Source organism: Salvia miltiorrhiza, chromosome 4, assembly GCF_028751815.1.
Source record: "Salvia miltiorrhiza cultivar Shanhuang (shh) chromosome 4, IMPLAD_Smil_shh, whole genome shotgun sequence".
In the NCBI taxonomy this organism is placed as follows: Eukaryota; Viridiplantae; Streptophyta; class Magnoliopsida; order Lamiales; family Lamiaceae; genus Salvia; species Salvia miltiorrhiza.
In genome coordinates, this window is record NC_080390.1 from 9,843,063 (window position 1) to 9,912,736 (window position 69,674).

Sequence of the window (69,674 nt, forward strand, 5' to 3'; positions counted from 1 at the left end):
GAAGCCGCTGCAATGCCTTTTTAGTAGGCTGCTTGACGTGGCTTACTAGTTTGAGAGGACGAGGATTGTCCATAATCCAATAGAGAACCTCAGCTGGCGTAAATTGAACATCCGCTACGCCGATATGACTGAAGTGTTTCACCAGCCTGACCAGTGCAGCTCTGGTGTCTATGCGTGTATGTTTGTGGAGCATTTGATTTCAAGGTCGCCGAGCATTACGTGGGGCGATCAGCATGCCACTGACTATAGGCGCAAGATAGGCAGTAGCATCTACGAGTTTTGCGTACCATTAGATATTTGATTATGTTGTTTTGACATTTTTATGACTATTTTATGAAAAAACAATCCTAATTGCATGATATTTGAATATCTGTAATTCAATATTTCATTTCACTTTTTTTTTTATCAATTGCATCTTACATAAAACTGAAAAATAAGCTCAAAACACCAACAAGTGTCGCAGCCCGCCGTCTAGCCAGTGATAGCGTAGACCGAGTATCGATACGACTAAATAAAAGAATAAGAAAAGACAAGAAGAATAGATTGAACATCAAGTGGAAACTCACATGAAAACATGCTACGGAAAACATCGTAATGTCATATAAGGGTATAAACGTCAACATCATCATAACTCCAAAAATATCAGGATTCTCAAGAACAAAAACAAAGCGGGTATAGTTTAATATTCACAAGAAGTCATAATATGCAGAGTATCGCCGCAAAAGGCGAACCGATGATAACACTCATGTTTCCATAGTTTTTAATGTTCTTTTGTTGATAATTTTATAAGAAATTGAGTGTTGGATGATTGTTTTGTGCTTAATTTGCTTTATCTTGTGAAATATGTTACTTGGTCGTACTTTGATGATTTGTATAGAAATATGGAGTTCGAATTTGGACCAATAATTTTAATGAAAGTTGTAGATCGTCTCGATACGAGTTCGTAGGCGCAAACAGTTCGCAAATCCGAGTTCGGACGAGAAAGATATGGCCGAAACAAAAAAGTCGTGCGCAGCGCAGTGAATAGTGCCCGACGAGAATTTCCGAATTTTCGAGATTTTGCGGGATTTTCGGATTTTATCAGTATTTTTGAGCTCTGTACTGTATTTATCCCATGTGCCTATATATAGGTCCTCTTTTGACCTATTTAGGGTTCCCAACTTTATTTTTTAGTTCCCAGCTTTTATTTTTCAATTTCATAGCTTTAGAATTTATTGCTTTCCAGTTTTTACTGCTTGAATTGGATTTCCACAAGATTGAAGATTCAAGCTGCTACAATCGTTCTTATTCAATTCTTATATAATTCAGTTCTTCCAATTGTGTTCTTTTTAATTATGTTTATGTTTTATTTTATTATGTCTAGCTAGTTTCGTTTAGCTGATTCTAGGGTTTGTAAATAGTTGATTGAATTTATGTGATTTATTTGTTAATACTTTTGTGCCTTCCAGTTTATGATTCATAATTCCTGGTGCTTAATTTGTTGTGAATTATCTGATCAATAGTTTGCATGTGTAGCTATTCGGTTTGAGACCTAGCGGAAAAAACTGTTTAGCGGATTCATGAATGTATGATATGATTTTAACCTTGAGACCTAGCGGAGATACGTGGATCATAGGGAGCTATTCTTAGGAGCTATTGGGAGTTAGTAGATTTTCTTGAGACCTAACGGAGATAGAGAATTTACTAATCTACGGTCGTTGCTGCTCTAGCGAGAGTAATTGATTAATTAAGTGATCTCTCATCATAACTGGATTAAACTGGTACATAGGATTACTAGGTTTATTGCGTAGATTTAGTTAATGAATTTACTACCCTAGGATCAGTTGTCTTTAATATTTGATTCTTCTACGTGCTTTTATTTGCTACTGTTTGAGTTTAGTTCTAGTTAAATCCTCCTTACTTTCTGTTGTCTGTCTACTGTTATAGTCTGTTTAGGAGATAGCTAGAGTTGTTTCGTTGTGTCAGTCCCTGTGGATACGATACTCGATTACTTATTGCTTGCTACAATTACCTGTGTTAGTTGCAGTCATTCTTGTTGCTAAGAAATTAGGGGGTGAGAGTAGATATGTGTATCACTTTTATCTTTTTGTTAGCTTTACTGTTTTATCCTGCTTGGTTGGTGGTGTGTGTTTTTTGTTTCTGAGATGTTTATTGCTCCATTAGATTTCTGGTAAGATGCCAATGATGATTTTCTGTGAAAAAAAAATTTGGAGTTTGATTTTCTTTGATGATTTAAGCATAATTGGAACTAATTTGCATAATTCTAGAGTGATTTTGACCTTGACTTTTAGACGTTGAATAAACTTGTGAGATTTTGAGCCATAGCTGTTTATCATACACAGTTTATTCTTTGTTGTGAGTTTTGTCATGCATGTGGTGATCTTCTAGAACTTGCCATGGTTTCTGTGTCGAGGTTGCTGTTGTGCCCAGGATTAGGAGATGTTTTAGGCCATCTTTTGTTAGCCACATTTATTATCCCAAACACTGTCCTTAACGAAAAATTATCCTTTGTTATCTACTTTGAGCCTATTTAGCTTTTTATTCTTTAGCCGGATGATAGGGGGTGATAAGGTTTATGGGGATCTTTGTGTGGTGAATATTCATAGTGGGTTGTGAAAAAGAAGGGATGATTTTGTGTTACTATTTACTCTTATAAGCTCTAGAAAAGTTGTGGAAAGAAAAGAAAAAAAAATTTGTTCAAGAAAAAGATAAAGAAAAAAAAAGAAAAAAAAAAGAGAGAAAAAGAAAAGAAAAGTGTGAAGTCGAGTGTATATTGAGAAATTTGTTAGAAAATCGACTTTGTTTGTTGGAAATAAATGGAGAGCATAAACGAGTGTTTAATTCTATTTTGTGATGATTAAATCCCTTGGTTGGAGTTGATTATGGTGACATAGTTTGGTGGAAGATGGAATTTATTCCATACTTGCTTTGTGAAGTTATAAGGTTGGTGTTCTTAATTTATTTGAGTCACTTAGCCTATATTTCCCTACCTTAACCAATGTCCCTACATTATAACAAAAAACAAAGACCTTTCTGATCTTAGTCCTGTCACACTTTTAGCGATGGAGATTGTAGATGATTGGCAAGCTTATGGTAAGTGATCTATATTGCATTGAATTCGATGAGAGCATACACGTCCTATATATTCCATCAAATTGAGAGTTGAGTGATCAACCGATTATATGTATGAAGACATATAACTGAGAGTAAATTGCTTGATTCAAAATCAAAGTGACTCCACATCAAGACTCTATCAACAAGAAGGAAATACGGTAATGTAAACACATCGATTGAAACAGTTCCCCACCAGCACCAGACCATTCTCGCTCCTTGCTTTTCCTGCACATTTAGAAATACATGCAGGGCGTGAGTACAGAATACTCAGTGGGCAAACGCCGAAAAAATAAGAAAGGCTGCTCTTAGAGCTATAGATTGAACTTGCCACAACATAAGCATCACATAGGGATTTTAGTATAAACGAACCTGTGTAAGAAATTTCGCAAATCATAAACATCATAAATAAACGATAAGAACGACAGCTGTCGAAAACTCAGCAAGTATGTACCACATCTACAACTCATCATTAAAGGTACTGAGAAGTAGGCCTCCCTCTCAAGTACCGTGACCGGCCGACCCGAAGATGGCTCACAGTCACCTCTGTGCACAAAATCCCGCTTGTGGCAGGACCGAATTCATCTCATCAGTAGAGGGTAACACACAAGTCATTATCAACAAAACTCGGCAAGTCAATTAGTTTCAAGCATAACATTAACTCAAATCATAATCATAAATGTCATATCATTTAAGAAAGCTCGTATAATATGTATACTCAAAATAATGCCCACCTGGAGAACTTAGCTCAAGCTCTTGATAGAATGGAGACAACTTACTTCTTTCCTCTGCTCTTGTCTTCGGATATCATCATCCGAATCGAAGGTTCATGCGATAAAATAACTCTCAGTTAGTAACTCACTTACTAAAGACTTCACTCCTATCTCAAAGTTATCCCGTCACTCATCTTCTATATACTTCACTCATCTTAATCTCCTAAGGGCCTGTTTGATATGGGTTTATAGGTAGGATAAATTAAATTAATACAGGTTAGTGTGATGTTTGATATCATGTTCTATTAATGTGGTCAACTCCTACTTAATCTCACTTCTCCATGCTATTTTGTGGGAATAACCCATACTAATAATCCGGCCCCTCCCCCTCGGATAACTTTAATACTGCGAAGTTGGATAAAAATTCTGCTACTCTTCCTCACGCATATCGATGCAAATGCCCAAGTAATGGTGGACAGACATGATATTTTTAAAATTATATGAGGATAGTTTTGGTATTAGATAATATAATCCAACATAATCTTATGGATATCAAACACAATATAGGATTAAGTAGCCATGATATCAAACACCCATGAAATAATATAAATCCACACTAATTTCTCAAGATAATTTTAATCCTAATCAATCCTAAACTGCAAATCAAACGGCCCCTAAGTATATACTTATATCACAAATCCTACTCTCGACTTAACATTCAAAAATAACCAGACTAATAGCAATCAAACACATAAACATGCATAGGCACAACAAGCATACATGCTCAAACTCCATACTTCTTTAATGAAAACTCTTCAAAACTCATATTAAACTCTTATAACACTCAAGAATATCAATACATAAACATTTGACTCATTAGACTCAGCATGGTGGCCAGAGCAGAGAAGAATAGCTCGGTAGTGCAGAGCAGAATGACTCGATAGAGCAGAACAGAATGACTCGACAGAGCAGAGCAGAATAACTCGGCAGAGCAGAGCTGAATGACTCGGCAGAGCAGAGCTAAAAGACTCGGCAGAGCAGAGCTGAATGACTCGGCAGAGCAGAGCAGAATGACTCGGCAGAGCAGAGCTAATGACTCGACAGAGCAGAGCTGAAAGACTCGACAGAGCAGAGCAGAATGACTCGGCAGAGCAGATCTGAATGACTCGGCAGAGCAGAGCTGAATGACTCGGCAGAGCAGAGCTGAAAGACTCGGCAGAGCAGAGCTGAATGACTCGGTAGAGCAAGAATGTCGTCGCTCTCTTGTGCGGCCGCAAGTCTGTCATTGAACCAGTGCTCCAGAACTATCCTGATTGCCTCTAACATGGAGCATATGGGAAGACGTCTGGCCCACAACAAACGTGCATTCAAAGACTTGGCAGCATTGGATGTAAGAAAACTATAGCGATTCACCGGACATTGTGATCGCGCCCACTTCTCAGGGCCTACACGCATCAACTTCTCGTACGCCATCGGCTTCAACTGAGCCATAGACGACATTGTACGTGTAAACTCTGAGTGCTCGTAGGCGTATGCAGCCTGGCGGAAAAGCTCTACAACAGCTTGCCCGTAACCCTTGATCTTGTTCAACAAGTGATAGTAGCAAATTCCATGAGTAGCATTCGATAACTCGCTCTTCACAGCATTAGCAATGGAGATATGCGCATCAGAGACAACGATTAAGTTGTTGGGCTGGCCGCAAGCTTGCCTCACATGTGACAGGAATGACTTCCAGGACTCATCATTCTCGATCGGACCGACACCAAATGCCAAGGGAAAAACTTGCTCGTTTCCATCTTTTGCCACGGCGACGAACAAAATACCATTGTTCTTCCCCTTCAGGTGTGTACCGTCGACCACAATCACTGGTCGAAGATGAAAGTAGAAAGGTGAGATGGAAGCCCCAAGAGCAACAAACAGATATTTGAACCAGTAGTTTTCGTCCACTTCCAAATCTATCAAGGTGCCTGGATTCGCTTGTTGTAGGGCATGAAGATATTTTGGCAGCAGAAGGAACGAATCATCAATTCGACCGTATATCATCTCGAGCCCGAGATTTCTTGCACGCAGCGCGACACCATATTTGATTATGACGCCGAATTCACGTATCAACTCCGCCACAATAGATTTCGGCTTAATGATCTCTCCATCATCACGTATTCTTTTCGCCACATAAGCAGCAACCACATTCAAGTGTGCCTTGATTGGTTTCAATCTACCCAGTTCTCCTTCGCATGAAAGCTCTTTGAACTTATGCACTCCCCACATCTCTTCGCCATGACAAGATGCACGCAAATGGAACTTGCACTTCTTAGAGGGCTTGCACTTGAAATAGAGGCGTCCCTGATCTGAGCGGTCAACTTTTGCCTCAATGCCTTGCTTCATATTCCACAAGCCAACAGCAAGGACCAGTTCTTCTTTACTGTTGTAAAAAGAATTCTTCCCCAATTCATCAACTCTGGCCAGGTCACTCTCGCGAGCAACGAGCGAAGCCGTGGCGTCCACTGGAATCAACAGAACTATCCAATTTGTTAGATCACCGATCTCGTCCGTCGAATTTCTGTGACGGGTTCTACTTTGTCAGATCTAACCTGCTCGCTCGGCTGTCGTGAACTCTATCAGATCATCGTCTAAATCCTCAGAGGCATCGGAATCTGTGCCCGACTCATTCGCAGGATCGTATTCTTCATCATCTCTATCAGAATCGTCATCAGGTTCTTCGGCTTCGTCTTCAGGTTCTTCAGCTTCATCGATAGGATCTTCATCTATCCGCACCTGCTTGAATCTCCCGCACATTTCATTAAGCTTTTCCGTTTGATTCCATGCGGATTCGTCCAACGGTTGCCCATCCCATGAAAAGTATTGTGTTGGAGGCGAGCTCTGGCGACCATGATACGGCGTATCATGATATGACGTCTCATATTGACTTGATTGTGCTTCATATTCGTGTCCCGAAGAATGGGCAAAATAAAAAAAAGAATGTACGCTTCTTCAATCGAACTGTTTATGTGCTCAACGTACACCATGGGATATTCGGCAGTTTCCAACAAGACTTCCACGTCATCGTCGGTGGTCAAGCCACATTTCGTCTCTCGGCCAAATCGATTGGTCACCAAATAATACAATTGGTAGTTCGGGCTCATCGAATGCGTCATTACAATATTGTTGATGTTGTACATCAGGCTTGCAATAGCTTCGTCGACGAGGGGAAGAACCTCCGTATCCGTATCCCCGCCAACATAGTATATACCATCGACGGCTCCATTGTATTTCACATATACGTATCTCACGAATTCCATCTATAAAACCACATAAAATATAGTATTAAAATATGCCTAACAACCTAAACACATCACAATAAGCACGAAAACGAAACAAGCCTCCCAAACATCACTTCCCGGCGGCACTAGCCTCTGACCTTGTGTGGTCGGAGGCTAGTGTCGCCGACTAATGAGTTTTGGGAGGCTTGTTCCGTTTTCGTGTTAAGTACGTTCGATTAAGCTAGAAACAAGTTTAATATCTTCATAAAATACTTTTATTATTAAAATAATAACTTATTTTATAAATATAATGTAAAACATGCTTTTTTCATTAAAACCAACATACAATCAAACATGAAAACGATAATTTATACAAAGAATATGAGATAATCACCTTTTGAGGCAGAAATTCAACACAAATTGCACCACCTCTCGCAAAAAACCACTTCTCAAATCTTTAAGGATCTATTCTTCAATTTCTTCTCTAAACTCACGAAAATCTATGAGTAATTGAATTTGTGTTTTCTCATTCACAAATGCAGCCTTATAAGGACTAATATTAGATTTCTTAGTACAAATTCATGTGAAATGTATTGTTCATTTAGTACAATTCAACCTATTATTTCATGTGCAATTGAATGCATGCATAAAGTGAGCATTAAAGCCTCACTACCATCTAACCTTTTGCAGAGCCACCTTCTCTTATATTTCATGTCGGCATATACTTTTTTTTCTGAAAAATTAACAAAAAAAATACAAATACAAAATAAGGATACGTATATTACGTTGAAACATTCATGACAATGCGAAAAATTATAAAATAATATATATTGTGAAACTAAAAAATATTTCCAACCTAACAGACCGACAAGCTTCCCAAAACCGTTCGCCGGAATCACTAGCCTCCTGTGAATTTACACGAGGCTAGTGACGCCGGTTAATAGTTTTTGGGAGGTTTATTACGTTTTTAGCTAGATAACATTATATTGGTTCAGAATATATGAGGTTGGATATTTTTAATTGATAATTTCCTATTATTTTATGTGCAATTCTATAATTTTATGTGTAATTCTATTATTTTATGTGCAATCAAATCATACATAAAATGAGTATTATTACCCCCACTATAATACAAATTTCGGCAGATTCACTCTCTCTCATGTTTCACATCTATGTGTACTTTTTGTACTATAAAAAAATGAAACTTAAAATTTATAAAAATAACGATACATATGTTATAAAATATCAATACAAAGGCAAAAAAAAATAATATTTATGTATATTGTGAACAAAAAAAAAATTACAAAGGCAACAGAGTAACAAGCCTCCCATAAACCCTAGCCGCCTGCAAAAGTCGCGCGTGAATATACCCTGCGGCTTATGCAGGCGGCTAGGGTTTATGGGAGGCTTGTTACTTCTTTGGCTTTAGAATATTTTTTGTTCACAATATACATAAATAGAATTTTTTTTCCTGCGTATTGATATTTCAGAACGCACAAACGTAGCCTATTTTATCAAATTTTTCAAACCTAGAGTACATGAAAGTGGCGTGAGTTAGCAATTAATGTCATTTTCTCAGATTTTGAAGCATTTTTAACTACCTATCTTACACATTTTCTTACACAATTGTACTTGTGTAAGAAAAGTGTAAGACCTTTTGCAAAATTCAATGCCTACCTATCAACATCAATTGTACTTTGGGTATTTTCCATAAACATATTATATGGGCGGGTATTTTCCATAGACATATTATCAAAGTGGGTATTTTAAAACCCCACCCTATAAAAAATATAGAAGTAATTTCTACATGCATAAACTTTCACTATTTTCTGGAATTGCACATCATCTTTAAAATTCGTCTCATAATACATAACCTTTCTATCTAAAAAAAAAATTAAATATACAATACAAAATTTGACATAAACTACCAATAAAGACTATATACATATATATATATATATATAGAGAGAGAGAGTATATATATATATATATATATATATATATATATATAGGGGGCCGCTCCAATGAGACCCCCTAATTTTAGTGAGATCTAGGGCACGATCTGGTGCGTTTATTTTATCAATCCTATGGCTGATATTGTATCTGGAAGGTGATTTTTTTTCGCAGGGTTCGAATCCTGGAGGGAGCAGAATATTTTAAATTTTGTTATTCATCAGTATATACGGTCCTGTTCATCAGTATATATGTCTTATTCATTACGAATTTTTTAAATTTTATTTTTCATCAGTATGTACATCTTGTTCATTAGATATGCGTTTTGTTCATTAGTATTATATGTCTTATTCATTGTACTCATGTTACACGAAAAATAGGGGGTCTCACTGGAGCTCGCCCCTATATATATATATATATATATATATATATATATATATATATATATATAGGGGACCGCTCCAATGAGACCCCCTAATTTTAGTGAGATCTAGGGCACGATCTGGTGCGTTTATTTTATCAATCCTATGGCTGATATTGTATCTGGAGGGTGATTTTTTTTCGTAGGGTTCGAATCCTGTAGGGAGCAGAATATTTTAAATTTTGTTATTCATCAGTATAGACAGCATTGTTCATCAGTAGATATTGCCTTATTCATCAGTATATATGTCTTATTCGTTACTAATTTTTAAAATTTTATTTTTCATCAGTATATACATCTTGTTCGTTAGATATACGTCTTGTTCAGTAGTATTATATGTCTTTTTCATTGTACTCATGTTACACGAAAAATAGGGGGTCTCATATATATATAAATAGGGTTGGCTTCAACCATACCCACTTTTTATATAGAGATAAGAGACCGAATCTGGATCATTAGATATGAATTGATCAATGGACGAGATTTGCAGTTATTTCTTTGATTTTAAGTAACTCTTCGCCCAAATGGAAGAAAAATCCTCTTCGAAGGGAAACAAGTAAAAACACGACTGACATAAATTCGTCCGATCGACACAATTCCTACAATCACTCAGTTTCCTAATCTACATCATATCATATTTCGATTCAATGGGGTTTGATTCCAGGTATCTATTTCATTTATGTTTTAACACCGATAATCCTCGTGTATTGATTATGTGTGATTCTCCGGCCGTCGGCAAACCATCTATAATTACATTCAATCGCCGCTGGAATAATTTCGACGATCAATTTGGAGGTTGGATTAGTAAGTTCGACGAACAAGGGTGAGGGATGTTACTTTTTGATGTTAGTCGTTAGTTCATTGAAAATATTCCTTGTTCATAGATAAACAATAAGAACATTATTTCTGCTGAGTAATGAGTAAATCTTTATAGTTCTTTGATATTTGTGTAGTGTTGGTATTAAGGTGCTTGCAGTAAGAGGCATGTGAATTAGGCAAAGGAATTTAATCTTGCACAACATATATGTTAAAAAGTAATACTTTCGTTCATAATGTCTAAACTCATGATTATCGGGTCAATTAACTCATTTAAGCTATTTGTGAATGAAATTTTAGTTTGATTAACAGTAATTGTAGAAGTATAATTCTTATCTTTATATTGATTTGCACCCGGATGTGAACGTTTTGACGTGTGTAACTTATGCAATGCTAAATTGAATCTATTGTAAGTTTGGGTGATTTTGGGAATCAAACATCTTCCGGTTTCTAAAATATGTTATTTGGTTGGTAGGCATGGAACCATTGCAGCGAACAGAACTTGTAGTACCAGGTAAATTTTAACGAATAAACCTATTATTTGAGTACTTTTATTCAGCCTATTTATTTACATCTAATGTCTTATGGTACAGACACTCCAAGTGACACATCAAATTCTCCGGATAGGAAACGTACGAAAGTGATTCATATGCAGCGAACTCCATTTAAAAAGGGTAATATATTAAAATCTTATTGGTGCATGGTTATTTGAAAAATCAGTGGTTGTATTAGTCTAATACGTTAATGAATTGTGTAACTCATATTTAGGTAAATCCAATGTTTATTTTCGATCACCAGGTAGCATAACAACGGCTGATCAAGAAAGAGGTATGTTCGTGCCATTCAACACGTATCCATCCTACTCCTCATGTTTTTATATATTGTTTCTTGACAGTCGTTAAACACACATGCATTATTTGTTTAATGCAGTTAAGGCATCTTCGTCATCGATTCATTGTCCAGACAAAACTCCTAAGTCTTGCCCCCAAGCTAATGTAATGACTCGAACTATTGTACTTGTTGATGAACCTGCTAAAGGAGCATTAAGTATACCAAAAGCTGCTAGGTGCACAGGGGAAGGTCCAGATTGCCTTCAATGAAGACAAGAACAACAACTGCAGCATTCCACGATGCCTTGTTGAGATTAAACTCTGCTAAAAATGATGCGGTTAGGGATATTGGATTTGGTAATATCTTAGAATTGAAGGTAAAGGAGTTGCCCGGAAGACTGGGATATTGGGCGTTGAATAAATTCAAACCAGTATCGCGTAGTTTAGAAATTAATAACAGTTTCCGTGTGACGATTACCGCCGACGATGTGTATCGTGTCTTTGGTATCCCGAAAGGTGTGCAGAAAATCTGTGCCTTCGAACGTCAATCCAACAGCGAGCTGTTTGACAAATGGTTTGCATTTTTTAAATGTAGACAACAGAGATAAAATCAAGATTGGTGTTGTTCTAACTGTAATGTTGAATTGTAAGAGTGGAGGGACGTGGTTTAAAAGGCACTTTATGATTGCAATGATGTGTCACGCCCCGACTTTCAAAAATAGAATGTATAAATGTCGAAGCATGACTAAAAGAGAACTCAATAACTAGAAGTGAATGTAAACCGAATTTAATCGAGAAGAGAATGGTCTGAACCCAAAGCGTAAGATAAGATCAATTTACATTAGTAAACTGTACAAGAGTCGTCATGATATACAAAATAGGAAGCGGGTGGAGATACACAAAAGAGTTGTTCCATTAAAGGAACTAGTTATATACAATAGAAAAAAAAGATCTTCATCTCAGCACCACACTCCACATCCGCCGCTCAACCTGCAAACATTTTAAAAAGATTTGGCTGAGCACTATTGTACTCAGTGTGCTATTGCCGTTTATAAAACATTTGAAAATAACCGTAATATAAAATGTTTCATGCTTAACAGTATGCATATGAAGCTTTTAAACATAAATCATACATCATAAGCATACAAAACTTTACTTTCTTTAACTGCCTCTACTATTGGTAAAACTTATAACTGTATGATCGTCGAGGAATTTTCTTCCACATACGATTCCCTTCATCAGAACTGAGGAACCTGGCCAAGTTCTACCCAGTTCTGACTTCCGTGCGCACTACACTCTGGCTAGTACTAGCTCAGAGCACGATCGTTAACTCCTTGTTAATTGGCAAAGCCAACTTCATGCCAGTTAATAGCACATACCCAATAGAGAGTAAAACATTGAAGCATGAACATTCACATTTTGCTTTCATAAATATCAGAGCTTAATAACTCAAAAAGTACATTTGAACATAAACACACCTGATATACAAGATGGTTCAGGTCTTGCTATAGAGTGGTTCCCACTTAGATATCCTCTTCAGTTGGGCCTACAACATAAACCTTAGGTTTAGTAAAGACGAACTAAGTCTGTAAAACTCATCTCGTATAATCTATCATTCATCATAAGTCCATACTTTAATCCTAGATTCGCAACACCAAATTAATAAATATAAAGTTTTAGTATATCATGAATATGCAAAGCACATAGTCAAACTTTAAATCACTAAAGCATATACTAATAAGTCAAATCACATTCACGTTTTGCACATATTCACCTTATAAAACTAAACCATACTTCAAAAACTTTATATATGCAATAGTACACAATATCTTCTACATTTCACTCAATTTCAAAAAAAATATTATCAATTCATTGAAAATGAATCAGAGAATATGACATATGGTTTTGAAAACCTCTAGATGTCTATTGTATTGTAGAAGAAACTATGAACTAAAATAATTACTAGATTATGATATGTGTACAATTTAGTATGATCTACCAAAAATAGACAGTTTCAGACTATATAATTAGAAATTACTTGAAAAATATTAAATCTCATCAAATACTGCTGAAATTCAAAACACAATATCACAAAACATTATAATTAATATGGGAAAAGTGTCAGATTAATATAACTATATATGACCTTTCAAATAATTTGTGAAACATTAACTAAAATAACTGTCCAATAAAACACCACTGTAAACTAACTTATTTGGAAAATTTGTAAATTATTGTATAAAATGGAAACAAATATAAGACATATATTTCTAGAAACATATGAATGTCTAGTTTCATTAAAAATAAATTGGGCTCAAAAATACCAAACTAACAGAGAGTAATAAACCTTGTACCATAACTTAGCAAAACTGTTCGATTTTGACCAACATTTTTAAATCTAAGAGTAAACAGATAAAATGAACTCCAATAGCTATGAAATTTTACATGAAGGATACAAAAATAATCAAGTTGATTCAGTAAAACTTTCAAATCAAAAGCACCCTTAAAACGTATCGAATCATTAAGTGAAATCCACTGCCGAAACAGGGAATTTTTCACAGTTTTCGCAACAATTTTCCACCATTTGTTTAAAATACTAATTCATCGCGTAAAAATCTGAAAATTAACATTCGAACACTAGAAACACTATAGTACGCACAGAAAATTTGAAAATCGATATTCCTTCATGTCAACTATAGGAGACGCTCTCAACAATTTGAACAAGAACTAGCGTTTCACCCGTGCGATGCACGGGATACGTATTTTGTTGAAATTTCATATACTTAATTCATTTTTTTAAATATACACGAATATTATTAAAATTAAATACAAGTTATAAGATAATAAAAAAATTCTTAATTTATTTAATATTTATCCATTTACAAAAAAGTTCATAGTACGTTTATTATAAGTAGTTGAGTAAGACATCAAATAAAAGTTATAAAATTGTTATACAATTTATATTAATACTAACTATATATATTTTAAGATTAACTTTTTAAATTTCTCAAAAAATATAAAAATAATACTTCCTCCGTCCATGAAAAATATGGCAATTTTGTCATTTTTGTGTCAACCAAAAGTATGACGTCACTCTACTTTTTAGAATATGGTTCCACATATTTTTCTTATCTTTTACATTACAAATACCCCATTATTTACAAAAAAAGATCACCTTAATTCAATCTCAACCACTCATTTCATATAATGGTGAGACCCTTTCTCAAGTGTATAAAAATAGACTTCTTAAAAAACAAACTCACGTGAGAAAGTGATTGACCTTGACTTTTGTCTATAGTCATTGCATAAGAAACTATAGTAACAAACTACCGCCGTTGAAACTTGAACGGTAGTATTGGATCAGCTGGTTCCGGTGTCATCCTTAGTATCAAGACTTGATGTTTTGCATTATGGCCTGTGAGAATTTTCCCTTTCAAAACATGTATACCGAGTTTTGGGTGCAGTGTATAAAGCTGTTGTTTTTGGCTACTGCTTCAGATCCCATTGTCAGTTCTCATCAAGGTTTAGAATCTATTAAACGCATTCAATTGTATGACTACAAATATACCAAAAAGTAGATTTAGTCAAATTTTAAAAGAAAATTTTGGTTAAGGAACATCCATAAGTAAGTGACTTATCTACATCCTACACAAGCATATCATAAAAATAATTTTATAGAAATCTATAGAAACACAAAACCACAAAAGTCTTTACAATGGCACAGACATTGCAATCATGGTGAAGAAAAAAAGCACCAAAGAGTAAATGCATGAGTTTCAACCAGATAAACTTATACAATACTATTGGAGTCAATCATCCGAAAGAATTAAAAACCAAAGGAACATTATATAGATGGAAATATAAACTTTAGAAATCATAGATCAAATAATCAAAGGTGTGACATTGTTTAAACTCTTAGAGTCAAGTCAGATATAAATAAAAAAGAAGAGACTCGAACAATCTTAGTAAACTGGATTGTTTAATGAAATATCTACAATTAACTATTTAGAGTGATTTTAGTACAAGCTGAGATGTTAATTTCCACAATAAAGTATTTAGCTATGATGCACGGATTCTTAAAAAATTAGCATGTACGGCGAATCGGATTCTTTTAGGGTGCGATTCTCTCGGATTCTCGTCGGATTCGCACCCGATTCGCCACGTGGCGTATCTTTTAAAACAATTTATAAAAATAATCCGGATTCGCAAATTCCATAGGTGAAATTCACGTATCTCGTGCACGAAAGGCCTACACAAGGTTATTTTGATAATTTTATTTTCAGTTATGACTTATATATTGGACTAATAATATTTGAATCGTTATATTGTTGCTCAATTAACTTATATAATTGAAAATGCTTAACTTTTGGGTAAAATAAAATGTAAATTACATATAATTAATTTAAGAAAATTTAAATTGTACTCCCTCCGTCCGCCAAAAGTGGACCACTTTTACTATATCGGGCGTCCGCAAAGAGTATATCACTTTCCTTTTATAGAAATGGTCCCACCATCCACTTTAATCTTTTATCCTTACAAACACTCTTTATTTACAATAAAACCACCTCAAATTCAATCTCAACCACACATCTCATAAAGTGGTGGGACCCTTTCTCCACTACATCAAAATTATCACAAATTTTATTAAATCCCGTGTCCAGCCAAAGTGGTCCACTTTTGGCGGACGGAGGGAGCATATATTTTATAAGCATTATACTCCCTCCGTCCACGAAAGAACTTCCTATCTTTCCTTTTTGGGACGTCCACAAAAGAACTTCCTACCTATTTTTGGACTATACTCCCCCACTTATAATCCTCTTACTTTTCACTTTTCACTTTTCACAACTCCCAATATTAAGTATAACACTTTTTCACCACTCCCAATAGGCCAATACACTCAACTACCTTTTATCCACTCTTAATACACTCAACAATATTTTTTCTTAAAACCCGTGCCACTCCCTCCTAGGAAGTTCTTTCATGGACGGAGGGAGTATATCATAAAATTTTAATAATTAGATGTATCCTTGCCGAATCGCACCCGATAATTTTTAAAAACTCGTATCCCCGTACTCGTATCGTATCGCCCCCGCATCCGCACCCCCGTACCTATGCAACATAGGTATTTAGTATTGATTATTATGCATAATTAATGGTGGTAGCTTTTGTTAGAGCCAAGTCAGATATAAATAAAAAAGAAGAGACTCGAACAATCTTAGTGAGTTGAATTGTTTAATGAAATATTCACAATAAACTGTATAGAGTGATTTTAGTACAATCTGAAATGCTAATATCCACAATAATGCATTTAGTATTGATTATTATGCATAATTAATGGTGGCATCTTTTGTTAGATATACTGTAACCGCTCCGAAAATTGTAACTGCTCCATATATTAATCAACCTTGTAAATACATATTGAGTAAAAAGGCGGGAAAAAATTTTAGCCAACGGACCAGCTTTATATATGTATAGATTCTGGCCGAAACAGGGGATTTCAACCCTTATTTCTATATGTAATCTCTTTATACCAAACACAATTATCATGATTCTAACATAAATCTTTCATAAAATTAAAACTCTACATACACACATAACTTCAAGAATTAACAAGAAACCATAAGAAGCATGAACACCTTAATTTGTAAAACTCTAAGATGTAGTTTTCTCCAAACTTGGCTGTTTCGAAGGGATGAGGGAAAACTAAATGAATGAAAAGGGTTTCTAGGAATTGAAAATTAAGTGATAATATAATAGAAATGACACTTGTAATTCTCATGTGAAAATTTCATATTAACTTGCCAACACAACATTTTCTAGAAACTTTTATTAGTTAAGCATATAAATCCATTTAAATGTTTTTTTTTTGGCTTATATTTAGTTACATATATATATGAGTAAAATTTTGAAGTAGTCAAAATGAAGCATAAAACACAATTTATGGCCACACATTGAAAAAACACAAATTTTGGCCATTTTTATAGCTTTGGGACGTTTTTGCCCTTAATTGGGCGGACTGGGTAGGGTCAGGAGCGCGGGTCGCGTGCCGGGTAGGATCAGGCACGCGGGTCGGGTTAGGCACTTATGGCACTATAAGTGCCATAAGTGCCAACAAAAATTTTTTTTTACTCCCCCTGCCCTGTCTACCCCCCAGACCCCCGACCCCAACCACCCCACCCACCCCCAAGCCAAAAACTTTTACTTTATTATTTTATTTTATGGCACTTATGGCACTAATAGTGCCATAAGTGCCAACGAAATTTTTTTTTACTCCCCCTGCCCTGTCTACCCCCCAGACCCCCGACCCCACCCACCCCCAAGCCAAAAAATTTAACTTTATTATTTTATTTTATGGCACTTATGGCACTAATAGTGCCATAAGTGCCAACGAAAATCCAAAATAAAATAAAGTAAAATGGTCTTTTTAGCACTTATGGCACTAATAGTGCCATAAGTGCCAACGAAAATCCAAAATAAAATAAAGTAAAATGGTCTTTTTAGCACTTATGGCACTAATAGTGCCATAAGTGCCAAACATGCAGAACAAATATAGAAACAACAGCATCATCTAAACCCTAAATGGAACATTTAAACCCTAAATGGATAATCTAAACCCTAAATGGAACATCTAAACCCTAAATGGATAATCTAAACCCTAAATGGAATATCTAAACCCTAGGGGAAGTGTTTAAAAAGTTCCTTTTGGCTTGGGGGTGGGTGGGGGGGGTAGGGTCGGGGGTCAGGGGGTAGGCAGGGCAGTGGGAGTAAAAAAAAAAAAATTATTGGCATGGGGTGGGTGGTGGGGGGATGGGTGGGTGGGGGGTGGGGGGGTTGGGGGTCTGGGGGGGTAGACAAGGCAGGGGAAGTAAAAAAAAAAAAAAAAAATTGGCTTGGGGGTGGGTGGGGTCGAGGGTCTGGGGGTAGACAAGGCAGGGGAAGTAAAAAAAAAAAAAAATTGGCTTGGGGGTGGGTGGTGGGTGGGGTCGGGGGTCTGGGGGGGTAGACAAGGCAGGGGAAGTAAAAAAAAAAAATTTTTTTGGCTTGGGGGTGGGTGGTTGGGGGGTGGGTGGGGTCGGGGGTCTGGGGTCTGGGGGGTAGACAAGGCAGGGGAAGTAAAAAAAAATTTTTTTTTTTTGGCTTGGGGGTGGGGGGGGTGGGTGGGTGGGTGGGGAGTGGGTGGGGGTCGGGGGTCTGGGGGTCTGGGGGGTAGACAAGCAGGGGAAGTAAAAAAAAAAAAAAAATTTAGCTTGGGGTGGGTGGTAGGGGGGTGGGTGGGGTCGGGGGTCTGGGGTCTGGGTTAATCCCTAAATCTGGATCCGGGTCAAAGAAAGTTGTTGGATCTATTGGGTTAAAGGGTAAATTAGGTAGAGCACATAAAAGATGGCCAAATATTGATGTTTTAAATTTTGTGGACAAAATTTAAGTTTCAATTACCAATAGGGCCATCCGGCCCTATTGTTTCTATATATATAACACACGCACACTACACATTCACACACCACACACACATTACATGCAGACGCACACACACATGCATATATAATAGAGTAGAGAATTTAATATTATAAGATACATATTTGCATAAATTATAAGTAATAATAATGCATGATTTAACTATTTTTTTTTCGGGTGCGAATCCACTTATTCTAACCCTAAATAATTTAATTTCTATACTTACTAAATAAATCTATTGACAATTTCTATAGGGATATTACATGACGTTTGCATTGTTTGAGAGTTGTCCAAATGGTACTGTCCACCCATTTATCTTGAATACTCTATATGATGTGGATAGCTTGGACAAATGGGATTGGGGAGATTATGTGTTAAAAAGCCTAATTCAACATAGGAAAACATGGGGTGGTGATGAGTCGAAGATGTACACCGGGCCATCCCTATTTTTGGTGGTACGTAATTGCAATGAATTTCATGTTTTTAGGTATCTTTCAGTTTATATCTAAATTAGTTAATTTCTATATTTTCGTTAGTATATATGTTTTTAATTTTTTTTTTTTGGTAGTTATTTTATGTGGATCGGTTCAACATTGATGGGGCCATACCTAAAAGACAATTTCCAATTATGATGAATTGGCATAGTAATGATCTACGCGAGAGACAACGCTTGGAAATGAATCAACCCAGTTTCGGCGTTGGGAGCCTGCGCGAGCCATTGGGACTGCCAGCAAGATACATGGTTCAAACTATAGATCCTGCAACAATCAACGACGAAGCAGAAGATGGTGGAGTTGAGGAGCTCGTAGTGATGTGTGTATTTTAGTTACCTAGTTTAGTGTATGTTTGCTATGGATTTTATATGCTTCTACATGATTTGTGGTATTTTGGATGTAGGAATGGAGCAAAATTTGGAGATGATCTTGTGGATGGAAGAAATCGAAAGAAGTCGAGTTTTGGATGAAGTTCGTGTGAATTTTGAAGATGTTTGGAGATTGGGCTTGGAATTAATTGTCTAGAATTTAATTAAGTCCAAAACTCTTGATTTTAATTATTTCCTATGTTTTATTTTAAAGAGGGCCGAAAAGCCCAAAGTTTGCTAGGGCGGCTACTTAGTTTAGGAAAGGGACTATTAATTCCCTTAATTACTTAAGGGGCTGATTGATGTTTAATTGTGCTAAATTTTGAGGTTTATATGAGCTTTATTTTAAGAAAATCGTCTAGAAAATGGTGCGTTTTATGGCTTGTTTGATGCTTTGCAGGAGATTTAGGTTTTTAGATGGAAAAATACAATTTTGGAGATTTCGGGGCTAAAGAGGTGTTTTTAGCATAACTCTGTAGCCAGAGCAGAGCAGCATAGCTCTATCACCAAAGCCCGCGCTCCAGACCAGACCAGAGAAGTCAGCCGAAGCCCCGAGTCAGAGAAACCAATCTCCAGAGCAGCGAAATGGATAGTCAAACCAGAGAAATCAAGAAGTCAGAGAATCGAAGCCCGCGCTGAAAAGTCAGAGAAATCCGCGAAAGCGCCAGAGGAATCGAAGCGCTAGAAGAATCGAAGCGCCAGATGAATCGAAAGCGCCAGAGGAATCGAAAGTGCCAGAGGAATCGAAGCGCCAGAGGAATCGAAGTCCAGTGCAGCGGAACCGAAGTCCATTACAGCGAAATCGAGAAGCCAGAGAAATCACCGTTCCTTTGGCGATAGCAGAGAAATCACCATTCCGCTGGCAACCCATTCCGCTGGCGAGAGCCAGAGCGGAAGCCGTTCCGCTGGCGAGAGCCGCGATTTCCGCCATAGTGGAGATTATTTCCAGAGCGCGCGTCACAGCTGGACTTACCTTCCTTTGCACGATTCTATTCCTTTTAGAGTCCGGCTTTGCATGGCAACTTCCATAGTGATCAAGAAGGCTTTGAAATCTATAAATAGGGCTTAGTTTTCGTCTTTCATAGAGATAATTCCTTGCCCTAATTTTCGTTTTTCCGAGAGATCATGTTTCCCTTAGCAGCCGCAACTTTAGACTTAGACTTTTTAGTTTACTTTGATTACGTTCATTCTTTTGCTTTAGTTTTCAGTACAGACGATTTCTCTTTTCATTCCAGAGTGGTGATTTTATTGTCTTCGCAATTTAATTTATTCTCTTGTTCTATGTTTACTTTTAATTCTTTGCTTGTTCTTAATTTAAGCATGAGTAGCTAAACTTTTAATTCGGCGAGAATAATGAAACTCTAATTTAATGATTTGTGAGACCTAATTGGTTTAAAATTGATTCCTATTGATTCCGATTAATTCCTAGGTTCAATGATAATTCTGATTTTATTTAAGCCTGATCAAGTTAGGTTTAATTGGATTATAGTCAATTAGCACCTTCAATCCGTAATTGTTGGAATAGGGCTGATTAGTGGCAAAACTACCAGGTTCGTAGTAGGAGTTAATTGGTATATTAATTATTACTAGCGTATCTAGGATAATTGGTATAAATTGGGTTCCTTCATCTTAATGCTATTAGAATATTAAATCTAAGACTGGCGTATCCAGCTAGGTTATATTTTAATAAGGGAAATAGACAAGACTAGCGTATCTAGCTGTCTATCGATACAGTAAGTAGGAATTGGGGTATGTCAGTGCGTATCACGGTATCTTATAACTAATTGGTTAATAGGGATTAATTAATTATTGCGTCAAGGATCAGAGATTAAATTAGTGTGGATTTATTTGAGCCGAGTTACTTTTCTTTGATTATTTTCTAGTGTTATTTTATTTTATTTAATTCACTTTCTTAGTTAATTAATATTTCTCTCAATTTAAGGCGTGGTGGCTACACCAATTTTTAGATCTTTAGGAAATTGATTGCGATTACCCGTTCTCTGTGGTTCAACCCTGCTTGTTACTATACTCATTTAATTCTTGGTGAGATTGCAGGAATTATTTGGTGGAAAACGACGTCCACCAGGGGCAGCCGCCACTTTTGCTAAGGGGGGATCCTCATAGATAGCCGCAAGTTTTTAGATTGATTAGGTTGATAAGTTGACTTTTACAAGAAGACAATTAGTTAGTCTGTAGAGTATTGCTTTTCGTTTCCGTCAAATTAGTCTTAGAATTCTAGTTTAATTATTCTTGCCTTTGACTTTGATTTGGTGGCTACTTGGGAGATCAAGAATTGGCAGACGAGTTTCTCTAAGTTTTATTGGTGGTGATTTAATTTATTTCAATTGCACGTTACTTATTTATTTTATTTTTATTGCTCTATGTTTGCTTTAATTTCTTTTATTGTTTATAGTTTGATTATGAGTAGCTAAATTCTTAATTCAGCGAGAATAATGAAGCACTAATTTATCAATCTGTGAGACCTAATTGGTTTTAAAATTGGTTCTTATTGATTTCGATTATCTTCATGCTCGCTATCTCCTCAGGCGTTGTGGGACACATTGCCTTAGATAGCGGAACACCATGTCTGAAAGGTAGAAAACCTTTCTTGGCATTCTGCATGTTGAACCGCGCCAAAACAGTGTCAATGTAAGATGTTTGAGACAAACTCAACATTCTCTTAGATCGGTCACGATCAATCTTAATCCTGAGAATATATGCTGCCTCTCCCAGATCCTTCATTTGAAACTGTTGGGATAACCACTCCTTAATGCCAGACAATGCATTCACATTATCGCTAATGAGAAGTATGTCGTCCACATAGAGTATAAGGAATACCAGACTCCCATCGATACAGACCCTATAAACGCAACTATCGTTGACACACTGCTCAAAACCATAAGTTTTGACCACGTCATCGAAACATTTGTTCCAGGATCATGAAGCTTGCTTAAGTCCATAAATGGACTTCTTGAGCTTCCACAATAGATGCTCCTCACCTTTCTTGATGAACCCCTCTAGTTGTAGCATATAGATGTCTCTATCTTTCTCAAGATACCCATTCAAGAATGCGGTCTTGACATCCATTTGCCACACCTCTAGGTTCATATGGGCAGTCATGGCCAAGAGAGCTCGAATAGACTTAAGCATGGCTACTGGCAAAAAATTTTCCTCATAATCGATACCAGGTCGTTGAGTATAACCCTTCGCCACTAGTCTCGCTTTGAAGGCCGTAACCTTCCCGTCTGGTCCTCTCTTGCGTTTGTATACCCATTTGCAGCCAATGGCCTCACGACCAACAGGTAGCAAACATTTCTCGTATACATCCATGACAGTTATGGATTCATATTCAGAAACCATACATGCTTCCTATTCAAGAGCATCTGGATCTGCTAGTGCTTCTGAGTAAGTCCAGTGATCTTCTTCGACAAGCCCATCATCAACTGAATTCGTAGATTCATTGATAAACGCATATCGATTGGGCGGTTTGCCCTTTGATGCCCTCTCACTACGACGTGGCACTATTGCAGATTCAGTATCGACAGCTTGTGCGTTTTCTGATGAGACTTGGGGTACTACATCTTGCACAATTGGCTGAGTTGGTAGACTTGTCGTGCCAATGTCTTTGACCTCACCGAGGATGATTTCGCTCCTACTTTTGTGGTTATTTACATAGTCCTCTTCCAAGAATCTTGCGTTAGTGCTAATAACGACTTTCTGATCCTTAGGACAATAAAAATAACCACCTTTTGTTCCTCTAGGATATCCTATGAACAACTTTACTTCAGTTCTAGGGCTTAACTTATCGACATCTTTGTTCAGCACGTGTGCTGGACTGCCCCAAACCCGGATGTGGTTAAGAGAAGGCTTGCGCCCTGACCACAGCTCGGACGGAGTCTTTGCAACCGACTTAGAAGGCACTAAGTTAAGAATGTAACCAGCTGTTTCTAAGGCATATCCCCAGAACGAAATAGGTAAAGTAGCGAAACTCATCATCGAACGAACCATTTCTAGAAGAGTCCTATTTCTTCTCTCTGCTACACCATTCTGTTGGGGTGTACCCGGTGTAGTCAACTGAGATGTAATCCCACATTCTAACAAGTATGCTCTAAACTCGTTACTGAGGTATTCGCCACTGCGGTCAGATCGCAGTGACTTGATACTTTTACCATGTCGCTTCTCTACTTCCGCCTTGAATGTTTGAAACTTGTCTAAACATTCAGACTTGTAGCGCAATAAGTAAATGTATCTGTACCTTGAGTAACGTCAATGAAAGTGACGAAATACTCGTACCCTCCACGAGCTTGAGTGGACATAGGTCCGCACAAGTCAGAATGAACCAGTTCCAACACTTCTTTGGCCATATACCCCTTTACCTTGAAAGGCCGAGTCGTCATCTTTCCCTCTATGCAGGATTCGCAGACAGGGATTGGTTCTACTTGGAGAGACTCCAAGATACCATCGAAAACCAGTCTTTGGATCCTCCTTAGATTGATGTGACCCAATCTTAGGTGCCAAAGAAGAGTTTGGTTCTCCAGAGAAGAAGCCTTTCTCTTCTTTTGGTTTGTAGTTAAAGTATAAGCGGATGAAGAATAATCGAATGGACATGAAAAAGTATAAAGAGAATCAGCCGCACTTCTAAATAAAACTTGACCGTCTTTGATGAATAGTGCACTGTCTTCTAAAAGAACAGAATATTCATACTTTCGTAATTGAATAGTCGAAATCAAGTTTTTCCGAAAACCCAGAACATAGAGTACATCTCTCAAAACCAAAACATGTCCATCAATCAACAAATTCACATCTCCAATTGAAACAACAGGTAAGCTTGCTTCATTTCCCATGGAGAGTGCCAGCTCGCCTCCACTAAGCTCTCTTGTCCGCATGAACCCCTGCAAGGTGTAACAAACATGGTCAGTTGCACCCGAGTCAACAACCCATTGATGGGAAGATCTCGAAACTGAATATGTTTCCGTTACAAGAGCAGTAGAAATACCTTGAGCTTTCTTCATCATGGGACAGTCAGACTTCCAATATCCTACTTGTTGACACTTGAAGCATTTCCCTTTCCCCTTTGGCTTGCCAACGCCTCCGGTCGGGCCTAGCTTCTTCTTGCTCCCACCTTTTGCTTGGCCTTTCTTGCCATGGGGCCCGTTCTTCTTCCTGCCTTTCGGTGGAAAACTGGGCCCTGTGGCAGTGGCCAAAGCCTGTGGACTCTTTTCCATGACCCCCTCGGCCGCTACCAACTCATTAAGCAGTTCATTTAGAGTGAACTTTTTCTTGCCCATTACGGCATTGAGTCAGAAGTTTTCGTAGGATTTAGGCAGAGTGTGGAGAACCATGTCTACTTTAGTAGCATCCTCGATTCCTCCACCGAGCACGTCCAGCTCATTAAAATGATTAATCATTCCAAGCACGTGCTCGCGCACAGACGAACCTTCCGTCATCTTTGAAGACATGAGTTTCCTCATGAGTTCAAAACGAACTGATCGATCCGATTCCCCAAAGAGCTCCTCGAGGTTCCACATAATTGCAGTCGTAGTCTCCAACGACTGATGTTGCAGCTGCAACGCAGAAGACATAGTGGTCATAATATAAGCTTTCGCCATATTATTCGCCCTATGCCACCGCTTATGGGCCTCTCTTTGCTCTTCGGAGGACCAAATATGAAGGTTCGCGGGAGCGGGAGTAGTAAGTACAAACTTATACTCCTCCGCGTCTAGGACAAATCCCAGATTGCGCTTCCATTCCGAAAAATTCAGACCAGTAAGCGGCTTAGCAGATAAAACATTCAGAAATGGGGTAACAGTCATATCTGAAATATAAACAAACAAGCGCACATTAGAAAACACGTCATTGCATGAAGATTCGTAACAATAATATTGTAACCTTTTGATAAAAACAATATTATTGAAACCTCCGTTAGCCCAATCGAATTACACGCAAGCCACGTTCGTGTGGACGTTTACGCGCTCTTCGTTTGACCAGACACTCAGTGTTTGGTCTCATTCCATTGTCAACTTATCCTTATGACAAAATGGGACCAATAAACGGACCTTAACTAGACCACGCAATTTCAAGAAGGGACTCCGTTGGGGAGTTGTACTTGAAATTAACGTCTAAGCAATGACCACAATTTAGTCAACTTTATGACTATCTTTTATTTTAACCCCTCCTAGAATAATCCATGAAAACTAACCCGTGCAAGCCACGTTCGTGTGGACGTTTACACGAGAAGCTCCCACTATTCTCAAGGTTAAAATAATTAATTTTAATCCTTTCCAGAATAACTCGCAGAAATTAATACATGCAAGTCACGATAGTGTGAACGTTTACATGCAAAACTCCCACTTATTCACAAGATTAAAATATTTTTAATTTAGAAGTTTAACCGACAAAAGCTGCAAATTAATAACGAGTGCAAGCCACGTTCGTGTGGACGTTTACACCAATTATCAATTTACTTTGTCTTAAACCAACTGTGGAGGTCTATATCAATTTTATTTAAAAAAATTGAATTATCCGCTTAGTCTTTTACTTCAAAAGGTTTACAGGTTAAATCACGTTGACACGGAAAACCTAAGCATGCATTTCTAGAACACATGTAATAAAACATGCTCGCTTGAAATTAAAACGTGATAGAACCTAGCATGATATTCTATGCGCATTTACATTCACATAATGCAAATAAAAACATGCTCAAAACACCTTAACGGTGATAAAATCCACGACATGCTAAGAACAATAAAAAAAATTCTTCGCGGCTCATTCGTGGAATCTCATTTCTAATCTATTACATTAAAACAATAGAAAAGAAATAAAATAAAAAAATGGCTAAAGCTAGCCCAAAAACTCGAATTGGGCTGAAAAAGGATTAAAAAAACGCTTCCAAAACCTCCAGGCCCGAAACCAGGCCCAGAACAAACCGTCAACAGCTCTTGACCAACGGTCAAAGCCCAGCCGCGGCCCAGGCGCTCAGGCCCGCACATCAGCCCAGATTCGCAGACACTGTTCATCTGCTAGGGTTTGCAGAGAATCAGGCGCCGCTTAGGTTGCGCTGCCAATGCGCGGCGCTACTGCCTGCCATCTTCTCTAGTCACTCACACGCAAAGACGCCGCCGCACGCCGCCTCCGCCCTGGGGAAACCGCCGCCAGCGAGATAGGGGTGGAGATGGAGCGCGATTAAATCGCAGCTGCTCTCCCCTTACAGTCGCGTCTGTTGCTGCAAAATTGCAGCTCCGCCGTCCGCCTTCACTCCGGTCACCATCACGCACACAGGTCTCCTGCCGGCGGCGACTTCAGTCGTGACAGTGTCTGGGTTGAGACAGCCATCGCTGCAGATCACGCCACCACCGCCGCGACTTATAGCTCTGCCATCTGCCCTGCCGTCTACCCTCATTGCACGTCGTCGAGCAGGTAGGGGTTGCCGGAGCAACCCCAACCCTCAACGCCGTTGAGCGGATTTGGCAGCGGCTGAAATTAAGCCAAAACAGAAGGAGATGCGATTCCAGACGGCCTAGTGCGCGTCAGAAACGGCGACGCCCGCCAGAGGCGAGGCAGCGACAGCCTGATTTCGGTGCCGAATCAACATCAATTCTTGTTCTTTGTTCTTTGTTCTTCGTGCGCAGTACCGTCCGGATTGATTTTCCATATTTACAGATTACAACAGAAAACGAATACAATTCAAAAAACTAATCTAACCACGGATTTTCTCGTGGTGGAAAAACAATTACAACGTCAAACCGACGTATCCCACGAATCAACAAGCCACGAAGAACAAGAGCAGGAAAAATGAAAAAAAAACTTAATGGTTTTACTATTCGTTTATCCGATAGAGCCGAAATTCAAGAACCACGGCTCTGATACCAATTGAAGGAACCATATTTTGACATATGATTCACGTGCCCGTGATCCATTTCGGATATCAAATGAATACATACAAAAACAATGTGCCTATAGCAAGAGGATAGAATCTTACTTGCAAATCCGACAATGATCGACTCCAGTGTTGATCTTCCAACTTGTTCCCACGGCAAGACATGACGTTGGATGGCAACGATCTTCAAGTCCTCTCCTTTTTCCTAGGGAAACGCGCCGCCTCACATTCTGTGCTCTCACAAATTTCTCTCTATTTTATCTCACGTAATGTCACAAGTAATTAGAATTAGGGTTGTACCTATTATTTATACTGAGTATTAAAACCCTAAATAATAAGCCCATCATCTAATTAAACTAAGACAAAGCCCAAAGGCTTAAGTGAGAAATAGATGGACAGACGCCCCATATGGAGTGAAGTCTTTATTGGGCCAAGCGGGGATCTACTAGCTTGAATAAAGTTTGGCCTCCCAGTGCTCAATTTTCCTATTCAGCCCAGAATAAAATCGAGACACAAGTATTAATTTATTCCACTAGAAAATTAATACTGAATTACCACTTTATTCTTTAGGTGAGTCGGGGCTAGTATTAGACTTAATTAATCCTCGTGTTTAAGATATCCAGTATCCATTAATTAATTAATTCCTCTGACGATCAATTAATTAATTAATTAATTAGTCGTTTAATTATAAACGACATCTCGAGTGCTATCACTTAAACTTATTATCGTATCGGAATTAATTCCACCTGCAGGGTTTAATACGATAAACTTATTAAGTTCCTCGAGAGGATATTATCATCCTGTTATTAGCAGGACACGAATCCTTATTGCAATATAATCGCATGTCAAATAATAATTGCTATCACCCAAAGCATCGAGTATATTGAGCTTCAAGAGAACTCTCACCCATGATAAATCAAAGCAATAGTAAATATATTATTCACATCGATTAATCCAACTAAGGTTAAGACTATTTAAGTCGCTGAGATCTTGATTCTTAATTAGTCAGAATATAAGAATTCATCTCACTGTGATCCTGTTCAATACACGAAGGTACAAGCATAAATAAATAGCCAAGACAAACTATTTATCCATTTATGGTACAATCTAAACTAGCAACTCGTCCATAGTTGCCTCGATTGTGAACTCAATTTATATCTCAACTTTTTCCAATTATATGATCTTCTGTGATCTACAACACACCATATAATCTATAGTATGAGATAAATTGGGCTATAATGGGATTATGCAATAACAATATTTCAGATAGAAGAATCACAGTGAACTAAGGAATCAATGTATACAAGCATAAAGTCTTGCTTTCAGTATACAACCCTTCAAAAGGTCCCAGCTTTCCCCCGATTTTCTGCACCATCTACACTATAGAACTGAAGAATTCGAAATTGAAGAATTCCGGTCATGGTCAAATATGACTCATTTGCGAAATGGAAGAATTCGATAACAGGGATTGTAGAATCCCAGAGGAAACACTTGCAAAATTGGAGAAATAAATGGATTTTACATTGAATTACAGAACAACAATAAGAGAGGAAACACTTGCGAAATTAAATCCCACGCCAAAAAGATATCAATTCAAAGGGACGACGCCAAATGACCGAAATCACAAATCGATACAATCTCGAACAAAAACATATGAGAAATCGGCGCAAAGATTTACCTGGGCGGAAAGGAGCAAAATGAGTCCGACGCAACAAACCTTCTTATCTTGAGGGCGTATGGAGGGACTCGATTTGTGAAGCAACAACTGTCGAAGATAATCGAAGTTCACAAAAATCAATTCTTGAAGACGACTAGAGGCATGGATTCGCAGCCTAGCAATCTGTACGAGACGGCGGCCCTTCCCCTTTTTTGTTTCTGTTTTCTGGCGAAGGGTTGAGCAGATTTTTCTTCCCCTTCTTTGTTTCTGAAATTGGGAATTTTGGGGGCAATATTAGAAATACACTCCTTCGTTTCTGTTAGTCTGATGTATTTGGGTTCTATCCGATGCTCAGCGTAAGTTAATTAAATAAGAGTAATCTTAAGAATAACTACGGGCCAACGGGCTCCCTCGGGCCGACTAATTAAATGTCTAACGCTAGCAAACATCGAAATAGAGCAAGACTAATTAACAGTCTAAGCTTACAAACCCTACCTGTTGGAAACCCTATGGAATATCAGGTTTTATTTTGATGATACCAAAATCCTTAGGTTTAATTTGTAATAGACTAGAACTGTTTTGAACTCAAGTGTTAGAGTTCGTTTATAGTATAGTTAGCAGTTCTGAAGACTGAAGACTGAAGGACCAAAGGACTGAAGACTGAAGTATCAGTTGAAGAATCAGTTCAGAACTGATTAGTTAATGTGTGCTCCGTGGACTCAACAGACTGATACTAAAGTCAAGTATCAGTTAAACATTCTTCCTCGGAATGAACTTCCAACGTTCAAAGGAAGCCACGTGCTTTCACAGTACAGCCGCATTAAATGCAGAAATCTCAGGATCATCCCTCTCTGCAGAGGTCATTCCTATTTGGTGGCTACTTTATCAGAGATGTCACGTCTCCTGTCTTTCAAGAGAGACGTTTCCACCAAATAAGGAACCTCGAAGATTGAAGCCTCAGTCCAAATTCGAAATGCTCTCCAACGGAAGAAATCTTGAAGACGTTCTCCGCCAACGGATCTATTCAAGACCTCTCCAATAAATAGCGCTCGAGGATCAACTTCAATCTTCACCGGTTCATCGACCTAAGCTGAAGCTCTGCCGAAATTTCTACTCAGCCCAAAGCTTAATCTCCCCAAAGCTTGAATCGAAGAAGAGAATTCCAAAGCCAAAATCAGTCACTGCTGATTACACACATTCTCTTAGACCTTAGGCATATATCTGTTTACCCAGAAGCCCAGGTCAAAACTTGCTCCAAAGAACTTGTTCTTTGAAGTCTAGTTGGCAAGTTTTTCAAACCTCCTTTCGTAAGAAAGAAACAGAGTGTTTGGGTGGAAAAGGAGTTCAGGAAGGTACTCTGACTCCGTGAGATCCTAGTGCAAGGTCGTGCTAGGAGTGAGAAATCTGACGCGAGTGAAGCGTGGGTACTGAAGAAAGGTCTCTTCAGTGGAACGGTTGTGTGCACCCGGCAAGCACACGGTTCGATTTGCAGTGCACCAGTTAAGCACTTGCGAAGTGGATTGTTGGTCTGATCAACCGACTGTGGATGTAGGAAAGTGTTTTTCGAACCGCGTAAAACTCTCTGTGTTATTTACAGCTTTCAGTCTTTACATTCTTATCTGTGTTCTTACTGTTGATAAACTGAATACTGAATAACTGCAAAGAGAAACCTAAGACTAACAACGTGTTCAACTGAGGCTATTACGAAACAAGTTTATTTCCGCTGCGTGTGATATCAGTCTGATTGGTCTATCCTCTGATAGTCAGGAAGACTTATATCATCTCTGTTTTAGCAAACTCGACTGAAGCCCTTACGTGGATCAGTTAAGTTCCAGTAACTTAACTGATAACTCCTTACTGAAGAGTTTTCAGTATCAGTCGTCAACTCTGTTTGGTCAAAACTGTTTTCAGTTAACAAGAGTCATAGTTTGCGTGTAAAGTTTCGTTTTGATCTCATTCTTGAGATCCCTCTGTTTTTAGAGGAGAAGCAAAAAATAGCCCATAGGTGTATTCCCCCACATACACCTATTCGAGACCCTCCGGACCTAACACTACCAAACTGGGCCTAAGTAGATATGATACGTTACCTACTCTCACACAATACCATGTATGCCCTTTTCGATTTAATTAACTTTAATAAACCCTGAATTATTATGACTGTGAGATCATTGAGATTAACGTTTATGATGCATTCTTTATTCTCTCTATATTTGTCATTCTCTGTTTAACATTTCTATATATATATATATATATATATATATATATATGATTGAATATGATTTCAAATTTGACGATGTTGTTTAAAGTTTGAGACGAGATTATTTTCATAACTTAATTATAGTTTCACAAATTCTAGATAAAATGATACTCACAAGTAAGTTATAATCTTCAAGCTCCATACAAGATGGTGCTCAAAAGTCAGATGTGGTATTTCAAACTCCAAAGAATATGGTTTTCAAAATTTTGACGTTCAAATGTCGTATGTGGTCTTTAGAGCTTCATATGATTATATGGTCTTATTAGGTCCATATGAGATGATACTCAGATGACATATGTTTAGTTAAATTATTTCTCATCCGTCAAATTTAAAGAATTTGAACAAACTTAATACTCCCTCCGTCTCCCAAACATCTTCCTAAAAGAGGATGATACGGGTTTTAATAAAAGTTAGTTATGTATTTGATAAGTTGAGAATGGGTCCCACAAAAAGTGAAATTATAAGAGTGATAGTTAGTGAAAGTGGAGAACGAGTCCCACAAAAAGTGAAATTGTAAGAATAATAATTAGTGAAATTGTTTCTAAAAATATATTAGGAAAATGTTTTGGGGACGAACCAAAATAGAAAGAAAAAAAAAGGAAAATGTTTGAGGGACGGAGAGAGTAAATATTATCGATATACGATTAACAGCAGATGCGACACATCAATCGTACATCATATCATACTTTAAATTTACATATTTTTTTCTTCTAAAATCTTCAATCCCACATCAACTTTTTATAAGCTTCATCAAATGAATATTTATATAAAAATGTATTTCTATTATCACAAGTTCACAACCTACATTTTATTGGCGAAAGTGATTAAGATTAATATTATTTCAAATATTGTATTACTAATTTAATTTGATCATATCAAATTAATTAAAGAAATAATTTATATATAAACTATTTCATACGCTATAGTAATAAAAATAACATAAAATAATTATTAATGATGACATAAAATGATTTCCGTCGAATTTCGACGGGTTTGACGCTAGTCTAAAGTTTATATAAAAAAATTATAATATATCAACATTAATTTAAATATATCTCGCTCAAAAATTTAATTTAAATATACAATACAAAATGTCACATAAACTACCTACCATTTGAGACTAATATATTCACGTTAGCTGCGAATTATATAATTTGTTGATTATTCTATGGAAACTGGTCTTTGAAGCGGGAAGAAAAAACAGTTAAATAAGGTCAACTGCTCTTCCAACTTCTTCAAAAATTTAAAATCCTTTTAAATTCATTAGGCGAAATTGAAGCTGTGGGAGAAGTTTAAGATTCACGAAGAAGAAGATGGTGGGTACGCGGCGGCCGCAGTTGGTGCTGTTCGGATCATCCGTTGTTCAAATGAGCTTCAACGTTGGAGGCTGGGGTGCCATTTTGGCTGACCTTTACGCGCGAAAGGTATTGTGTGATAATCCAATCGTTTGTTTAAGGATATGTGAATTTTGTGATGCTTTGGATTTATCTTGAATCGAGAATTTGAAAATTTTGGATTCGATCATTGATTTAGGTTTTGGATTGGGTGTAAATTCAAGTCATGATGTTGAACTGTTAGATTGTGTATTTTAAGGAGACATAGGTTTCTGAATCTGATCTCCTCCAACATTAGATTTTCTTATATCCTTAAATCCAGTGGCAATTATATGGAGAAAGAGAGAGAGAGAGAAGAGAAGAGAAGAAATGTGATATCTTAATTCTAAGTCGATTGCCTTGAAATGAAAGATGGCATTGGCATGTTTTTGATTGATGCAAGTGTTTTATTTCGAATTGGACTTTGTCGAACCACATATTTTGCACCTTAAAGATTAATCAGTCAATCTCAAGCTTAGGTTAACTAGTTCCTGCTGTTTGTTGAGCTCAAGGTGTAATGTATGAACTCGTACACGATCGAGCTAGTTATTACCTCTTGTAGTTACCTAGAACTACAAGTCTGCATTCTAAACAGCTAGCTACTTGTTTTTTTGTATTGTTGAAGGCGGATGTATTACTACGAGGATACTCTGGTTGGAATACAAGGATGGCTCTCCACGTCTTGGACGAGGTTTTCCCCAAGGTAGTGCTGCAAATAGAATCTAGTTTGATCAATTTTGTAGCTGGATAGTTCAAATCACTCGCGTCGTACTTCCCATTGACGTTTTCAGTTCAGGACGAACCTGTTCAGCCTTCTTTAGTTATACTATACTTTGGTGGTAATGATGCAACGAACCCTCACCCAACTGGCCTCGGTACTCATGTGCCTCTTCCCGAATACATTGAAAACATGAAAAAGATGATACTTCATATCAAGGTCAGTTACTTCCACCTTATTTTGATGTGTATAAAGGAAATCCTTGCTTGATCTAACCAAATTGGATTTATGATGATGAGTTAACTATCAGTGTGTTTCTTAAACCAACCTTTTCAATATTCAGTTGGGAATTGAACTTTGCTGGCTGAGTGGCTGTGACATATGATACAATATGGTGATAGAGATTTAAATCAAAAATGTTTTATATCCTTGCATTATTTGAAGAAACTCTTTTGTTGAATGAGTTATTATGATGTCTGTGGACTACCTTCCTCCTTATTTTGTATCATTTTTTGATCAATCCCAGAGTCTTTCAGATGAGACGAGGATCATATGTCTTACTTCTCCTCCCGTCAACGAAGCAAGAGTTCGTGAACTTTTCGGGTAACAGCATTACAACATGATCTCCAGTTTTAAGGAGCTCTGATGCAGTTTTTTATCTTGTTACCTAATTCTTATTGCTCCCTGCTATCCAGAAATGCATTAGATGATCAAGTGCGAACCAACGAAGGCTGCCGTATATATTCAGAAAAATTAGTGGAGTTATGCAGAGAAATGGATGTTGAGGCCATCAATCTTTGGACTGCTATTCAAGAAAGAGATGACTGGACTGATTCTTGCTTTATGTAAGTACATCATCAAAAGTAGATACCATCTCTTGCAAAAATTGCATTTCGACTAGAAATAATCGGAATTAATTGCATAAAAGGCTTATTTTCGGGTCGTATGTGCAGAGATGGAATCCATTTGTCAGCTGAAGGGTCCCAAACTGTGGTGAAGGAGATACTGAAGGTGCTCAAGAGGGTGGATTGGGAGCCAAGCCTCTACTGGTTGGAAATGGCATCTGAATTTCCCGACGATTCGCCATATTATGTCGTCGGCCCCGATGGTAAAACTACTGTAAATTTGAGCAGCCGCTTTGGTACTTGGCAAAATGTGTGGCTCGATATTTAGCACAAATGCAAGATGCAAACTAGATGAAACTTTGGAATTTTGGCAATGTTGCTGTCTGTGCCCAGTTTCTATTTTTAGTAGTACTTAATAAGTTGAAGCAGTGGCCTCAAAATGTTCAGTTTCAGTTCCATATTGAATGAAGAAGAAGAAGAAGAAGAAGAAGAAGAAGAAGGTCATAAGTGATGATGCAGATATTTGATGTGCTTTTAAGGCCATTTGCTTCTAAATATTTTTGAGTGGTTCTATCGAACTTATCATTTTGAGTGATGTGTTGATGCAATAATAATGGCGATGATGAAAATATTATGCATATTTGTTAATGAATTTTTTGTAGAGCGTGGGAGGTCGTTTTGTATGAATTTTTGAGCACTTAGAATTTAAGAATAAGCTATGCTGAAAAAAAATATATATACAAATAAATAAGGGTTATTATATGGTAATAGTGTCCAGCCCCGTTCCGAACTTTTCATGGGCCCTAAGCAAAATGAGAAAAAAAACGGCACCTTTAACTGTATACAATTGTGTGTTGGTGGGCCATCTTTTTTAAAGGAATAAGATTAGAGTATTTGGGCTTGTATTCAGGGCCGGCCCTTGTGTGTATCAAGTGGGGCAATGGCCTAGGGCCCCAAATTTTTGGGGGCCCCAAAATATAGATCCAATACTAATGTTATACCTTAATTAAAAAAAAAAAAAAAATCTTTCACTACCTATAGGTCAGCAAGATAAAAAAAAATTATATTCCAAATTCCTAATCTTAAATGGTAACAGAACATAAAATGACTCTCTATTGCATAAATTTATATTACTAATCATAAGATACTAATTTTATTGGATGAGAAACGTTGCATAAATATTGTGTTAACTTTAAGATGCCCTGAAACATAATGATAAATTTGACATTGATGCTCAAGATTTATTTTTTGAATTACAAGTGTTACAAATATGTTTACCACAAATGAAGTTCGAAGTTCTTGAGTTTGTTAAACTTTCATATTGTTTTTCTAATGATTCTATTGCATATAGGATATTGTTGACTATATCGATTACTGTAGTTTCAGCTGAAATAAGTTTTTCAAAGTTAAAATTGATAAAATCATACTTCCTCTGTCCCACGAAGTTTGAGCAGTATTTCTTTTTGAGTTGTCCCGCGAAACTTCAGCACTTTCTTTGTAGGAATTTTTTTTCTCTATATTCACCTTTTCATTTTTTGACCTACCGCACTTAACGCACAAAATATTGACACTTTAAAACTCATGTCGAAAAGAAACTGCTCAAGCTTCACGAAACGTAGGGGGTATTTAACTATAGGGCCCCTTTTTTTATTTTCGCCTAGGGCCCCCGAAATGTCAGGGCCGGCCCTGCTTGTACTGCATACTATTTTTATTGATTGGGCCCCAATATATGACTAAAAAGTCTTATTTATATAAAGTAAAAACAATAAAAAAAAAATTGGGGCCACATTTAGCTCTGGGCCCTAGACGGTCGCACCCCTCGCCTAGGCCTAGGGCCGGCCCTGATAGTGTCAACTACAAAAGTTACTCAAGCTCGAGCTCGACTTGTTTAAGGCTCATACACTAACTTGATTGAAAGCTCTTGAACAATTGAATACAAAAATGTTCGCGGTTAGACTTGAGTAAGGCTCAATAAAATTATCGAACTCGAAATCAAACTCAAGCTCGTTTATTATCGATTGAACTCTGAACGAGTTTCACTAGAGCTAAATTAGGAATAATTTTCTAATAACTCTGTTTATTTATAACTTAAAACATATAATTATATTTTTGAACGCCATCCTATCATAATTTATTTATTTTTATCACTAGTTTTTATAAATTGAAATCAATTTTCATATTCCACTTGTTGTATTTAATATATTTTGAAAACCGATGACACCCATGCAGCCGAATATTAGAGGTAGTATTATGTAAACTTCCACAGTAAAATAAGCTTCCACAGTTCCACTCCTGCAAGCCTGGCCTTCAACTTCATTAAAAAAAAAAATCCTTCAAGTTTTATTTGGCGAAATTGAAGCTGTAGATCAAGTTTGAGATTCACGAAGGAGAAGAAGAGGAAGATGGTGGCTACGCGGCGGCCGCAGTTCGTGCTGTTTGGATCATCCATTGTTCAGATGAGCTTCAATGTTGGAGGCTGGGGTGCTATTTTTGCTGACCTTTACGCCCGAAAGGTACAATGTGTAGTAAATTCAAATGTTTGGTTAAGGATTTCCTCTTTCTGTTCTCTGTTTTTGCTCATGAAATGTTGAATCGTGTGATGTTTTGGATTTTTATGCTGAATCGAGAATCTGAAATTGCTGTGGTAGTTTGGTTCGATCATGGATATAGGTTTCGGATTGGGTATAAATTCAAGTCATGATGTTGAAATGTTGAGAATGTAGGGCCTATCATGTATCATAATTTGGGATTTTGTGTATTTTGAGAAGATGTAGGTTTCTGAATTAAGTCCTCGATTACTCCTCGAGTTAGCTAATCAAGTCTAATCCAGAATTAGGGTTTCTTACATCCTTAATTGCAGAGGCAGTTATTTTAAGAGAGGGATGAGACTGTATCGAATCATATGCATTTTGCAAGCTTCTAAAAGATACTAGTATCGGCTAATTTTAAGCTTAGAAAAGACTAGTTTGTGCTGCTTGCTGAGCTCGAGGCGTAATGTATGAACTCCTACATGCTCCGGCTAGATATTAGCTCTCGTAGTTACCTACAAGTCCGTCCTAACAACTATTTATCTCTATATTGAGGAAGGCGGATGTGTTACTACGAGGATACAATGGTTGGAACACGGGAATGGCTCTCCAGGTCTTGGACAAGGTCTTCCCCAAGGTTGTGCTGCAAAATGAATTTCTATTTGTATGGATTTTGTAGCTGTATGTATCAAATTAATTGATTTGATATCTATTGCTACTGACTCATATCCAAACAGCTCTACAAACTTCCACTCACGTTTGCCTACTTCCCATTTACGTTTTGAGTTCAGGACGAACTTGTTCAGCCCTCTTTGGTTATACTTTATTTTGGCGGTAATGATTCAACTAACCCTCACCCAAGTGGCCTCGGTGCTCATGTGCCTCTTCCCGAATATATTGAAAACATGAAAAAGGTGATAGCTCATATCAAGGTCCGTTCCACCTTATTTCGTGTTCTGATTGTACAGATTTTGCAGCATATGCATATGTATAGAGGAAACCGATACTTGATCTAATGAAATTGTATTTATGATGATGAGTAATCAATCAGTGTGTTTCTTAAACGAATCTTTTAAATATTTGGTTGGGACTTGAACTTTGCTGGCTGTGACATATTATATGATATGGTTGCGGAGAAGCACGCAACTCATTTCCTATCTCATATGAAGCAAACTTATGATGAATGTGATAGAGATTTAGATCAAATATGTTTTATATCCTTGCAATATTTGGAGAAAGTATGTCTTTTGTTGAATGATTATTGTGATGTCTAGGGACTGCTTTTGTCCTTATTTTGTAGTAATATTTTTCATCAATACCAGAGTCTTTCAAATGAGACAAGGATAATATGTCTTACTTCTCCTCCCGTCAACGAAGCAAGAATTCGTGAAGTTTTCGGGTAACAATACTGCAACAGCTCCGGTTTTAAAGAGCTTTGATGCAGTTTTGATCTTGTTACCTAATTCTTATTCCTCCCCATTATCCAGGAATGAATTAGATGATCAAGAGCGGACAAATGAAGGTTGCCGTATATATTCAGAAAAACTAGTGGAGTTATGCAAAGAAATGGATGTTGAGGTCATCAATCTTTGGACTGCAATTCAAGAAAGAGATGACTGGGCTGATTCTTGCTTTACGTAAGTTTATTATAGAATATCTAAAAAAGTGGATATCATCTCTTACAAAGTAGCACTTCGATTCATATTCTATTACATGCACAAATGCACACCGTTTTGCAACAAGATCTAGAACGGTGTCCCATTTCATATTTCATTGAGTTAGTAATGTCATCACATAACTATTTAGACATCAATTTACATAAAAAAAGTCTATTTTCGGGTTGTATGTGCAGAGATGGAATCCATTTGTCGGCTGAAGGTTCCGAAACTGTGGTGAGGGAAATATTGAAGGTGCTCAAAAGAGTAGATTGGGAGCCAAGCCTCTACTGGCTTAAAATGGCACCTGATTTTGCTTACGATTCGCCATATTATGTCGTTGGCCCTGATGGTAAAACTACTGTAAATTTGAGCAACCGCATTGGTACTTGGAAAACGAGGTGGCTCGACATTTGGCTGTCAATGGCGGCCGGGTTTTCAGACGATTCGCCTTATTACAGCGTTGCTTCTGACGGAAAAACTTCCGTTAACGTCTCAGACACCATTGCTCAATGGGAAATTTAGTTGACGGAGTTGAAGCTGAGGCCTCAAACTGTTCAGTTTCAGCTCCATATTGAATGAAGTGATGATGCAGAAATTTGCTGTACTTTTTAGGTCATTGCTTTTTTGTTTTATCATAGGTTTCATTTTGAATTTTTGAGGGATATATGTTGATGCAATTCAATTATAACATGTATTGATCAATGAATGGGTGCCTTTGTAGTTGAATGAATTTTGAGACTTTAATTAAAATAAAATAAGTAACAGTAATTTGTGGATTCCACTACAAAATGTCAATGTCCATTATGGATTTGGTAGAACACAATCTTTTAATGGAAAAAAATTGTCAATTCGAAAATTATAACATCTTCTAATCAAAATATCTCATGAGTGCCAACATACAAATCTTTTCAAATTGGACGGTGCTCATCCGTTCCATTAAAAATGTCATACTTCATCCGTTCACGATATTATTTTTTATTTGAGTTAATTGTAATATCACGAATTTTGTTCGAAATCTATTTTCTCCACGAACTTTAAAAATTCCATTTTTTATCAAATACTTTGACATTTGTTTAATTTCCCCACAATTTTTTTTTATTCTCAAATCGTAATCGACGTGGCGCTGATGTGGCTCGCCAGCACACATAATTCCGATAAATTAAACGATACGTTTCAGTTTAAACATTAAAACCCTCGTTTTAGCAATCAGCGCCACTAATGGGCGAAGCACCGACGCCAACAATCGTCGTCAGCAATCGGCGCACTGGTTTGGAAGACTTGAAACACGAAGCAATCGGCGCCACTAGTTTGGAAGATTTCGACACGAAGACTTCCACACTGATCTGGAGAGAAGTCCTTTGACAGAGGTGGTGGAAAGGAAAGCAATCATTTTTTTCTAGCGCCAAAAGCAATCTTTTATTTCCTTTTGTTCGATAAAAATGAGAAATTAATAGAAATTAGGGCTTTTTTTTTATTATGATTTAATATTATGTGTAATTTAAAATTCATATATATTTCACGTCAGCGTCACGTGTAAAATTAAATCCACGTCATTGCTATGTCATTTTTCCGGTCATCGGGAAAAAAATCGTGGGAAAATTGAATAAATGTCAAAGTATTTGATAAAAAATGAAATTTTTAAAAATCGTGGGGAAAATGAATTTCGGACAAAGTTCGTGATATTATATGCAATTAACCCTTTTTATTTTTATCATTTTGATCCGATTATAACATTATTTTCACTTTCATTTGTAGAAGTAAGGTCCACATAGTTTCACTAACAATAATAGTGGAACTCAAACTCCATTAACGGCAATATCACTATTATCAACTATTATCCACAATTTTCTTAAAACTTGTGTCGTCTAATATACACAGCTTTCTTAAAACTTGTGTCGTTCATGAAATGAAAATAATATTGTGGACGGAGGAAGTATTACTGAACACATAGATTAAAAAATGTGTAATTAGTAAATAAAGTGAATTGGTACAGAGAGAAAAATAAATTAGCAGTGCAATTTATAAAAGTAGGTGATGGGTGGGGTTCATTAATTAATTTTTTTATTATTTATTTGTCAAAAAATAATATACTCCCTCTGTCAACAATTTAATGCCCCACTTTGTAGTTGGCGCGAAAACTAAGAAAGTTGAAAAATGTGTTGTGAGTGAAATAGAAGTTAGTTGACTAAAGTGATAAAGGTGTTGTGAGTGGATCCACTAGTGATAAATTATACTTCCTCAGTCCCCAAAATAAGTTCCTCTTTGGGGACGACACGGATTTTAAGGAAAAGTGATAAAGTGTATTAATAGTGGAGAAAAATATGTTATAATTAGTATTGGAAGTTGTGAAAAGGTGAAAAAGTGTTATAATTAGTATTGGGAGTGGTGAAAAAGTGAAAAGTAAGAATAAATAAAGTATTATTAGTGGTGGGGTAGTTGTCCAAAAATGGAAAAAAAAGAAAGAGGAACTTATTTGGGGGACGTCACAAAATGGAAAAAGAGGAACTTATTTCAGGGACGGAGGGAGTAGTAAATATAGAATATAAAAGTGCTGAAAGTGTTTTAAGGTGGATTCATTAGTGGCAAAGAATAGTAAAATATAGGAAAAAAATGAGAATAAAAAAGTATAAAAAGTAGAATGAGGCTTTAATTTATGAATAAAAATTTAAAGATAAATAGAGCTTTAAATTATGTAGCGAGGAAGTATAATGAAATATTTCATTATGAAATTAGGATTTTTGTAATGGAATGGCGAGAGTTTTTATATAATTCTCACCCTCAAAAGGTCAACTTGAAAAGGCTATAAATATATGGGTGAGATTTTTATGTAGCACTTTGAATAAAATAAATAAGTTAAGTATCACACCCCATAAAAATATAAGTTTAGTAGCACATTCTTGTAAATGTACAAATATATCCCTAATGGTCCCCACATATATATATATATGACTTCTCTCTCAATATCTAATAAATAAAATTTAAAAAAAACGTCCACATCCCATCCCCACAAAATCTGCCAAACAACACTTCCAATGAAAAAGTGGGTCAAATTTAGAATCTTCTATCAAAATCAGTTTTGTCCTATATTGTCTCTCTCTCTCTCTCTTTGTACACGAAATCAAAATTTTGACAAACCCTAGAGCCGTGTACTCCAAAATCTGCGAACTCTCTGAATTTCCAAGGGAACAATACCGTGTCTCTCTTGTACAAGCTCAAATTTCATCTAATTTGAGAGCAAAATTTCACCCAATTTCACGCCTATCACTCTTTTCTACAAACAAATCGTGTGTGGTTTGAAACCCCACACAAATCGTAGCCGTGTACTCCATAATAGAGCAAAAACAACTTGGTGAATTATTCTATCTTCTCAATTAACAATGAGTGAAACTGAATCCGACTACTCCAGAGAGGAAGAACAGCCTGTAGAACGAGGCCATCGCCCGAGTACATCGAGGAGGGAAAAATACCCGACGCCGAATCCGGTAAGTAACCGTGAACTATATATATTTGTTAAAATTTGAATTTATGTGTTTTGTATTGTTAAATTGTGCACAATAGTTGATTATTAGGTGTTTATGTATGGCATAATGTTGGTAATTTGCGAAATTTTGAATCTGGAAAGTAATTTGAACAACCGTGTACAACCGTGTATGGTTCTTCAGTACACGGTTGTACACGATTAGGTATTTATGTTACACGATTAGTATTAAATGATTTAATATGCCCTAATTATGTATTTTCAACGTATAGATGTATTTTTCGTGCTAGATTTAACCGTGTACAACCGTACACGGTTTGTTCATCCGTACACGATTGTACACGGTTGTACACGGTTGGTCTATAGTCTGAAACGGTTGTACACGGTTGGTCTATAATCGTACACAGTTGTACACGGTTGGTCTAGAATCTGTACACGGTTGATATTTTTTGATACTGATCATCATTTTGAATTAATTGCAGCCTCCGAGGCATGCTTGGTTACGTCCGTGCATGCAAGGTTATGCCGGACGAATCAATCACTATGTAAAGGACACGACACTGAAGGAAGTGGAGACCTGTCTGACGCACTACCAGCGTTTAGAACAATTTAAGAAAGGTCCGTTTGGGCATTTACTTCAGTTGAAGAGGCAGGATAGTGCGAATGCCGCACTGCACCATCTTCTTGCACGGGAGTTGTATGACGAAGCATTCGGTCCGTGGGAGAAGTGGTTCCACGTTGGTGGACACGACATTCGATTCGGCGCAGTGGAGTATTGTCTGGTGACGGGGTTGTGTTTCGGGCCATCCCCGCAGCGTTTTGATCCTAATGTGGATCACCGTGTTGGGAAGCAGAGTCTATGGCACGGAGTTTTGAAAGGCAAGAAGGTGGAAGTGAAGGATCTGCGGAAGCGGTTCGTTAACCGCAGTCTGGGCAACAGTGCCCAGGATTATTTGAAGGCGGCCAATATTCTCGTGGCGTATGATCTCCTCTTCTGTCGGGATTATAAATACGTGCACGATTGGGTGTGGGCACTGGTAGAGGAAGATCAGAAATGGTCCGACTTCCCGTGGGGCTCTTACTCATTCCAGATTTTGTGTCATGGGATGAGTGTGTTGAAGAAGCATCCCAACGAGATTACCGGTAATAGGAAGACGTACCACTTCTATGGGCCCATATGGGCATTACAGATTTGGTCGTACGAGGCCATTCCGAGGTTGGGCCGCGCGTGTGGGATGCGTGACACGAGGTTGCAGATGCCACGATTGGTGAACTGGACGACTTGGAAGTCGGCTTCTGACTTCACCCACTTTTTTAATGCTCATGAGGTAATTATTGTTGTTTTTTACAGTTTCAATCCTTTTATTATGTTATGATTAACGAATAATCGATTCATCTTTGTGCAGGCCGAGTGTCACCGGACACTCGAACCGGTCGAGGAGGAGAATGATTCATGGTATTTGCAGACCCTGAGGCATCCAGAGCCTTTTTCTGTACGATACCATCCTGGAGGGAAATATGCCGGCTTGACAGAGCCAGTTGTACCGGAGCCGCCTCCTCCTGTTAGGCCTCCCCCTGTGCAGAGGAGTATCTCACGAGCAGAGAGGACTCGTGAGAAGCAGCCTGTCCCTGTCCCGAGGAGTAGCTCACGAGCAGAGAGGGCTCGTGAGAAGCAGCCTGTCCATGTTGAGCGGCATAGACAAACGTATGTTGATCCGACTGGTAGCCCATCGAAGCGGCCCAGGCCGCAGGAGTTCGATGATTCAGTGCCTCGAGCAGATCCAGATACTGATTATTGGAGGCGACGTGATGAGGACTTGATTGCCCGTGTCACTGAGAGCGTGACACGGGAGCAGATCCGGACCGTGATCCCTGAGGTGCGGCGGGCGATTGTAGACGACGACTCCGAGCATGGACTGGTTGCCAAAATTACACGGAAGGTCGTGGCCGCTGTGAAGGATATATTCGGTGGGCGATCTTCTTCGAGGAAGCATAGATCATCATCCAGCCATGCCAGTCGTCATAGACACGGGAGTGAGGAGTTGGACCAGTCGAGACCCAGTCACAGACGGTCTACATCTCACATTCCTAGTCCTGGGCATCGGGGTCATGAGGATCCGCCTCATGTGAGCCATAGGCACTCAGTTGGAGACCTGGATCGGCAGCATCGGGGTCACAGTCAATCACAGCATGGAGATGATCCACCCCATGCGAGTCAGCGGCGATCTGCCTCACGTCACAGTGAGAGGGAGGCATCTATGAGGCGATCAGCCTCACATCATGGTGAGAGGCAGACATCTTTGAGGCGATCTGCCTCACGTCACAGTGAGAGGTCAGCTCGTCAGCGGAGTCCAGTGACGCCTATGCATGGAGAGGGAGATGACGATGTCCAGTTCAGCTGGACTACTGACGAGGAAGAGGCCCAGGATGTAGGGCGGCCACGACGCCCGATTAAGCCGTCTGCTCTTCTACAGAGTCCGTATGTGACCGATGGCCCACTTAACACTCCTACGGCAAAGAAGGTTGCTTTCCGCAAATTTAGAGAGATGGGCGACGATGCATGTGTTGCTGTAGTGGAGACTGGATATATGATGACCCAGGGCTTTTTTGGGCGTATTTTGGATCGTCGGGCTGAGTTCGATGCTGAGGTATAATATATTCGTAATATTGTATTGTTTAATATGCGTTGTGTTACTAACGAAGTCATATTATTTTGGATGCAGATTATAGACCTCTGGATTTTGAAGCAAAATCGAAGGATCAGAGTCAACCAGGAATATATAGTGCATCGGGCTCGGACTCAACTCCAGCCGGGTATTAGTCGAGTTAGAACTCCAGTGGCTGCAACCGATTTATATGTAAGTTTAATGTGACTTTGATTTATTTTGAGGCTTCCAATATATTGTTACATTCATCATCTCAATTATTCCTGTTCAGGATACCCTATACAGAGAGTATGGTAAGCTGCATCCAGAGGATCCCCAGGGGAATCATCGGCCACAGCGAGATGCATACACACATTGGAATGTGCCCTACAATCTCATCACAATGTTCCAGGGCACTGATGCAGATCATACGTGGCATTGGTTGGAGGCTAATGAGGTAAGCTTAGTAATTCTTAAGGGCAATGCGACATTACTATCAATGGGGTTTAGTTTCTAAGTTTTTATCGAATCATCACTATCAATGCAGATTCTTACTATTTGCAATGTCAACGCGAGTCATTGGTGCACTGTGGTCATTTCTATCGAACGATGGGAGGTTCGAGTGTATGATTCTCTGTCACATGTTGAAGGGATCACACAACGTCGACAAGCTTCAATGAGGTGCATAACTCGTTTGATGCCTAGATTGTTGCACACTGTGGGGTATTGGGATAACAATCCCAACAGGTTTGTCCATGCTGCTGATGCAGAGATGGCGTTTGTGATGATGCCCCACAACCAGCAATTTATGCAACAGGACAGCATTAGTTGTGGTGTGTATGCATGTGCTTACTTAGATCGTCTGATATGTGGAAAACCGAAACGGGAACGGATGAGAACCAATAGGGATGTAGAAAAATATCGCTACATGGTAGCTGTTAGGATATGGGAATTGTGTACCCCAATTCCCGCTGCTTTGATTTGATTATCATTTTGTCATTGATTTGATTATCATTTTGTAATTGTCATTGATTTGATCATTTTGTTGGTGTTTTTGGGGTGAATAAGGGCTCCCTGGGCTCTGTACACGGTTAGGCCCTAACCGTGTACCGTGGCTCGAAACCGTGCACGAAACCGTGCACGGAAGAACTCGGAACCGTGTACCGCACACGGACAGACCCTAACCGTGTAACCGTACACGGTTGTGAGTTCTTCCGTGCACGGTTGCGTGCACGGTTTCGTGAAACTGTACACGGTTAGGGTCTAACCGTGTACAGAGCTCATTCAGCCCTTGTTCACCCCCAAAACCCCTGTTTTTCAAATTTTAAAGCAAGTTCAACAAATACCAACAACAAAATCAGACCCCAAACAACAAGTAAACATCCAACAACATTCCAACAATTATTTTGAAGATCAAAGATTCAAAATCACTCACGACCCAACATTTTGAGGACATGCATTCCTAGTGTGTGTTCCACTCCTACAAATGCCGCATTTCTTCTTTCGCCGCCTTCGTGCATCGGGTGGTTGCTCGACACCTTCCACCGGCACGTTCAAGTCCAATGGTCCCACTTGCGCTTTGCATCTCCGGGCATTGTGACCTCCACCCTTGCAACGTGAGCATACTTGAGGTCGAGAATTAGGAGTACCCGAATTAGGAGGACCCGAATTAGAAGGACCCTCAACTGCTGAACGAGCCCTACTCAACTTCGGTCGTCCCGCATGGACCGTGATATCCGGGGGTTTCACAACATAGGCTGATATCTCATCGGGCACATTTCAATACGTAGGATGTGGAACGGGAACAATACGCTCCATATATGTGGCCAACAGCACGGATTGTTTGAAATATCCTCCAACAAAATCCGTGACTTGCAGTCCTGCACGCCTAATAAAATGCAAAGATCAAAAGATAAATTTACAAAAAATTAATTCAATATGCAAAATTTGTAATAAATGAGGTACCTAATAGCGGCACAAGCATGACGACACGGAATGTCATCCAGGTCGAACTGAGCACAACTACAAGTCCGATTCTCGAGATCGACAATGTAGAATGCATGATCATCCTCAATACTAAACATGTGCGTCGTCGTCCCTCGAACGGCCAATTGTCGACCCGCTTCGACAGCCACATGCAACTTTCCCTCTACTACCTCAGTCAACTCATGTGACCTCGATGCAGCCGTGATGCGTCGCCTATCGAACCATTTCTCCATAATGGCTCGATAGGTCTCGATCAATGAAGCAACCGGGAGGCGTCGTGCCCACAACAGTCTACTGTTCATCGTCTCGGCAGCATTCGACGTCATGAAGCTCGTGCGTCGTACAGGGCACTTGGACCTGGCCCATCTCTCCACACCAATAGTGTCGAGGCGTGTGTGCGCGTTGACTTTCAGTACTTGAAGCGCAGAAAAATTCCTTTGAAAGTCGTCTGATCGATAGGAATATGCCGCTGCTTTGAAGACTGCAGCTACATGCTGCCCATAATGCGCGAGATTCTTCTGGATATGGTAATAGCACAACCCGTGAGGGACGTTCGGGTAGACACACTCCACAGCATTTCTGATGCTCTTGTGCTGATCAGACACAATCAAGAGATCATCCGGCTGACCAAAGCAAGTCCGCAGTCGGTGGAAGAACCAAGTCCAAGACTCGTCGTTCTCGATAGGACCAAGCCCAACTGCGAGAGGAAATATTGCTTCGTTCCCATCCTTTGTAACAGCGACGAACAAAATGCCGCCGTTCCTTCCCTTCAGATGGGTCCCGTCTACGACGATGACCGGCCTCAAGTAACCCTTCTCAAAGGCAGCCACGCTCTGTCCAAGTGCAACAAACATATGATGAAACTTGCCATCGTCCTTCATCTCAAGGTCGTATAATGTGCCGGGATTACTCATTCTCAGCATATACAAATACGATGGGAGCATCTGATACGAGTTCCCAAAATCACCATACGTCATCTCAATCGCGATGTTTCTTGCACGGAGAGCGAAGCTGTAATTGATCTCAATACCGAATAAGCGCTGCATCTCTGAAATCATCTCCTTCGGCTTCAAAACGACCCCCTCGTCTACCAATTTCCGTGTAAAATATCTTCCAACAACCCTCGCCGGAATCTGTCTCGGGGCAGTGCGATTCAAATCCGTGTGGCAGGTATGATCCATCACCACCTTGATCACTCTCCAGATCGATGCACTCTGAACGGCTCGCAGCATGAACGGACAACCGTTGCCATGCTTGCAAACAAACCACAAACGGGTCGTACTGGAACGATGCACGACGTACTCCACGTGATTCTCCATATGGTACAGGCCAACAGCGATTGCCAAATCATCCTTCGACCGGAATAGAGCCCCCACTGATAATATCCCGCTCTCCAATACGTTAGAATCCTCCCAACCTAATGCCGGCGCATCATCAAAATCGAGGACTGGAATCCCCCAGTCACGTGCCTCAAGCTGCTGAACTCCAACACGAGGCTCGACATCGGGCTAATCATCCGATGTGAAATTCTGAGGCCCTGTCTGTCTCCACGCTTCCTGTTCAGTCGACACTGAATCCAATATCTCTCTGCGTCGTATCGCCTCTTCTTCCTCATCCGAAGACTCGGACTCGTCTTCCTCCTCCTGCGACGATGAATCGTCCCTACTATCATCGTGTGTAGGGATACTTCTTCCAACGTCCGTCTCGATAGGAAACACAGTAGACCGATGTCCCTCATAATATACCCGCTCTTGAGTCTGAGGAACCGGAGCCGCAGATTGTTTGCCCTTCTCGATCACGTAAACAACGGGATATTTCTTATGCTCGGAAATCAGTCGGTTCAAATCCGAATCAGTCTTCAAAGCCACTTTTATTCTTCGCCCTTCGTCCGTGGTCGATGTATAGAAAAGCATATAAGTGGATCGACCATCCTCGTTTAATTGATCGTGCACCTCTTGCATCAACTTCGCATGACAAAGGTCTTCCTTAGACATGTACACGACAACCTCATCGCCTCCTTCATACTCGGTTAATTTCCACTGACCACTGTGCCGTATAACGATTGCTTGAAACGACATCTGCTTCAAAACGACAAAAATACAACATTTAAATACACAAACAGGAAACCGTGTACCCCAATACATCAACTGAATATACAAACATGCTAAAAATAACCTCAAAATCATATTCAACCCAACCGTGTACAGCAAATTCGACCACCGTGTACAACCGTGTACACAACCGTGTACACAGAAACCCTAACCGTGTACATCAGAACACTAAGGGTTCAAAAATAAGGTAATTTGCGTACAAAGTGTTTTTTTATGCCGTTTTTTAGTCCAAAACATGTAATAAGTCATATATATAACATAATTATTGAAATAAACAACAAAAAATCACTAAAACTCAAACCGTGTACAACCGTGTACTCTAGAACACCAACCGTGTACAGCCGAAAATTAAAAAAAAATATGTATTTCACATACCTTATGTAATACAAGCCTTTAGATGATTTTTTTTTGAATTTTTGAGCAACCGTGTATGAGTCGTGTATGTGTATTGAGAGGATTTTCTTCTTCTTTCTTGTTCAAATGTCTGATGAATGAACATTTGGTTGGTATCCTTCATTAACTACCCACAGCAGCCGTGTACGGAGCATTTAATTTCGTGAATTTAAGGTTGTTTCCTTAACAAGTGTTTGAGTTGGTGTAAATGCACCCAACAACCATAATATCACATAAAATCACGCCATAAACGTGAATAGAGAGAGAGAGAATCAGATTTTGCTTATTTTTAAATCACATTTTAACGTGATTTCGGTTATTTTTAAATCAAAGAGAGAGAATCAGATTTTGATCACATAAATTCACGCCATAATGCCATAAGATATGGTTTGCTTACTCAGTTTTAATTTTAACGTGAATAGAGAGAGAGAGAATCAAATTTTGATTTTATTTGGTTATTTTTAAATCAAAAATAAGTAATATGTCACTATCATTCACTTTATTGACTTGTACTTATGTACTTTAGGTCAAATGTGCTACAAAACTTATTTATTTATGGGGTGTGATACAAAACTTATTTATTTTATCAAAAATGCTACTACTATGTATTGTCACTAAATATATTAAGACAGAGTTTGAGAATCGAGTAAAGAAAGACCAAGCAACCATAACCAAAAAGGGAATATGGTTGACACGTCAAAGATTTAAAAAATAAAAAGAATATTCACAATAGTTGTGGACTTGTGGTTACATAATTATTCATTAATTAAAGAAAATTGGATTTTTAGAAAGTGGGATTATAACTAAATTTAAAGATTAAATATAAGCTTTCCACCAACTCCACCAAATGATTCCACTGCCGGCAAGCATTCAACCTCTCCAACTTCTTCAAAAGCTTACAATCCTTTAAATTCATTTGGCGAAATTGAAGCTGCAGAAGAAGGTTAAGATTTTACGAAGAAGAAGAAGAAGAAGAAGAAGAAGAAATGGTTGGTACGCGGCGGCCGCAGTTCGTGCTGTTCGGATCATCCGTTGTTCAGATGAGCTACAATGTTGGAGGCTGGGGTGCTATTTTTGCTGACCTTTACGCGCGAAAGGTATTCTGTCAAGATTCAAATCGTTTGTTTCTCAATCTGCTTTCTGTTTTGTTTTTGCTGTTTATATGTGAATCGTGTGGTGGTATTCTGGTTTTTATGTTGAATCTAGAGTTTGAAATCGCTGTGGTAGTTTAGGGCCTGGATTGGGTGTAAATTCTAGTCATGATTGTGAAATGTTGAGATTGTAAGCTCTATCATGCATCGTAATTTAGGATTTTGTGTTTCTTAAGGAGAGAGATTGGTTTCTTCATCTATAACTATCAAAAGCCTCGATTACTTCGCGAGTTAGCTAATCAAATTCTCCAGCATTAGAGTTTCTTACATCCTTAAATGCAGAGAGAGAGAGAGAGAGATTTGCTATCTTAACTCTAAGTCGATTATCTTAAAGGGAAAGATGGCACACTTAAATGAAACTTGCATGAAAGATGGTATTGACATGTTCTCTGATTGATGCAAGTGTTATAGTTCAAATTAGAATCTTCCGAATTATATGCATCTTGCACGCTTTTAAGAGATCAATAATCAGTCAATCTTCAGCTTAGGGAAACTAGTTCCTTCTGTGTGTGGATCTCAAGGCATAACACACAAACTCCGGCATGATTGAGCTAACTATTACCTCGCGTAGTTACCTGCAAGTTTGTTGTAAACAACTACTTATTTCTACATTATTGAAGGCGGACGTATTACTACGAGGATACTCTGGTTGGAACACGAGGATGGCTCTCGAAGTCTTGGACAAGGTTTTCCCCAAGGTAGTGCCTGCAAAATGAATCTGGTTATATGAATTTTGTAGCTGGCAATATCAAATTATTCGATTTGATATCTACCGCAACTAACTCATAGTCATACAGCTCTGTAAACTTCCACTCACAGCTATACTTCCCATTGACGTTTTGAGTTCAGGACGAAGCTGTTCAGCCTTCTTTGGTTATACTATATTTTGGTGGTAATGATGCAACGAAACCTCACCCAAGTGGCCTCGGTGCTCATGTTCCTCTTCCTGAATACATCGAAAACATGAAAAAGATGATAGCCCATATCAAGGTCAGATCCACCTTATTTTGTGTTGTGATTGTTCAAAATTTGCAGCTTACGCATGTGTATAGAGTAAACGATCAGTGTGTTTCTTAAATCAATGATTTTCAATATTCAGTTGGGTGTTGAGCATAGGATGAATGTAATAGAGATTTAGATCGTATATGTTTTATATCCTTGCATTATTTGAAGAAAGTCTCTCTTTTATTGAATGAGTTATTGATATGTCTCTGGACTACCTTCATCCCAGAGTCTTTCAGACGAGACAAGGATAATATGCCTTACTTCTCCTCCCGTCAACGAAGCAAAAGTTCGTGAACTTTTCGGGTAACAATACTGCAACAGCTGTAGTTTTAAAGAGCTCCGATGCAGTTTTTGATCTTGTTACCTAATTCTTGTTGCCCCCTGTTATCCAGAAATGCATTAGATGATCAAGCGCGGACCAATGAAGGCTGCGGTATATATTCAGAAAAATTAGTAGAGTTATGCAAAGAAATGGACGTTGAGGCCATCAATCTTTGGACTGCTATTCAAGAAAGAAATGACTGGGCCAATTCTTGCTTCATGTAAGTATATTATGGAATCTCTAAGAATTTATGTATCATCTCTTGCCAAATTGCATTTCGAATCATATTCACAAAAGCACACCATTTTGCTGGAATCCATCATGTTGAGCATCCAACATGTCAAATTTATTGCATAAAAGGCTCATTTTGGGGTTGTGTTTGCAGAGATGGAATCCATTTGTCAGCTGAAGGGTCCCAAATAGTGGTGAAGGAAATACTGAAGGTGCTCAAAAGGGTAGATTGGGAGCCAAGCCTCTACTGGTTGAAAATGCCATCTGAATTTCCCGACGATTCGCCACATTATGTCGTTGGCCCTGATGGTAAAACTACTATAAATGTGAGCGGCCATATATGTTCTTGGCAAAGAGGGTGGCTCGACATTTAGCACAAAATGCAAGATGCAAATTAGATGGAAAATTGAAATTCTGGCAAAATGTAGCTCTCTGTGCCCAGCTTCTATTTTCTATTCTTAATAATATGAGATTCTCTGTAACTGTTGTATTTCCACTGCAATTTGTAATCCATACATTGTGTTTAGTTTATGGAGCTTATAGAATGAACAAAAAATACAATTGTCTTGGTGAGAGTTGATGAACACAATGCATAGACAAATTGTTACTTTAATTGATGACATGTTACATCATAGTAGTTCTTGAATTAGTACATCAAATCTCACAAGCTGATAACAGATTTTTACAACATAATCAAACTGATACATACATCAGGTCAAGAACAAAGTGGGAACTGGGAAGGCAATGAATCAGCTGCAACACCTAAAAGAATGGTGATTTATGGCTGGAACGTGATTAGTTGCCAAAGGTTATAATCTTTCCTCCAGACACCAGAGCAAGAGCCCAGCAGATGCATCTGAGATCTTTTTACAAGAATAATGATAATCACTCTACAAAGTTAAAATTCGAGTCGTCCACCATATTTCAGTGTTAAAGTTGTCTGCAGTAACATGTTCATGTAGAAAGTTGGAATCTGCCACTAGGTTTTTTTCTCCTCCATCCCTGGAAGTTGCATTGCACATAGCGGCTCTGAGCTCAACGCAGATATGAAATAAGAATAACAAAGCACGGTAAGAGATTAGGGGAACTTACAAAAGCTGCATAGTATGCAAATGTGAGCACTGCTAGAACAATGAACCCGATTTGGAACACATTATACCTGCAACAACAGAAGCATTTCTAGTAACCACAATTTTAAAAGCCAAATTTCATTGAACACAGATGAAGTAAAAGTTTAACTGACTTGTACAAATATTTGATCCCACGAAGTGATTGCAGCGTATGGCCAAATATTTCTTGAGCTGCAGTAGCTTGGGCATAATATCCAAATGCAGTGGCACAGAACTGAATCACACTATCAAAAAATAGAAAATAATTTACTTCAAAAGTTCCAGAAATTTATTGTTACTTGTAGGTTTACCCATCAAATAATAAAAATAATCACCAATTAGACGGAAAAGACCAATGACCAAATTACCTGATTGAGCACAGAAGAATGAGGCCCACGTTAAAAAGAAAAGAGTTCATAAGTGTAGCTCCCCATCTGTAAACAAAGGTTAGCTTCAGGCAATAATCTAATGCCAGGTAGAAGCAATGATAAAATAAAGAAACACAACAAAGATACACACTTCATAGGATGAATTGTAATGAAAACCAGCTTCAAGCCAATCATCATTGCCCCAGCAATCACACACATCAGGAGATAGAAGCAGAAAACTGCAAATGCTACAGTTCCAAGAAGACCTGGAAGCAAAAGAAACAAGTAGCTTTCGAGTAACCACGTCATTAAATGGTAACCAAAAAAACAAAATAGAAGTTTTCTAGTTACCCCAAATATCGTCCAATTTAATGAAAACCTCATTAAGAAACGCTGAAAGAGGAGGGTCAATTAGCAAATATATCACTATATGTGCAATCCAAGCCACTGAAACAATCAACCTGTTCAAGTAACCCAGTTGTTTAATATTGTTATAAAAAGTCAAGGCATGAGGCAATGCCAAACAATAAAACATACCCTAAAACTCCAAGTACCAGTTTGGCAAGGTAGCCAAGAATAGTCAAAGCCCAGGTTGCCTCAGCCTGAAAAATTAGGGGAAAAGTATTACATTTACTTTAAATAGTGGCAATGTCCTACTAGCACAAGGACAGCAAATTATATATATATCCAGTCAGTTCTCATGCGTCACCTGTTCACCTTGAGGATACATCTCTTCCAAAGCCTTTACATCTTCTTCCAGAAGAAGTAGCTCCTGCGAAGAATGATCATGGAGAAAAATTCCAACATATGTGAATGTATAATTGCAAAAGAGAGTATTTCTAACTAGCCTGATTAGAGATCATAATTGCACAAGATGTTGAATACACATCAACAACAGGGTCTAATCAAATATGCGAGGTCAACAACAATACCATACCATATATTGGGATTTGGGACAAATGATTAAATTGCAAAAGACAAAGGAGCAGGAGTATAATAAAGGACCTTTTCTACACTTTTCACATTTTTACGCCATCTCCTTCCCTTATTGCCACTCCTTTCTTCTTGATGAAGTCCATCACCTGCTTTTTTTAGTTCTCTAGCCCTTTTCGCCAGTTCAGTTGCTTCCTAATTTAAATTGTGTGTACACAATTCATTTGGAAAAAGACACAATTTGTACTATCAGGTCCATTTAAAAAAAGGATAATAAAACAAAGAAGCATAAATACCTTGATATACTGTGAGCGTGTGATAACCGCTTTTGGTCGGCGGATAAATGCAGTTATCAATCCCAGTGGGAGACAAGCTATGCCGACGCCACCAAAAATCTAGAGATTGGAGCATGCAGAAAACTTAAGCAAAAAGGTTGAAAAATTGCATGCAAATTAGATTTGTAGTGAAGTTTTCATAGAGGACCATACAGTAAAAAGCACAGATCCAGCAATTGTAGCAAGAGCAACAATATATTCCGGGAAGGTAGTGCGCATGGTCCATATCGTCTCAGATGCAGCATTGGCAGAATATGCTGAGCACTGAAAATGGGAACCATAAATGTCGTAAAGAAAATCCAACAAGCAATTCAAACAATTTATATTTTGCCTACCTGTCTAGCACCAGTACCAACACATTGTTGACCACTGGAGAAGTCCCATGATGATGGGAAGGCTTGTGTGGATGAGGAAAGGTGCCTAACAGTAAAATCCACCTTACCCAAAACACCTAAGATAAAATCAATCGAAAATTTTAACCAAGATACCCTAGGACATAACCAATTAAAACTTGTACAAAAGCTTAGGTTCTGCTTGCCAGATTTTCATATTCTCAATCCAATATCCTAATTGGAAATTAATACATCCATCAAATAACCAAGATGGTTTATAAGTAATATAACGTGATTGCAATGGGCATTACATAACTATATCATTAAGGAAACAAACTCAGGCTTCCAAATCACAAAGTAGCAAAATACAATCGCACAACATAGTCAAGCTCAAAGCAGTAAACTCGCCCGAATGAACAAGGCATGCTCATTTTTTTTCAAGGAAAAAAAAAGAAGCTTACCGTATAAAATTCCCAAAAGGAGAGCACAAATAACAGCTGTCGAAATCACCCACATCAAGGAGCTTTTCATCCTCTTCAACACCGTTCTGGAAACCCAAGAGCAACAACAGCCACATCCATTCACGAATGTACAGAAAGAAAAAAGAAAAAAAGAGATCAATAAATAATTAATATGAACTACAAAGTTACTTGTCCTGGTCGCCTTCGTAATAAAACATCGCAAACGGAATGACGAAGAAAACAAGGATGGCATCGACAATGTAAACAGCGAGCCACAATTCCTTCATCGGCAGCGTGAGAGTGCAAGCGCCGTTGTAAATGGAGTGGCGGCAGGCCTGCCGGTTGGCGACGTCGGCCGGGAGCATGAGAATGGAGATGGCGGCGATGGAGAGGCCCAAAACGACGACGAATTTGGGGAGATAAGCCTGATTTGCGTCATCTGGGTGCTGGTAATTGACGAGGAGATAGAGATTGACGATGAAGACGAGAACACAAACGACTATGGCCACGATCACTAATGCCAAATTGAAATCCCCCATTTCTGGGCGGGTAGAGAATGAGGGAGCCTCCGCCCTTCCGAATCCGAATCAATGTGGTTGAATTCTAAGGATTTTGGGGGAATTTGGAGGATTAGTTTTTTTTCCCTTTTTTCTGTTTTTTTGGTTATTGAATTTCAAAATGGAGGGAGAGAGAAGGTGGATTTGCCCGGTAATGCTGAAGGATCAGTGAACAAGAGGTATGAAATGGCCATAATTACCGTTTTCGCCTTTCCATTTGAATTACGAGTTTAAACATTTTATTTTTATTTCCATTCCAATTATTTTAATTTTTTTGACATATTTTAAATCATAAATTTTTCACTATATATTTTTTTGTGAGAATACATTGTTGTGGCACATTTGATAAAAGAAATAAGTTTTTTTTATCACCATCCATAAAAATATAAGTTTTGTAGCACATTTAGTGTAAAAATACTTATATACCCTTATGACTAATCAAAAAAGTAGTTGATGTTGACATTTAATTTTTTTATGAGTTAAAAATATGAAATAAAAATTGATTCTCTCTCCAAATTTCATGCGTATATATTGCTCATAATTTTATATGGAATTCAAACCCACTTATTCCATTTAAATTTCGAAACTTTGTGTTTCAAACCCACTTATTTATAAATTAATAATAATGGAAAGTGATATAGGAAGACAAAATCGAAACTTTGTGCCATTAAATGTGTGGAATTAAAACCATTTCTCATATTAAACCCGTCGAAGCTGCTGCTACACTCTACTTCCAAAAGTTAAGGAACTTGTATTTACTCACATTTAATACATGTAAGAGAAGTTGTTGTGGAATTAATGAAGACAAAAATTCTTGTATAAAAACAAATTCTTATCATTTAGTGTGTGTTCGAAAAAAAAGAAAGCAAGAAAACCTTTCAAACTACAGCACGAACAAGATACGGTTGCTAGGAAATTTCAAAAACCATCATCTCAAGTCTTATATTACACACGGTATGTGAAATATTCAATTTTATTTAAATTTCGAGAATACACGGTTATGTTCTACATTACAAGGTTGTGCACGATTTCATCAACATGTGTTTAATTCATGTCAACAATTTTCTGGACTATTTTGACAATGTTTGGAACTAAGTAAATTGATTTTAAGCATATGAAACTGTAAACGTGTAGTCCACCGTGCACGGTTTCGTGCACGGTTGGGTTGATTTGTGCACGATTTGATTTGGCGTGATTCTGTGTTGTTTATTTCAATATTTATGTTATATATATGACTTATTACATGTTTTGGACTTAATCATATCATCTAGTACACTATATAAGTAAATTAAATCAGTTTACCACCCTTAGTGTTCGTCCGTGCACGGCTAGGGTTTTTTCGTGCACGGCTGTGTACACGGTTGTGCACGGATAAGGTTTTTCCTGTACACGGTTTGGTTTTTATTGTTTATTATGTTATTTCTAGCAATTCTGTATATATTTTGTATGGTTTTATGTACACAATTTCGTATTTAGTGTATTTGATTGCGTATTTTTGTCGTTTTGAAGCAGATGTCGTTTGAAGAGGTCGTTATACGACATAGTGGTCAGTGGGACAGAGCCGAGTATGTAGGCGGCGATGAGGTTGTCGTATACATGTTGAAGGAAGAGCTTTGTCATTCGAAGTTGATGCGGGAGGTGCACGAACAATTAGACGAGGATGGTCGATCCACTTATATACTTTTCTACACATCGACCACCGACGAAGGGAGAAAAATTAAAGTGGCTTTGAAGGCTGATTCAGGTTTGAACCGTCTGTTTTCGAGCAAAAGAGATATCCCATTGTGTACGTGATTGAGAAGGGCAAACAATCTGCAGCTGCGATTCCTCATAATCAAAAGCGGGGATATTATAAGTCACAACGGTCTACTGTGTTGCCTGCCGAGACGGACGATGGAAGAAGTATCCCGACACACAATGATAGTAGGGACGAATCGTCGTCGCAGGAAGAGGAAGACGAGTCCGACTCTTCGAATGAGGAAGAAGAGGACATACGACGTAGGAAGATATTGGATTCAGTGACGCTTGAACTAGAAGCTTGGAGACAGACAAGGCCTCATAATTTCACTTCGGATCAGCTGCCCGATGTCGAGCCTCGTGGCAGAGTTGAGCAAGCGGGGGCTGAGGCATGTCACTGGGAGATGCCAGTCCTCGATTTTGACGATGTGCCGGCATTAGGTTGGAAGGATCCTAATGTACTGGAGAGCGGGATATTATCAGTGGGGGCTCTATTCCGGACGAAAGTTGAGTTGGCGATCGCTGTGGGCCTGTACCATATGGAGAATCACGCGAAGTACGCCGTGGATCGATCCAGTAAGTCTCGTTTGTGGTTTGTTTGCAAGCATGGCAGAGATTGTCCGTTCATGCTGCGAGCCATTCAGAGTGCGTCGATTTGGAGAGTGATTAAGGTGGTGAAGGATCATACCTACCACACAGATTTGAATCGCACTACCCCGAGACAGATTCCGATGAAGGTCGTTGGAAAGTATTTTGCACGAAAATTGGTCGGTGAGGGGGTCGTGTTGAAGCCGAAGGAGATGATTTCAGAGATGCAGCGCTTATTCAGGATTGAGATTAATTACAGCATCGCTCTCCGAGCAAGAAACATCGCCATTGAGATGACGTACGACGATTTTGAGAACTTTTATCAGATGCTCCCGTCATATTTGTATATGCTGAGATCGAGTAATCCCGGCACGTTATATGACCTTGAGATGAAGTCTGATGGCGAGTTTCATCATATGTTTGTTGCTCTTGGACAGAGCGTGGCTGCCTTTGAGAGTTACTTGAGACCGGTCATCGTCGTAGACGGGATGAAGGAATATTAAATTGAATTAACGTTCCGCTTTGCCCGATGATCGTTTCTTGGTTATTATTAATTTATCATACAACGATTAATCTTAAACATGCTCCTATGAATTTAACAGCTGCACATAGGTGTTAGGAATTACTTACTTGTAAAGCGGATGCAGAGGTCGTTGATGATCGTATCGAAAGACTCCAGTTCTGATCTTCTCGACTGTATCCCGCTCAGCTTTCACCGTTGGATGGACAACGAGCTATGAAAGTCCCAAGCTAGAAATCACCCACGTTTCCTGCGCCTCCTTCTGCTCTCAAAAACCCTAATAATTATCAGTGTGTGTTTCCTGAGAGCTGACAGCTGTATTATATAATACAGAACAGAGGAGGGGGCGCCAGTTACTAGGCCTGGGCGATTTCTAGCCCTACTTGGGCTAGGAGACATTGGGCCAGTCCAGGGACCAGATACAAGGAATAAAGATGGGCCTCAAATAAATTAATTTATCTATGGTCAGCCCAGACCATAATTAATTTATAAATATCAGTTCATTCCACTAGAGAACCGATATTGACTTACCCCTTTATTGCCGGTGATGAGTCAGGGCTTGTATTTAGACTTATTAAATCCTCGTATTTAAATATCCGACATCCATTAATTAATTATAGCTCTGACAGCCTTAATTAATTAATCTCTTTGTAATCCTTAAGCAGTACCACTCAAACCTTATTATTGCGCCTGAACTTAATCAACCTGCAGGGTTTAGCGCAATAAACATTATTGAGCTCCTTAAGGGGATGTCATTATCCTATACGGATACGAGTACTAATACAGATAATCAAATATCATATATTAACCGCTATCACCCAAGATACAGAGTACTCAAGTTACTATATAACTCTCGCTCATAGTAAATCAAAGTGATAAACGAATCGACATATATATCTGAAATCTTATTAGTATTAAGATCATATAAGTTACCGAGATCTTGATTCTTCACTTAAGTCAGATAGAAGAATACATCTCACTGTGGTCCTATCAATACGTTATGACGTACCAGTATAGATAAGTAGTCAAGACAAACTACTTCCATATATACCGCAGCCTAAACCAATAACTTGTCCTAGAGTTATTTCGGCTGTGATTATATTATATCTCTTAAGGTTATTCCAATTATACGGTCTTCTGTGATCTACAACACACCATATAATCTACTTATATAGAGATAAAGAACATACATATGCAATCATGAACCCAATCAGATAGGAGATAAAATAGTGAACACATGAATCATTGTATACAAGCATAAAACGTTCTTGCTTTTAGTATACCACAAACTAAGTAATTGACAATATCGGCATACCAGGGCTCGGCGCTCGCAGGGCTGGACTGAGCAGCGCTGAGTTCGGCAGCGCTGGGCTGGATAGCGCTGACTTCAGCAAGGCTGGCAGGGATGAACTGAGCAGCGCTGGGCTGGGCAGCGCTGCATTCGGTGGAGCTGGGCTGGGCAGAATTGACATGGGCAGAGCTGAGCTCGGTCGAGCTGGACTCTGCAGCGCTGCACTTGTCAAAGGTTAATGCATATGTATGCTCAAAAGGAAAAGATTCAGGGATGCAATTAAGACTCGACTCTATCAGATGATTATCCAAGCGTGAAAGGTGGTCAGCTACATGGTTCTCGCTCCATTTCCTATCCCTGATCTCTACATCAAATTCTTGCAACAGTAAGACCCAACGGATTAGACGAGCTTTAGCTTGAGGTTTAGTCATCAAATATCGCAGCGCAACATGGTCACTATGGACAATAACCTTAGACCCAATGATGTAGGCACAAAATTTTTCTAAGGCAAAGACCACAGCAAGCATTTCTTTTTCAGTAGTGGTGTAATTTACTTGTGCACTGTTCAGAGTTAAACTAGCATAGTAAATCACACGTAACATCTTATCCACACGCTGACCTAGCACAGCTCCTACGACAGAGTTAGACACATCACACATAATTTCAAAGGGCAATGACCAATCAGGCGCAATCACAACCGGGGCAGAGCTCAACTTTAGTTTTAATGTTTCAAAGGCATTCCTGCAAGAGTCATCAAAATTAAAAGAAACGTCCTGAGCTAGCAGTTTGCATAGAGGTTGGCTAATTTTAGAGAAATCTTTAATGAAACGCCGGTGAAAACCGGCGTGACCTAAGAAACTCCTAATTCCCTTGACATCGATAGGGGGTGGCAAATTTTGGATTACCTCCACTTTAGCTCTGTCAACCTCTAGTCCATGCTTAGACACCACATGACCCAAGACAATACCACGTGTAACCATGAAATGACTCTTTTCCCAACTCAAGGTTAGGCCACTTTCAATGCACCTTTGCAACACTACATCAATCTTTGTCAAACAATCATGAAAGGACTGCCCAAAAACCGAAAAATCGTCCATAAAAACCTCCACGAATTTACCAATCATTTCAGAGAATATGGATATCATGCATCGTTGAAATGTCCCGGGTGCATTGCACAACCCAAACGGCATCCTCTTCCATGCAGACGTCCCAAAAGGAGTGGTGAAGGCAATCTTGAGTTGATCTTCCGGGGCGATCGCGATCTGGTAATATCCTGACAAACCATCAAGAAAACAATAAAAATCATGCCCAGCTAAACTATCTAACATTTGATCAACAAAAGGGAGAGAGAAGTGATCCTTCTTGGTGACGGCATTGAGTTTCCTATAGTCAATGCACATCCGCCACCCCGTCGTAGGACGCGTCGGTACCAACTCCATCTTGTCATTGCGCACAACCGTCATTCCTCCTTTCTTTGGCACGACATGCACGGGACTCACCCACTCACTATCAGCGACAGAGTAGATGATCCCTTCGGCCAGCAGCTTAAGGATCTCCTTGTGCACGACATCCATCAGAATAGGATTCAATCGTCGCTGGGCGTCTCGCTTGGGTGCTGCTCCCTCCTCTAGGTTGATTTTGTGCATGCATGTGGCTGGACTTATGCCACGTATGTCTGCCAGGCTCCATCCCAACGCTGCCTTGTTTCTCTTCAATACCTTGAGCAACGCTGCCTCTTGCTCCCAAGTCAGCGTGGAAGATATGATCACTGGCTTCTCCTCACCTGCTTCTAAAAATACATACTTGAGATTGGCAGGGAGTTCCTTCAGTTCCAGCGCTGACCTCTTGGTTTCCATCTGTTCATCCAAGGGCAGCTCGATATGGCTGGACAGCGCTGAGCTCGGCAGAGCGGACTGGTCAGCGCTGAAGTGTGCGGAGCTCTGCAGAGTTGACTGGTCAGCGCTGAAGGGTGGTAAAGCTAACTGGGCAGCGCTGGCGGGTGCGGAGCTCGGAAGAGTTAACTGGGCAGCGCTAACGGGTGTTGAGCGTGGCAGAGCGGGCTGGGCAGCGCTAGCGGGTGCTGAGCTCGGTAGAGTTGACTGGTCAATGCTGAAGGGTGGTAAAGCTAACTGGGTAGCGCTGGCGGGTGCGGAGCTCGACAGAGTTGACTAGGCAGCGCTGACGGGTGTTGAGCGCGGCAGAGCGGGCTGGGCAGCGCTGAAGGGTGCTGAGCTCGGCAGAGTTGACTGGTCAGCGCTGAAGGGTGGTAAAGCTAACTGGGCAGCGCTGGCGGGTGCAAAGCTCGGTAGAGTTGACTGGGCAGCGCTGACGGATGTTGAGCGTCGCAGAGCGGGCTGGGCAGAGCTGAAGGGTGCTGAGCTCGGCAGAGTTGACTGGTCAGCGCTGAAGGGTGGTAAAGCTAACTGGGCAGCGCTGGCGGGTGCGGAGCTCGGCAGAGTTGACTGGGCAGCGCTGATGGGTGTTGAGCGCAGCAGAGTTGACTGGTCAGCGCTGGCGGGTGCTGAGCTCGGCAGAGCGGGCTGGGCAGCGCTGACGGGTGCTGAGCTCGGCAGAGCTGGCTGCGGCAGCGCTGACTCTTCAGCTTCCTTAGCAAATTCCTCCATGTCGACCGATCCAGCACAAACTTCCATATACTCCTGTTCCTGTATAAATACCTTCTCAACCAAGCCATTAATAGCATCTATATATGAACATTCATTTATGAAATTCGTAGAAGGCATTGCACGATTTTCATGCACCGAAAAAGACACCGACTCCCCTAACACCGTCATTTTAATAGTTCCATGTTTAACATCAATCAAAGTGTTAGTGGTCACCATAAAGGGTCTTCCTAATAGCAGGGTGTGGTCTCTACCATTCTCATGCACATCCCCAATCTCAAGCACTACGAAATCAACGGGCACAATCAAACCCCCGACTCTAACCAGAATATCCTCTACTATCCCACGGGGGTACCTAACGGACCTATCAGCGAGTTGTAGACACATGCGAGTGGATTTCAAATTACCTAACTCTAATTGTTGAAAAATAGAGTAAGGCATCAAATTAATTCCCGCTCCCAGATCTAACATACCCGTAGCCTCCTTACCATTTCCCAAAGCAATATTAATCACAAAGCTACCTGGATCGCGCTGCTTTGGTGGTAAGGATTGCTGCATGATTGAGGTCGCTACTTCCGAGACTAAAATTTTCTCATTGTCCCCGAACTTTCGCTTGTTGGAGACCAACTCCTTGAAAAACTTCACATACGCCGGGACTTTTCTGATCACATCAAGGAGAGGAAGATTCACGTTCACCTTGGCGAGCATGTTGTAGAAGTCGGCGAACTGTTTATCCAGCTTTTCATTCTTCAATCTGCTCGGAAAAGGGATCGGAGGTCGATAAGGTGTGGTAGACTTGTGAAGTTTATTCTCCTTTCCTTCCTCCATCTCTCCATCTTTTTGCTGATCTGCCTTCTCTCCATTGGTTGGGCTGGTCAGAGCTGAGCTCGGCATCTCTGGTCTGGGCTGGGCTGAGCTCGGCAGCTCTGCTCTGGTGAAGGCGGAGCGCGGCAGCTCTGCTCTGGTGAAGGCAGAGCTGTCCAGAGCTGAATTAGGCAGAGCTGGACTTGGCAGCGCTGACATCGGCGGAGCTGGATTCGGCAGCGCTGACTGCAGCAGCGCTGACTTTGACTTAGCTGGATTCTGCAATGCTGAGTTCGTCAGGGCTGATCTAGGCAGCGCTGGCACTTCCACTTTGTTATCCATCATCTTACCATTGCGAAGAACAGTCACAGCTAGAGCTTGATGCGGCTGAGCAGGTTGGCCATGAAACTTTTCGGGCTGTTGTTGTTGTTGGATTTGATTCAAAGTACCGGAAAGTTGACCGACAGTTGTTTCAAGCCTTTTTATGGTAGATGCTTGGGACTCCATATTCTGCTTAGTCATCTCCATATTTTGCTTACTAATCTCCATGAAAGCTTGCAAGGTATCCTCTAGGGATGTTTTCTGTGGTGGCATGGGATGTGCACTCTGCTGCAGGGCTGATTGTTGGTGTTGGTATTGCGGTCTATATGGTTGAGAGGAGCCTTGCTGCGGAGGAAAATATTGTGGTTGCTGTTGGTAGCCCATTTGGGGTGGTCGACGGTATTGATTCCCCCCAAAATTTTGATTTCCCCATCCAGCATTCGGTTGACTTCTCCATCCTCCATTGACATTCTGTTGACCTTGATTCATGTTCTGCCCATATGGTCTGCTTGGCCCTTGATTGTAGCTTTGAAATCCTTGTGCCGCATAGACCTCAGCTTGTCCTTCCGGAGTAAACTCTCCCATTCTGTGGCACTCATTAGCTCCGTGGCTGAAATCTCCACAAATACCACAAGGCTCCATATTCTGCATAGCTGGGTTCGGCAGAGCTGACATCGGCAGCTCTGCATTCTGCAGAGCTGGCGTCGGCAGCGCTGCATTCTGCAGAGCTGAATTCTGCACCGGAACGGAAGGTGTATCCATCTTGCCCATCTTCAGCTGTTGTACGTCCCGCATGATTGAAGCCAATTGCTGCTGTATCTCAAATTGATTCGTCACTGCGCTGGCTTCAACTCTTCTTCCACGGAAGGATTTTTGTTGGGAGCTCTCAGCTAAAGTTTTGAAAATCCCTTTTAACTCAGTTGCCGTCTTCTGAGCTATGTTACCTCCTGCCGTGCTATCCACCATAAATTGGGCAGTTTGCACTAACCCATCGTAAAAGAACTGCATCAACATAACATTAGTGAATTGATGTTGAGGGCATTGACGGAGGAGTTCTTCATATCTCTCCCAAGCTTCATGCAAAGGCTCGTTCGCTCCTTGGGTGAACTCCATTATTTTTGTTCTCAGCTCCTGTGTCTTGTGGCTTGGGTAGTATTTCAGCATGAATTTTTCACAAGCATCTCCCCACGTAGTGATTGAGTTGGGCGGCAGAGATAGCATCCACTTCCTCGCCCGGTCTTTAAGTGCATAGGGGAAACACTTGAGCTTGAGTTGGTCCTCCGTGAGACTAAGCAAAGGAATTGTTTGCACTTGGGTGCAAAAATCCCGGATGAATTGCAAAGCATCCTCGCTTGGCATCCCGTGGAACACCGGCAGTAAACTCGAGTCATTGGGTTTGAGATTGTAGTTTCTCACAGCAGTGGGGAGCACGATTGCCGACGTGTTGGTATCTCCAATCACAGGTCTGGTGAAGTCTCCCATGTATTCCATGTTCTGGGCCATCTCCTTCTTCTCCTCGTTTAAATTCTGTTCAGCTTGGTCCTGTTCAGAGCTGGTTTCTTCCTTGGTTGTTTTCTGCTCAGTGCGGAAGTTGGCAGGGGTGGCCTGGTATTTGCTGAAATTGGCAGTGCTGACTTCGGCAGCGCTGGCAGCGTTGACTTCGGCAGAGCTGGCCTCTTCCTCCTTTGTCTCTACGGTGTGCTCTGGAATTTCAGGGTCAGATTCAGAGCCAGAGTAGAAATCGTCAGTTCTGTCACGTGCTTCTCCGTCAGAGCTGGAGTTAGAACCGTCTGTTCTATCGTCACCGAACACTCCCTTGCAGCTATTCTTCCTGAAAATCCCTTCGCTCGTACTATGCAAAGGAGACACCAATTTGCCTTTAAGACTACGGCGTCCCTGCATGCACAACACTGAACAAACGGATTAAACGCACCGAGTGGAAGAAACGTAAAAACAAAAACGAGAAAAGCTGGAAATTAAATAAAGCAAGTAAAAATGACACAACTAAAACGCCTAAAACTTTCCCCGGCAACGGCGCCAAAATTTGACTCAACCTAGAACACCTCTAGTTTAACTTGCAATAGAACAAGGACATCCTAGTGATGGTAAATTGACCCAGTGTCATCACTCAAGGAAAGTCTTAAAGGGCTTCTAGTAGTATCGTAGGAAAAAGTAATATAAGAAAGCAGTAAAGAGTTTGATTATTAATATAGAACTGAAACTTAAAAACTGAATTAAAACTGAATTATAAAATGACTAGGCGAATTAAATTATTAACCCTAGGCAAAATTTAAACGACTTAAATTAAACCTACTTATGAAATTAAATACTTGTAAAAGTAAAGACTTCTAATCTAGGCGTAAACTAAAGTGCATGATTTAAATTGCATGATTAAAAAGAAAGCATAAGCATAAACGAAAAGCATAAACATGATTAAACAAAAATAAATTGAATTTAAATACGAAGTACCGTAAACGTCTTGAACGTGTAATTGTGTCACGCAATCACAATCCAAGAAATAACTAAAAACTTAACTAAATCGAAAACTAACTAAGAACAATGAAAATTTAAAACTATGAAAAAGAACTATGAAAGCAATAAATCCTAAATTTCGGATGCCAAGAGATCTCAAAGATGGCGTCTAAAACTAGGGCAAAAAGGTGTGTTTACAATAAAAACAAAACCCTATTTATAGACCTCAAATTCCTCTTGATCACCATGGAAGTTGCCATGCAAAGTAGAACTCTAAAGGCAATAAAATCGTGCAAGATAAGGCAACTCCAAAACAGTCCTTCTTTGCCAATTTCGCAGCTCTGCCTTGGCAAGGCAGAGCTAAGTCAGCTCTGGCGATATGGGAATAGCTAAAGTAGTCAGCGCTGGCGAGAATAAGCATAGCTATAGTAGTCAGCGCCGGCGAGAATAACTTAGCTCTGGAAAGTGAACTCCGATGATTATGCTCGGGAAAGGTAGTCAGCGCTGGCGGAATAGGCAGAGCTGGAAAGTGGTCAGCGCTGACAAGAATGGGCGGAGCTGAAAAGTGGTCAGCGCTGGCAAGAATGGGCGGAGCTGAAAAGTGGTCAGCGCTGGCAAGAATGGGCGGAGCTGAAAAGTGGTCAGCGCTGGCGATGTCTGCTCTGGCACGGGCTTTCAGCTCTGGCGACAGATCTATGCTAAAAACACCATTTTTAGCCCAAAAATCTCCAAAATTGCAATCTTCCATCTATAAACCTAAATCTCCTGCAAAGCATCAAACAAACCATAAAACGCACCAATTTCCAGAATATTTAACTTAAAATATGCACATGCAAACCCCTAAAATTAAAACAATTAAGCATAAATCAACCCCCCCACACTTAGCCTTTTGCTTGTCTTCAAGCAAAATCCATATGAATCCTAGGAAGAGATTGATTTCAACAATGCTTAATTGTTTTAAGCATAAATCATCAAGCACGTATGCAGGACAACCCCATATCCGCACATGATTTAGGCTAGGCTTTCGCCCTGACCATAATTCAATGGGAGTTTTAGGCATAGATTTGGATGGTACTAGATTCAGCAAGTAAGTCGCTGTTTCCAAGGCATATCCCCAAAACGAAATAGGCAACGATGCATAACTCATCATCGATCGTACCATTTCCAAAAGAGTTCTATTTCTTCTCTCCGCTACACCGTTCTGTTGGGGAGTACCCAGTGCAGTCAACTGGGATGTAATCCCAGAATCTGACAAGTATTGCAAGAAATCGTTTCCGAGGTATTCGCCACCGCGATCAGACCGCAATGACTTGATAGATTTACCCAATCTCTTCTCCACTTCCGCCTTGAATTCTTTGAATTTCTCAAAGCATTCAGACTTGCGTTGAAGTAGGTAAATGTACCCATATCTTGAGTAATTGTCAATGAAAGTGACGAAATACTCATACCCTCCACGAGCCTTTCTGGACATCGGTCCGCACAAGTAAGAGTGAATCAATTCTAACACATGCGAGGCCCTATTCCCCTTGGCCTTAAAAGACCTTGCCGTCATCTTTCCTTCTATACAGGATTCGTAGGTTCTAAATGGAACAGCTTGAAAGTCTTTCAAGATTCCATTTGTAACGAGCCTTTGGATCCTATTTAGATTGATGTGGCCTAACCTTAGGTGCCACGCATGCGTATATTGTTCATGAGAATAATACTTCATCTTATTCGAATTTGGACAGATTTGTGATGTAGATGCAACATGGACAGAATTTTTAATTGGACATGTAATAGTATAGAGAGAGTTGTTCAAAATTCCAGAACAAATAGTCATGTTATTTTTCATGATAGAGACACCCCTATCAAAAGTAACAGAATATCCATCCAAAAACAATTTTGAAACAGAAATTATGTTCCGCCGAAACTCCGGCACATATAAAATATCTCTCAAAACTAAAATGTCATCACCAAAACATAAAGATAAATCTCCAATAGCAACAGCTGCGACCTTCGATGCATTGCCCATGGAGATGGTGATCTCATCACTTTCCAGCTGCCTTGTCGGCTTGAAGCCCCGCAAGGTGTAACAAACATGATCAGTTGCCCCCGTATCCACTACCCATGAATGAGTAGAAAACGAAGCTAAACATGTTTCAGTTACTAGAACTTGTGACGTACCTTGTCCCTTTGCCTTGAGCATCGGACAATCTTTCTTCCAATGCCCAGTCTTGCCGCACTTGAAGCACTTTCCCTTTCCCGTTGGCTTCTTCACGCCGCCGGTAGGGCCGTCCACTTTGGCTTTGCCACTCCCACTAGCTTCGTTGTCATTCTTGCCCTTTGGACCTTTCCACTTCTTTTTCCCGCCTTTCGACGAAGAAGCAGATCCCTTGGCAGCGACAAGAACCTCTTTCTCCTTCCGTGTGCCCATGACTCCCTCCGCCGTAACTAGAGCATTCAACAACTCATTAAGAGTATAGTTGGCCTTGCTCATAACGACATTGAGACGGAAGTTCTCATAAGATTTGGGGAGAGTGTTGAGGATGATATCGACTTTGGCTTCGCCTTCGATACCCCCTCCTAGCAGATCAAGCCTGTCAAACAAATTTATCATATGCATGACATGATCGTGCACAGAACTGCCATCGCTCATCTTACATGCCAAGATTTCTCTCATTATGTTAAAGCAGGCAGATCTTTCGGACTCCCCATAAACCTCAGAGAGATTTAACATGATCGTCGCCGCATCGTCCATGCCCTGATGCTGGAGTTGCAAAGTTTGCGACATAGTCATCATAATATAGCACTTGGCCATATTATTCGACTTATGCCACCTCCTATGCGCCTCACGTTCCGCATCAGTCGACTGATCAGTTAAGGGCGCGGGACGTGGAGTGGTAAGCACAAAACTGTGCTCATCAGCGTCAAGAATATACATTATGTGGCATTTCCATTCGGTATAGTTGTGACCGGTGAGAGGATTGCTAGCTAAAATATTAATGATCGGAGACATAGACATATCTGAAAGTAAACAATTTAAACATGTAAGAACATGAAAGCATATAATTCGTAACAATAATATTGTAACCTTTTGATAAAACAATATTAATGAAACCTCCAACTGCCCAAGAAAACTCATGAGTAAGCCACGATAGGGTGAACGTTTACCATGATTTTCTCAACCAGACTATTTACCTAGTCGTTTAACTTCCATCCATGTCAACTTAACCTTTTGACAAAAGAAATTAATAGTCGGACTTTAACTAGACCATATCATATTCAAGAAGGGACTCCGATGGGGAGTTGTACATTGTACTTGAAATGATATCTAAGCATTGACCACAATTTAACCTTAAAAATTAAATTCTTGAAATTGACATACTCACTAGGACCATGTCGCTTTCAATTTAATTTTCTTGATTATCTTATTTGAATTCCATTCTCCAAAGTACTTATGAGAATCATACGAGTAAGCCACGATAGGGTGGACGTTTACCGCATAACTCCCACTACTTAAATGGATTTAAATATTTTTTAATAGAAATCTCAACTTAACAAACTTGTGAAATCAAATATGAAGTAAGCCACGAT

General features: G+C 39.4%; 8 protein-coding genes across 13 annotated transcripts; 4 read left to right on the forward strand and 4 right to left on the reverse strand.

Annotated features, from left to right (window-relative positions):
• Positions 1 to 3,468: 3,468 nt before the first annotated feature.
• On the reverse strand, positions 3,469 to 6,620 carry LOC131022969 (uncharacterized). The gene is made up of 3 exons (XM_057952508.1): positions 6,416 to 6,620; positions 5,037 to 6,328; positions 3,469 to 3,483 (listed from the first exon to the last, which is right to left on the reverse strand). The coding sequence occupies exons 1-3, from the start codon at positions 6,618 to 6,620 to the stop codon at positions 3,469 to 3,471; spliced, it is 1,512 nt and encodes a 503-aa protein (XP_057808491.1).
• Positions 6,621 to 32,344: 25,724 nt separating this feature from the next.
• Positions 32,345 to 34,569, forward strand: LOC131022644 (GDSL esterase/lipase CPRD49-like). The gene is made up of 6 exons (XM_057952156.1): positions 32,345 to 32,632; positions 33,207 to 33,284; positions 33,378 to 33,518; positions 33,826 to 33,902; positions 33,995 to 34,144; positions 34,253 to 34,569. The coding sequence occupies exons 1-6, from the start codon at positions 32,522 to 32,524 to the stop codon at positions 34,470 to 34,472; spliced, it is 777 nt and encodes a 258-aa protein (XP_057808139.1). The 5' UTR covers positions 32,345 to 32,521; the 3' UTR covers positions 34,473 to 34,569.
• A 1,839-nt stretch (positions 34,570 to 36,408) lies between these two features.
• Positions 36,409 to 39,125, forward strand: LOC131022645 (GDSL esterase/lipase CPRD49-like). 4 transcript variants are annotated; one of them, XM_057952159.1, is made up of 6 exons: positions 36,409 to 36,657; positions 37,232 to 37,309; positions 37,464 to 37,604; positions 37,995 to 38,071; positions 38,160 to 38,309; positions 38,525 to 39,125. In XM_057952159.1, exons 1-6 carry the CDS (start codon positions 36,547 to 36,549, stop codon positions 38,850 to 38,852), a joined length of 885 nt encoding a protein of 294 aa, XP_057808142.1. In that variant the 5' UTR covers positions 36,409 to 36,546; the 3' UTR covers positions 38,853 to 39,125. The 4 variants fall into 4 exon arrangements, with proteins under 4 accessions (XP_057808142.1, XP_057808143.1, XP_057808140.1 ...); XM_057952160.1 differs by having other exon boundaries at positions 37,464 to 37,586; XM_057952157.1 differs by having other exon boundaries at positions 36,413 to 36,657; positions 38,501 to 39,125.
• Positions 39,126 to 41,571: 2,446 nt separating this feature from the next.
• LOC131022970 (uncharacterized) lies at positions 41,572 to 45,444 on the forward strand. The gene is made up of 6 exons (XM_057952509.1): positions 41,572 to 41,812; positions 42,291 to 43,136; positions 43,215 to 44,456; positions 44,532 to 44,666; positions 44,746 to 44,910; positions 45,001 to 45,444. Exons 1-6 carry the CDS (start codon positions 41,708 to 41,710, stop codon positions 45,436 to 45,438), a joined length of 2,931 nt encoding a protein of 976 aa, XP_057808492.1. The 5' UTR covers positions 41,572 to 41,707; the 3' UTR covers positions 45,439 to 45,444.
• A 1,208-nt stretch (positions 45,445 to 46,652) lies between these two features.
• Positions 46,653 to 47,758, reverse strand: LOC131022971 (uncharacterized). The gene is made up of 2 exons (XM_057952510.1): positions 46,784 to 47,758; positions 46,653 to 46,730 (listed from the first exon to the last, which is right to left on the reverse strand). The coding sequence occupies exons 1-2, from the start codon at positions 47,756 to 47,758 to the stop codon at positions 46,653 to 46,655; spliced, it is 1,053 nt and encodes a 350-aa protein (XP_057808493.1).
• Positions 47,728 to 49,440, reverse strand: LOC131022646 (uncharacterized). Its single transcript, XM_057952161.1, has 2 exons — positions 48,926 to 49,440; positions 47,728 to 48,517 (listed from the first exon to the last, which is right to left on the reverse strand). The coding sequence occupies exon 2, from the start codon at positions 48,515 to 48,517 to the stop codon at positions 47,948 to 47,950; it is 570 nt and encodes a 189-aa protein (XP_057808144.1). The 5' UTR covers positions 48,926 to 49,440; the 3' UTR covers positions 47,728 to 47,947.
• A 175-nt stretch (positions 49,441 to 49,615) lies between these two features.
• LOC131022648 (GDSL esterase/lipase CPRD49-like) lies at positions 49,616 to 52,265 on the forward strand. Of its 2 annotated transcripts, XM_057952166.1 has the most exons (7): positions 49,741 to 49,886; positions 49,922 to 50,040; positions 50,715 to 50,792; positions 50,944 to 51,084; positions 51,326 to 51,402; positions 51,492 to 51,641; positions 51,807 to 52,265. In XM_057952166.1, exons 2-7 carry the CDS (start codon positions 49,930 to 49,932, stop codon positions 52,024 to 52,026), a joined length of 777 nt encoding a protein of 258 aa, XP_057808149.1. In that variant the 5' UTR covers positions 49,741 to 49,886; positions 49,922 to 49,929; the 3' UTR covers positions 52,027 to 52,265. The 2 variants fall into 2 exon arrangements, with proteins under 2 accessions (XP_057808148.1, XP_057808149.1); XM_057952165.1 differs by having other exon boundaries at positions 49,616 to 50,040.
• Positions 52,246 to 55,931, reverse strand: LOC131022647 (LIMR family protein At5g01460). 2 transcript variants are annotated; one of them, XM_057952164.1, is made up of 14 exons: positions 55,380 to 55,931; positions 55,191 to 55,276; positions 54,733 to 54,848; positions 54,551 to 54,661; positions 54,359 to 54,457; positions 54,135 to 54,257; positions 53,839 to 53,901; positions 53,667 to 53,731; positions 53,481 to 53,590; positions 53,281 to 53,395; positions 53,130 to 53,195; positions 52,896 to 53,006; positions 52,745 to 52,811; positions 52,246 to 52,654 (listed from the first exon to the last, which is right to left on the reverse strand). In XM_057952164.1, the coding sequence occupies exons 1-14, from the start codon at positions 55,727 to 55,729 to the stop codon at positions 52,607 to 52,609; spliced, it is 1,530 nt and encodes a 509-aa protein (XP_057808147.1). In that variant the 5' UTR covers positions 55,730 to 55,931; the 3' UTR covers positions 52,246 to 52,606. The 2 variants fall into 2 exon arrangements, with proteins under 2 accessions (XP_057808147.1, XP_057808145.1); XM_057952162.1 differs by having other exon boundaries at positions 52,246 to 52,811.
• Positions 55,932 to 69,674: the final 13,743 nt, after the last annotated feature.

What these genes read in the sequence shown, in the direction of transcription:
- LOC131022969 (XM_057952508.1), bottom strand. Translation starts at nt 6,620, where the DNA reads ATGTGCGGGAGATTCAAGCAGGTGCGGATAGATGAAGATCCTATCGAT. An exon ending in CACGACAGCCGAGCGAGCAG is followed by an intron (nt 6,329 to 6,415) that starts GTTAGATCTGAC and finishes TGTTGATTCCAG; the next exon opens with TGGACGCCACGGCTTCGCTC.
- LOC131022644 (XM_057952156.1), top strand. Translation starts at nt 32,522, where the DNA reads ATGGTGGGTACGCGGCGGCCGCAGTTGGTGCTGTTCGGATCATCCGTT. An exon ending in TGGACGAGGTTTTCCCCAAG is followed by an intron (nt 33,285 to 33,377) that starts GTAGTGCTGCAA and finishes TTTTCAGTTCAG; the next exon opens with GACGAACCTGTTCAGCCTTC. An exon ending in TGGACTGATTCTTGCTTTAT is followed by an intron (nt 34,145 to 34,252) that starts GTAAGTACATCA and finishes TCGTATGTGCAG; the next exon opens with AGATGGAATCCATTTGTCAG.
- LOC131022645 (XM_057952157.1), top strand. Translation starts at nt 36,547, where the DNA reads ATGGTGGCTACGCGGCGGCCGCAGTTCGTGCTGTTTGGATCATCCATT. An exon ending in CTGACCTTTACGCCCGAAAG is followed by an intron (nt 36,658 to 37,231) that starts GTACAATGTGTA and finishes ATATTGAGGAAG; the next exon opens with GCGGATGTGTTACTACGAGG. An exon ending in TGGACAAGGTCTTCCCCAAG is followed by an intron (nt 37,310 to 37,463) that starts GTTGTGCTGCAA and finishes TTTTGAGTTCAG; the next exon opens with GACGAACTTGTTCAGCCCTC.
- LOC131022970 (XM_057952509.1), top strand. Translation starts at nt 41,708, where the DNA reads ATGAGTGAAACTGAATCCGACTACTCCAGAGAGGAAGAACAGCCTGTA. An exon ending in TGGCTGCAACCGATTTATAT is followed by an intron (nt 44,667 to 44,745) that starts GTAAGTTTAATG and finishes ATTCCTGTTCAG; the next exon opens with GATACCCTATACAGAGAGTA. An exon ending in ATTGGTTGGAGGCTAATGAG is followed by an intron (nt 44,911 to 45,000) that starts GTAAGCTTAGTA and finishes CTATCAATGCAG; the next exon opens with ATTCTTACTATTTGCAATGT.
- LOC131022971 (XM_057952510.1), bottom strand. Translation starts at nt 47,758, where the DNA reads ATGGAGAATCACGTGGAGTACGTCGTGCATCGTTCCAGTACGACCCGT. An exon ending in GGGCCAGGTCCAAGTGCCCT is followed by an intron (nt 46,731 to 46,783) that starts GTACGACGCACG and finishes GATGAACAGTAG; the next exon opens with ACTGTTGTGGGCACGACGCC.
- LOC131022646 (XM_057952161.1), bottom strand. Translation starts at nt 48,517, where the DNA reads ATGTCGTTTCAAGCAATCGTTATACGGCACAGTGGTCAGTGGAAATTA.
- LOC131022648 (XM_057952165.1), top strand. Translation starts at nt 49,930, where the DNA reads ATGGTTGGTACGCGGCGGCCGCAGTTCGTGCTGTTCGGATCATCCGTT. An exon ending in TGGACAAGGTTTTCCCCAAG is followed by an intron (nt 50,793 to 50,943) that starts GTAGTGCCTGCA and finishes TTTTGAGTTCAG; the next exon opens with GACGAAGCTGTTCAGCCTTC. An exon ending in TGGGCCAATTCTTGCTTCAT is followed by an intron (nt 51,642 to 51,806) that starts GTAAGTATATTA and finishes TTGTGTTTGCAG; the next exon opens with AGATGGAATCCATTTGTCAG.
- LOC131022647 (XM_057952162.1), bottom strand. Translation starts at nt 55,729, where the DNA reads ATGGGGGATTTCAATTTGGCATTAGTGATCGTGGCCATAGTCGTTTGT. An exon ending in CTGGATCTGTGCTTTTTACT is followed by an intron (nt 54,458 to 54,550) that starts GTATGGTCCTCT and finishes TCCAATCTCTAG; the next exon opens with ATTTTTGGTGGCGTCGGCAT. An exon ending in ATGTGAAAAGTGTAGAAAAG is followed by an intron (nt 53,902 to 54,134) that starts GTCCTTTATTAT and finishes CATTCTTCGCAG; the next exon opens with GAGCTACTTCTTCTGGAAGA.